The following is a 70,102-nucleotide window of genomic DNA, read 5'->3' on the forward strand; positions in this document are numbered from 1 at the left end:
AAGCAATCTTAAGGACCCAAAAATGTGCTTAAGGGTTTTATGAAATCATATAGGTTTTAACGGATAATGTACGATCATAAGAAGGGTATAGAATTTCTCCGCAGCGTATAGTTCTTATGTTGATGGTACTTACCACTAGTCTACGGCCAGTCGGGAAAATTATGTATCCTTATATACCATTGAGCTACGGCCGGTTAGGTAGTTACCATTGATCAGTTGGGCAGTTGCGATATGCGTTCTACCATTGCGCGATAACCGGATGGGCAGTTATACAGTTACCACCGAGCTATAGCCGATTAGACAGTTACCACTGATCAGTTGGGCAAATAGCACTATGATGATAAACTGGTCAGGGCCACAGTATTGTACATAGATGTAGTTAAGCATACTAGAGAATAGAGAGACATATATGCTAGATTCTCAAGGGTGAGTCAGAAGGGCTAGGTTGATTCTTATCCCTCTTCTCTACAGTATATGTTTATTATTCTATATTTCCTCCTTACATACTGGGTACATTCTTTGTACTGACTGTTTCATGCCACGCAGGTATAGACAGGCGAGACGAGGACCCTCTACAGTAGGCTGCCTCCAGATACCTGTCTTGATTGGTGAGCTCCACTTCTTTCTGAAGCATTGCTGAGTCAGGAATTGTATATGTATTTTATGTTATAGGTATGTCGGGGGCCCTGTTCCGACTTATATACTTTAGTCATGTTCTTAGAGGCTTTGCAGACAGTTTCCTCTATAGAGCTTAGTCATGTCTTGTCAGTTGTTATGTCGTCCTCGTGAGCCCATTGTACCTATATATATGCATATGTTGAGTTGCTGGTTATTGAGACGTAAGTTGGCCCAGACGGTCAGGTGTTTACTTATGCATGATATTATGTTCATAAGTTGGCCTTATTTTGTCTTTCGAGACATAGATGATGCGAGATATGGTTTGGTTTGCTCGGCCCTAGTAAGGTGCCAGATGCCAATCACGCTTCACCTAGGTTGGGGTGTGACAATTAATTACAAATCAGAGCTAGTTCACTATTTTTTCCATTAATTCAACTTCATGTTAAAATATAAAAATTAAATATTTTAGCATGTTTAATTGTCGGTTAGCAATACTTTTAACAATTTAGCAATACTTTTAAATTGTTACAAAAATAACTAAATTTTATTTTTATAGCATATTATTTTTGTATTATTATGTACGTGACTAGTGTATGTATGACTGTATGTATGTACGACGGCTAGTGTATGTATGACAGTATTTATGTAGCTGACAAGTATGACCTCCAACTTTGGGTGTGCACAAGGAGGCACCTCAACTTGCATAAAATTGAACGCGTAAACGTAAATGCTGACGTGACATGTACATGGCATTGACGTGACACGTAAGTTTGGAGGTGGCTAGATGATCACTTTGTAAGTTGAAGTGTTCAAGTGATAAAATGAAGACATTTTGAGGCCAGGTTTGAAGATTTATTTATGTATTATGCCAAAAACTATTGCTATATCTTCATAAGTTGTTAGTAGGGGCATAAATAATATTCCTTACGACAATACCCCTATTTTTAATACTGAATTTTAATGAATTGGTAGTACTATCACTTTAGTGAAAAGTCCACAACAAAATCAATTGGGCCTTGGTTAAAGGCCACGAAGCCAAAAGTCCAGCTGTAAGCCACATCAGGACCATGTGGCCCAAAAGTAGCGTGGGGAACACATGGCCACCTAGTTGCCAAATCACCACTCCCATTTATTTACTCGTAAAGTTCTTAACCATGTGCTCACCTTTTATTCATTCGATGGCGTTACGTGTCAAGCAATAACACTATTTTTCCCAACTTCACTCATGTGAACCGTGAAACATTATTATAGGCTCTAAGCTATGACTCAATCTAAAGCTATGATTACTTCTATTATCAAGCAAATGTATATATGAAAATTTAAAAAGTAAATGTTATAAATTACTACTTCTCTTTAAGATTTTAGGTTTTAATTTTATTTTTTATAAATTTCGTGATCAGTCAATTATGTACGAACATATATTGAAACGGAAAATGTAATTTGAAATGTTTAAAGAATGTTTGACGAAGTTTATAAGCTTGTCAATCTAGCTTAAAAACATATTTTGTTTTATCTACGTGTTTCGATAAAGACTAAGTATGTCTATAAGTCACAATTAGTCATAAGTTAGTCAAAATCAACTTATAATTTTACATTTTATAAACATATTTGGCTTGACAACGGCCTTTATGACTTTAATTAAACCCTTATATCTTTTGTGATTTTCACAATATTCTTCCTAAAATGCACTTTCTAATAAACAAAAAATCTGTTTCAGTCATTCGTCCTTTTTATGTAAAAATAACTTTTAATTTATATAAAGATATTTCGGTCCTTTTAGTTAAATAAAAGTGCTTATAAGCATCTTAACACGTAATTATTTATTTATAAAATCAACTTCGATATCTAAACTTAATTTTCAATATCTAATGTTTAACAACAACTTTTAAATTTTAATACTAATCGAAACAAGCTCTTAAATTAATTCATGTAAGAGTGCTTATTGATGACCTGGCAGGGATTGAGAAGATCGCCTAGTCATCATTCCACGCCTCTGCCACCACCGGATTATACCTACTTCCCTGCTGACCCAATCGTTAGCCTTACGTTACGCTTCCATCAACTACCTGGATTTTATTCTGTTTAAGCAAAATATATACTAAAGTTTTTTTCTTTTGGGACAATGTTTAAGTTAAATGAAACCAAAAAAATATGAAAAATTGTAAAAGCGGAGATAGTGTTTAACGAGGAACTTTATCTGGAAAAATAATTTGTAAAAGCTGAATTATGAATATATGGGAACCAACATTGCACATGGACTATACATTTTAAAAGGTAGTCCACGGACGGTTCTTGAAATTTGTCAGCAAATTTCATTAGACACTCAAATTATTAACTTATTTTGATTGACCACCTAAACACATGATAGAGTATTTGTATTTGAGACATTTGATTCAAATTTTGATTTCTTTTTGCATGTATTCTCAAGCTTCTATTAGGTATGTTATCTCCTTTGATTATACACATCAGCCTCAACTGGAACAAGTCTGAGATTTTACTGCTCACTGAGGCTAATGTATATATATAATAGGAACATTTTTTCATGTATTCATATGTTTAATTAAAACAAGTCGTTGTTCGAGTATCTAAATGAAATTTATTGACGAGTTCAAAACAATATGTATGTATTAAGCCTCTTTAAAACTGATTTACTAATATTTGAATTACTATAATTTTTCAATATAACTACGAATACATAAATGAGTTTAGTGTAATAACGCCGTCGCATTATCTGCTTAGCTGGACGCCAATAGATTTTCCTGAATGAGCCAGCTGGCAAAATGCACTCCAGCACATGGCCAGCTACTTATGTCTAAATTTTGCCAACATGTGTTTACCAGATTACCCCTGTTTGCATATGGATTTCACGTAAATGCCAAGTTTAAAAAGCCTTGTTTTGAGGTGGATATTTCCCCATCACTCTCTCTCTCTCTCTCTCATCGAAGTCTCCATGTGGAAAGTGTTGCCCTTTTTTTGTTTTTTGGTAATAAAATAATTCTCATTTTTTTTATAATTATTTTCTCCGTTTCATTTTAGGAAAGTTACATAATTGGCCGCTCGACCAAGAATATATGTAGCCACTAATTAATATTCATATTACTATAGCTGCTGGCCGGCTGTTTAAGTGGTTGCTTTCAAAGTAAAAAGGTGAAATTACGAAATTTTCAGTATGAATGGGTATAGAATAGCAATTCTTTAAAATAAAATTTGCATATTCAAAAATCGCATAAAATAGCTTAACTCCCAATAACTAAAATTTCAATTATTTAAACAATTTTAGAAAATAAAAACTTGTTTGGCATTCTTATATAGCACTCTCTTCCTCCCATATTAGGTGATTTACTTTGACCGTAATGGAGTTTAAGTAAGAGAGAAAGACTTTAAAAACTTGTGGTTTAAAATAAATCATTAATATATGTGATTGTAAATCATCTCAATAAAGATAAAATGAGAAGCTTAAATTAAATTATTTCTGATTATATAATGTACCATTATTTTGGAATATATTAAAAAAATGTGTCACATAAATTGGTACATATGGAAAAATTAAAGGTGCCATGGAATCAAGGATTATAAAGTTTGAGGCGTATCTGATCGACGGAGTAATGAATTTGATAGAGTAAAATAGAAGGTACCAAATTGGAATGTGAATCAAATAAGTAATATAATGCTAAATTGCAGAATTATTAAACTCTTTCTCCGATCTTAACGGCAAGAATTACTTTGTCTTGAAGCTTTTCTTTTTCTCTTTTTGTTTAAATTTATACAAAAAGGATAATCCATTATTAGTTAAAAATTTCCACTTTAAGGGAATATAAACACATTTAAGGAAAGAATGATCGAGGCCCGAGTATATAAATATATATGTAAAGTAGCAGATAAATTTAGTAAAAGAGATGTCCTCTCTTTCCTTTTCATCTTCTTTCGGTTTTTAAAAATTTCCCCTTTTAGGTTTTCAAATGATGAATTTGTAACGAAAGTTGGTCAAAAGTTGGATATCGAAAGCGAGATGGAAAAGTAATAGGTTCAAAATACAGCAATTTTATTCTTCACAATATTGAAAAGTTTAAATCAAGTTCTAACTTGCACTTGTATGAATATGATATACAAACCTAATGGAATTATTTAAATTTATAAAAGACAAACCTTAATGTATATGATAGCTAGATTCACATAACCACACGCAAACTTTCTTTTTCCTTTTCCACTGGTGTTCGATATTTGTATTGGGCCAGGCTAATTTGAATTCGTGTTGTGTAAGGCTAATTTACTGAGGATCGAAACGCTCTATAACAGAATTTTTTGATACCCTAGCAACCCGAGATCTCTTATTAAGGGTGGAGATCTTACTCACCCCATTACAACCTTTATTGATAACCATACAAACTTAAACTGTAACCATCCTGAAGTGCGTATAATATATCAATATAATCTTAAACATGCCATATCATTCCATAAGTTTATTAGAAAAATATGAAATAATAAAATTAAATAGTATTTAATAAATAATATAAAATATATGTATTTTATAATACATTAAAAAGAAAAATAAGACGAATTGAGTAAAAGGAAAGGGTGTTTCTTATCATTGTATACAATTGGAGGCAACACGTATTTGACCAAACAATGTTGTGAAACGGATGTAGGGTTATTAGAAGCCTAATGAGGATGATGTGGTCTTGTCATGCCACGTGGTAAGCAAAGGATCGGGAGTTTTGTCCAAACATTTTCGTCTATCAAGGGCATTACTGAGGGTTAAATATTTATTTATTTATTATCTGGAGTACAATATGATTTATTTGAGGGGATTAATTCAAATTTGCATAAGAAAATCTCACTATAAGTTTAGAGCGTTTTATATTAAAAGCAACTTCATACACAAAATTTGAATCTGAAATATTTAATTAAGAATGAAAGAATACTTATCACTCATCACAATCTTTGACAAGTTGATGGTAGTGAGTGTTAACAATGAAAACACACGTGAATCAGAGGGCATCTTGGGGAATTGGAATGACCACCCTACCCTTCCATGTGAAAGTGAGAATTTAAAAAAAAATGAATTAAAAAATGTGTACATTTATGTTATATAATGTAAAAAAATTAATGATAAGTATAGCTAGTTTATTTCTTATATTAATATTTTAATTAGTTATTATTTTATTGAGCTAACAATTAATTATTTTCCTTAAATTTTATAAATAGTTATCTTATAAGTAATTCAATTGTATACATATAGTTTATATATCACCAACGTTTGAAGTAATAAAACTTAAATTACAAGAATCAGGAAAGAAATGACAATTAAAGAGGTAAGCTAATTACGGCTAACAAATTACTGCGAAACAAGGTGTATATTTTATGTCGGTCCAAGTCAAAACCAGAGTCTTGGTTAGGTTTCTGTTAACAACAGAAATTAACGGACGCATTGTCTCCATATCACATAGCAAATTCAGTTTTTTTGTTCTTTCTTTTTAATTTTTTTCAAAGATATATGTTTTCTTTTTAAAATATGGACCCTATGATATGATGGACTAGAGATGTTTTATTAAGGCGTAGCTTTAAAACATTAATCACCTATCATGTCATAATAGTGAGGTTAAATGGTTTGTTGGGTGATTTATGTTTTGTTCGTTCAATATGAGAAGTCAAGTAATTAATAGTATCACCCCTTAATTTTTCTGAAAATAAAATGTTGAAACCGAATAGGGTATTAAAAATTTATATATGTACACAAACACAGAAAATCTACCTATATATATAATGTAATTTTTTGTTGAGGGTGTTCACCCTTCACTCCCCCTAAATCAGCCCCTGCGTATAACTTAAAAAAACTCTAGTATATACATATATCATCCATATTCATAGAACTAGTTCTAATCAGTGAAGGTACATCCAGTTCACTTTGTTGAATATGTTATCATTGTGTCTCATACGAGCGCGCGAGAGCATCAACGATGCAATTGCTTTCTTTGAGCTATATATAGATATCTTTATTCACATAGGAGTCCAAGATTCCAAGACAAATCCAATAATAGCTCAATCCTCCACAATGTCTATCTCCAAAAGTGAAAAATTAATGGTTTGGTTTTCTCCACTTGTTTATGTGACGTTATTCTTCAAGCAATGATTCACATACCAAGTTACTTTTACGGTTCAAATTTTGAACATGAAGAATTATTTTTTGTAAGACACGTTTTTTCTTAGATGAGCTTTACGTTGCGCGAATCCTAATTATTTAGTGCTAGTAATAAAAATTTGGTATTGGAAAATTACACAAAGTCACTCTTACCATTGTATTTGTTTGTTGTTTCGTGTACAAAAACTTGTACAGGGAAAGATAATGGAGTGATTGCTTACTACTACTAATATAATTGCAACTATCTCATATTTTATATAATTTTACAAGTAACTATAGTTTTTCCTTTCTCCTATCTCGAGTTTCCACACTCCCAAAATAAATTGGGAGAAATGTGAAGGAAATGATGAGATACATCCATATGGAGTTAAATCGGTAACTAATTTTTCTTCACCCCATGTCCCCACCGATCCCCTCTCTTTTTCTGATATAGTACAAAAATAATGGTTGAGCTCATAATGTGTACAATTGAATTTAAGACATTTGAAGAGTGAAGACCAGGGGAGAGCCGTTTTCTTATAACCTAGATCTTCTATTACTTTGTGTAATGGTGATATTGTTTTCAACGGTTTGTCGTTTCTTAAATGGCTACTTGATCACAATAATCCTTGCCTAGTTGACTATATTTCCTATTGAAAATCTTTCTAATTTTGCAAAAATGGAGGAATGCTTGCTCTATCCACTTTCAGAGAGGGAGAGAGCAACAAAGCTAGAATTTTAAGTTTTGCACTAAGCTTCCGCTATGTTCGGAGTTCGTGAAAGGATGGAACCACAATGGTCAATTTTACGCAGCTTTACCCTATATAGAATTTTAAGTTTACGGTCCTGAAACTACATTATCATTCATAGTGTTGTTGTCTCTAAACAAGGGTGGTGCTACGATTTTGCTTAGTAAGTAGTAGTAAAGCCATAAATTTTATATATGTGTTCAACTGATAACTCCGTGGCCGCCTTTGCCGATTGTAGCTCCGGCCTGCTGTTAGGTTAGAGTGTGTTAAGGATAGAATAGCAAGGTATCATAACATAGATTAATACAGATTAATATACGGAAGTTCATATACTAATGTTAAATATGCATGAAACTTATGTTAAATATAATAGTGTTATAGGTTTAATTTGTGCCCACAGTTGTACGTAGTAAACACAAACTGAGAAAAAAAGTACACGATGTTAAATGGGAGTACATGTTTATGACCACAGTGGTACATAGTTACAGTTGGACTATTGAAAAAAGCCTGTAACATTTCTTATGGGTAAGATTTACTCGTATCGTTATTTATACCAAACTTATATGAGCATATTTATGTGTTTGCCCATATAACATATATTTTCATGAAAGACAGGTGCTGAATTTAAATTTTATGAGTTCTAAATTTTAAGATAGACTTCATGTGATAGTAATTGAGTTCTGAATTTTGATTTTTTTTACATTTTTAGTGTATTTCTTAATGTAAAGTACACATATTAAGTCAAAACTACTGGTTTTGTCGAACTTATATGACCAACCCTATTGTCAGCTCCTGCTTCTCACCTCATTAGATCATTTAATCATGATAAATTGATATGATTTAATTTAAATATCGAATAAGTTTTATCAATTTATTATTCTCAGCTCCACTCTATTTTAATTCAATTACCAAAATCGAGCTATTGTAGTCGTATTCAAGTCTACTTTCCTTCATTGCCCTATGTATGATCTGAAATTATAAGGAAAGGAAGATATTATTAATATGGATAAATGGGATATTTGTATTAAAGATTCACGAGTTACCAACTTACCGTAGAAGAAGAAAGTTACCATATGGAGTAATTGTTTTTTTTTTCTTTGGAATTACTACTTTTTAATAACTATGATTTTGCCCAAAAATTAACGATACAGTAGAATTATGAGTCAACTGATCAATTTTTCGTGCTGATATCAATGAATATAGGGAATACATGAATAATACGCTCCTACTACATGAAAATAGTATAAAAACATTTGAAAAGATTGCAAATAGTTATTTAATTTTTCATAGAAATCATAGTAAGAAAAAAAAATTATTGTCTAAGTAATACTTTCCCTACCTTATTTTATATGATATTATTACTATTTTCACGTCAATTTATTTATTTATTTGAGAAATCAAAAAGTTTGACTACATAGATTAAATAGATTTACCTATAAACATATCATACTTTTGGCCTAGCTTCTAAATTTTGAATTTAAAATTTTCAGAGAGTTAAAAAACTAAGTAGCCGTTTGGACATGCGAAATCAGCGTTTGGACATGCAATTTCATCTCTGATTTCATCTCATGAGATGAAATCTCAAATCATCCAAAAATGCATGATTTGGGATTTGAAATCATGATTTCAAAAAATATAAATGTAAAATTTGACCCATACGTTTATATTTTGTAAAAAAGACCCATAAGTTGGTAGATATATTGTTCGTACCATGTGGGAGGATTATATTAAAGAGTAGTTACATTATTATTCATGTTAAATTTTTCTTTTTTATTGAACTAAAGTTTGATCAATTGATGTTGTATTTTTTAGAAAGGTCTTCTAGTAGCGAATTAATTTTATTATGAACTATGATTTACTCATTTAGTAAGATTGTATAAGAATTGGAATTTTTTTTATGGTTTTCACAACTTGTGGGGTTTTTATGTTTATAAGAAAACTATAACTTAAGAAATCCAAATTGCATGTCCAAACATGATTTCATCTCATGGGATGAAATCATGTCCAAACGGCTCCAAAGTTGGATTTTGGACGAAAACTTTAATACTTATGTTCGGAGTAGTATTATTCTCTTTTTGCACAATACCTTATATATACTATATAAAATAAAAAATTATTAGGATTTATTTGCCCTTAACCATAAGTATTAGATTCGAATCCCAATAATAGAGCACTTTTAAATAGGAAAAACTTTGACTTCTTAACTAACTTACTCAGTATAAACTCGAACTAATCGAATAAGTGTACTTGAACAATAATTTAAGATAAAAGAGGAAAAAGAAGATAAAGAAAAAAAGGAGAAAGGGAGAAGAATGAGTGGAGAAGTTGAGGGGTTAGGAATATAAGGAGACGCATTAATTTTTCTTTTTATTTTTAAAAAAAGAAAAACAAAACAAAACAAAACAAGGAGTAGTAAATTATTGAAGAAAAAGAGGGGTCAAGAACAAGAGTTAATGGGGGAGAGAGAAATGAGAAGATAGAAGAAAATGACGAGGACGTTGTGTAGCGGATGAAACTGCTCTTCTCTTAATCAGAAATAGAGGTAGAGCCAGAATTTCAATTTTATGCGTTCTGAATTTTAGAACAACTATTTCAAGTGATAATAACTAAGTTCTACATTCAATACTTATATATAGTAAATAAATTTCTTAACACATATATACTGTTTGAGCAAAAGCTTCACACTTTTAGCTCCACCCCTGATCAGAGATCTCGGTTCGAGTCTTAAATATGAAATTTTTTAGAAATACACCTTACCAAATATAAATTCGAATATAATCAAATTTTAATACGGATACCATAAGCAACCAAAAAAGAAAAAGAGAAGATAGAAAGAAGTAGAGAGACAAAGCAAGGTTGTCTCGTGAAGGAAGATGAATATATATATATGATAAATGATGTTGATGATGATGATCATGAACCACCAACAAATCCTTCTTGCCTTAATTAATTAATCTCCCCCACCGAAAAAAAAAAAACTTTTCTTTTCTTCTTCTCTCAGTAAATATAAATAAAATAAAAACTCATTTCTCTTTCTTCCTTATACTCAGCATTCATTCTTTACTTCTTCCTTTTTATATCACAAGATCCCCATCTCTTTTCCCTTCTTTCTTTACATGTCTTCTTCATATCCTTTCTTGAGTCTCAGTTCATTATACTGAAACCTTCACATTATATTAAACAAAAAAAAATAATGTCTGATTTTGGAAGACCCATGTTGGAAATAAACGGTTTAACTGATCGTTTACGAAACTCATCATTGACTTGCGTTGAAGATAAAAATGTACTCGAAATTAACAAACCTGATTTTCGAGAGCTCGATCTTGGTTCGCCTGTTTCACCTTTACGAAATGGACCTACTACAAGTAGTAGTTCTAGTTCATCTGGATCGGTTTCGGGTCGGAATAATACTTCTCATTTGGGTCCGAAAAAATCCGATTCAAGTCATTCCGGTGAACTTTCCGGGTCAGTTGAAAGCTCACCTAAAGCGGCGCGTGGGTTTAAGCCAGGCCACGCGCGGTCTTATTCCAGTGGGGGTAGCTCAGTAAACTCACCTCAGTTAAATGCACTGCCCACCGGTAATATCTGCCCGTCGGGAAAGATTTTGAAAACGGGCATGGCTAGTAAGTCGACGAAGACTGATGTTTTGGGTTCGGGTACGGGTTATTACGGGCATGGTAGTATAATGCGGGGCGGGTCGGGTCAGAAACAAGTTGGGTCGGGTGTTGGGGTTGATTTGGGTGGGGCCCACACGGTGAATAATAGTAGTGATCCAGAGGAGTTGAAGAGATTAGGTAATGAGAGTTATAAAAAGGGATGTTTTTTAGAGGCTTTGAATCTATATGATAAAGCTATAGTTATTTGTAAGGGAAATGCTGCTTATCATTGTAACCGGGCAGCGGCGTTGATCGGTTTAAAGAGGTTATCGGAGGCGATGAGGGAATGTCAAGAAGCGATTAGGTTGGATCCGTCGTATGTAAGAGCACATCATCGATTAGGATCTTTGTTACTTAGGTGAGTTTAAGTAATAAAGTCTTGATTTTTAGTATGTTTATGTGTGTTTTTGGTTGTTGATTATCATGAATCTTGGAAATGTGTGAATAATCTTTGTTACTTAGGTAAGTTAAGTAATAAAGTCTTGATTTTTAGAATCTTTGTGTGTGTTTTGGTTATTGTTTATCATGAATCTTGGCAATGTGTGCATAATCTTTGTTACTTAGGTAATTTAAGTATAAAGTCTTGATTTTTAGAATCTTATATGTGTGTTTTTGGTTATTGATTATGGTGAATCTTGGCAATGTGTTCATAATCTTTGTTACTTAGGTAAGTTAAGTATAAAGTCTTGTTTTTTAGAATGTTTATGTGTGTTTTGGTTTTTGATTAGCATGAATCTTGGCAATGTGTGAATAATCTTTGTTACTTTGGTAAGTTAAGTATGAAGTCTCGATTTTTAGAATCTTTATGTGTGTTTTGGTTGTTGATTAGCATGAATCTTGCCAATGTGTGAATAATCTTTGTTACTTTGGTAAGTTAAGTATGAAGTCTCGATTTTTAGAATCTTTATGTGTGTTTTGGTTGTTGATTAGCATGAATCTTGCCAATGTGTGAATAATCTGTGTGAGAATAATCTTTGTTACTGAGGTAAGTTTAGTAATTAAGACTTGATTTTTAGAATGTTTATGTATGTTTTGGTTATTGGTTAACATGAATCTTGGCATTGTGTGAATAATCTGTGTGTGATTTACCATATGAGATGTTGAAAATTCATGAACTTTGATGATTTTGATCTTCATTTGTGCCAAGGGGGAATGCACCTTCATATTTACTAGATCTAGCCTGATTTAGCTGATCTGGATTTGATGGTTTGGCCTCTTTTGGATTGTTCTGGCTATATTACTGTTACTTATGCTCTATGTTTGCCTTTTTTTCTTTTTCACTGTTACTTATTCCCTATGTTTGCCCATTTTTCACAGGACAGCCCATTTCTCATAAGGCTGTCCTTCCGTCTTTTTTCCTGTTATTTTACCTCTCTCAATACTGTTTTTTCCCCATTCTTAGCCGGTCAAAACACCGTGTTGTTCAATTATTATTGCGATTGCTGCAGTCGCTTACGATGTGATTTGTTGATCATCTTTATTAATCATTGGCAGCATCATCCTAGTTCAAGCTTATGTCTTTCCCCTAACAATTCTATCGTTAAACATTAATATTCTTCAAGAATTCCCAGTTACACACTTTCTTTCAGCATCATGCCGTGTCCTTATCTGAATTAGGTTCTTAGAATTCACCTTGCTTATTTTGCATTGTGATGTAAGCAATCTAATTATTGTAAGGCTTGTAGTTTCGGACAGGTTGAGAAAGCCAGAGCTCACATATGTTTCCAAGGGCATCAGCCAGATCAAGTTGAGTTGCATAAGTTGCAAGCAGTGGAAAAACATATTGGCAAGTGCACTGATGCACGTAGAGTCGGTGATTGGACAAGCACGTTAAGAGAAGCCAGTGCAGCCATTGCTTCTGGAGCAGATGCATCTCCTCAGGTAAAGCAATCCTAGTGGTTCCACACATTGTAAAAGAAAGTGCTGCATGAGAGTGTTAAAGGGATAATTACATTCTTGGACCGCTCAAAAAAATAATAGCCAGCAAATATATAGGTTTTGTATATTAAGTATAAATATACAGAATCTGTGTATAGGTTCTGTATATTTTGGCTGGCCCGTTATTAATTCCAGCCGTCGGGCCAAAAATTAAAAAGACCCAAAGTTAAATGCTGATACTGAATTACTGAAATTGAATTTACAGATATTTGCATGTAGAGCAGAAGCTCTTCTGAAGCTACATCAAGTAGAGGATGCAGAATCGTGCCTATCAATTACTCGAAAGCATGAACTATCTACCGGTTCATTCCAGTCAAAAAATTTTGGGATGCTTTCAGAGGCATACGTGTTCTTTGTGCAAGCTCAGATTGACCTGGCTCTAGGAAGGTCAGTTCAGAATGATTTGCTCAGTTTTTAAAAGGCTGTGCGGGAGTATGAGAAATTGGATCTTGAATATTTGCAGGTTTGAAAATGCAGTCAGTGCAGTCGAGAGAGCTGGACAGATTGAGCCTCGAAATATTGAAGTATCAGTTTTTCTCAACAATGTCAGGTTGGTCGGACGGGCTCGTGCTCGCGGCAATGAACTATTTAAATCGGAAAGGTACACTGAAGCATGTGCTGCTTATGGGGAAGGTCTCCGGCGTGATTCTTCAAATTCAGTTCTCTACTGCAATCGAGCAGCTTGCTGGTATAAACTTGGGCAGTGGCAAAGATCCGTGGATGACTGCAATCGAGCTCTCAGTTTCCAGCCAAATTACACTAAAGCCCTTCTTCGAAGGGCTGCCTCAAACACCAAGGTAACATCCCATAGTAAAATCTTTTATTCTAGTATCACTTGCTTGTTCCTGCCGTTGAGTTAAGTTTTTTTTTTAAATTTTTTATTATTATAGCTGGAAAGATGGGCTGAAGCTGTTAGAGATTATGAGGTTTTGAAGAAAGAGCTTCCATATGATAATGAGGTTGCTGAGTCGTTATTCCATGCCCAAGTTGCATTAAAGAAATCACGTGGTGAAGACGTTCACAATATGAAATTTGGTGGAGAGGTGGAATTGGTTTCTGGTCTCGAGCAGTTCCGAGCTGCGATTTCATCACCTTGTATGTTTTCCTGCCTTATAGCTTGACATTCATTAGTCTTTTTCTGCAACTCATAGATTATATTGGAAATTGCAGGTGCATCTGTGGTCCATTTTAAAGCAGCATCTAACCTACAATGCAAGCAGATATCCCCTTTCTTAGACACTTTAAGCACCAAACATCCTTCTATAAATTTTCTCAAGGTAAACAATTTTAGCAATGTTTTGTCGTTTCTTGATGGGGCAATTTCTGATTATCTTATATGCTCAGCATACTTATGAAGAAACCTTATATTCATGGGCTTTTTTCATTTTTGTCCCGTCGGCCGAAATTAATTATGGGTGCTAGCCAAAATAAACAAAACATAGACACTGATTATGTTTATTATGTTTATACAATACAGCATGTACTATTATATGTACTTATACAACACCTATACATTTGCTGGCTATTATTCTTTTGAGCGGTCCAAAAATGTAATTACCCCTAGTATTGATTTCCTCTTTTCTGTTGAAGGTGGATGTGGAAGAGAGCCCAGCAATTGCTAGTGCAGAGAATGTTAGAATTGTACCGACATTTAAGATATACAAAAGGGGAAGCCGCGTGAAGGAGATGATCTGCCCAAGTCAAGAGGTGTTAGAATCGTCGGTGAGGCATTACAGTGTTTAAGTGCATTGATTGCAACGTAATCGTGGTTCTTAGCCTATTGTCCCTGGCCATTCCAGTCACCCGGAATTCAGCGCCATTACCTGTGACAAAATTGAGCTACTACAAATAATCTCATTAAGGAGCCAATTCAGCTAAAAAGCCAGCAGCCTTAGGAGGGATTTAGTTTAGTCTCCTTTTTTCCATTTTAATTTATTCATTCATTCCTCATTGCTGTCTTGGTTCCAACTTCTTCCCATCTCCATTAATCTCTTCCATTTTTTTCCTTTTCAAATCATTTTCTTTTTAAAACATTAGGCTGTTCTTCCCTAGTATAAACTTCTATTGTGAGGAGAAAATAGCGAACATTGTAAAATTGATTTTTATGGCCATTTTAGCTGAACATTTAGAGAGAAAAGAAGTGGCTGGCTGCTGGCATTAGATGAGTATCTTAAACATGTATATATATAATCATATATACAAAACCATTGGAGGCCAAGGAGGGGTGAAATTGGATGTTATGGTGGGTAGTTATGGGGTTAGTGAAAGAGAAGGATGAATATGATGATGTTATTGATACTTATGTTTTTGCTCAACCATTCTATCAATAAAATTTTCATTTTATTTGTTGAGATTGAGGCGCAGTTGTTTATGTCTCCATTTCTTGTTGAATAATCATTTAACCTATGCATTATTTAGATTTGCTTCTCTTTTACATTCCTGTTAAATAATACTAGCTGTGTGGGGCAGTGGGGCTTTACAAGTAGGACAATCTCGGTCACTTTAACATCAAACTGTCAATGATAAGGGATAGTGGTAATATGGTCATTGCATATGAAGATTCTAAATTTCCAGCTTGTAACAAGTACACAAATTTTAATTGATAGTCGGTTCTTATTACGGGGTTGTTGCGGTTGTCCCTTTCTTTGTTTGTCTATTTCCATCCTTTAAAATCCTCTACTGTTTTTAACTTTTTATAACTTTGTCGTTCAAGTTAGTTCAAGTTATATATTCAAGTTATCTTACACGCACCTCGACTATTTTATAAAGTAAAATATTTGTAGTTGTTACTAAAATATTAGATAACTCTGTCCACTAACTAACTTAGATATATAGGATGAAATAATCACTCCAAAGTTTCCTGTGTTTTCACTTATCCATGTTAGGTTATGGTTGGCATGGATAGCATATTCCATGTAAGGCATGCTTGTATATTGTTTCTCACATGATACCTACACTCTTTTTCCTCTAAACCTACTTCATCTTGGTTTTAGATGGGAATGGGTGGAATTAGATTATGGAATGCCCAAATATGGCTTTGTAATCAATGAAGTGGGTGGAGAATTATGAAGTTTCATGTTCAAATTTCAGCGAAAGTAAAAACGTTAGGTGATCTTTTCCCGTTTGTCCAAGTCTTGATGGACAGAGATATCCAACATCTGCGCAGGTGGGAGGTAGTAAATACCTCGATCGAAGTGCGCGCTAGCTCACCCGGACATAACAATTATCCTAAAAAAAAAAGGAATGGATGCCCATGTACTTACAAGTTGATAGGGTTGGATAGACTTATTCCTATTTTAGTTGTCAAGAAGTTGGCCTTTTTTGGGTGTGGGTGTGTAGCTCCCTGTTCTAGAGGGTTACACTTTTAAGAGTTCATCTTTTTTTCATTGTAAAATATCACATGTTAGCATTTAATTTGCCAACTTCCAAACAGTCCCTACTCTCAATAATAATGTCTTTGAATAAAAATTGTGCAATATTTGCGCCGACTTGCTGAACTTTGTTTAACGTTATAGCTGGCTTTGTCGACCTGTCAGTCGAAGGTGATTTTTGTGTACTCTTTTTTGAGCCCATACATTAAACTCTATTTGTGTGACTTGGGAATTTGTTGACTTGGCAATGTGAACAAAAATTTTGAATAGAAGTTGAACGAATATTCGATTTTGAATATTAAAAACAGATATCAATAAACAAAATATCAATTTTAGATAAATTAGAGTTGATTATATGAATTTGGTGAGAAAACTAAGAAGCTAGAACAAATAGTTATGTATTTGTACCACCAAACGTCCTGGTGGGGGTGGTAAGCAGGGGCGGACCCACATGGTCTCAAGTGGATTCATATGAACCCACTTGTCAAAAAATTACAGTGTATATATATGTATATTTATTCAGTTTGTGAAACAATAGAATGATATATTTAATATTTGACTCCACTTCAACCAACTACAGTGCTCAGCGCAGTGGCAAGTGGGTTCAAAAATTTCTGAATGGTCCCGAGTTCGAAACCCAACTACAACAAATCAGAGACCTTTTTTATCTTTTAGTCATTTAAAATTAAAATTCCACCAGTCAAAACCTACTGTGCTAATTTAACCACACAAGTAATAATATTATGTCATCCACTTCAATCGTCCCTTACAGCTTACTCCTTTTCCTTTTATTTTTTTTCAATTTCTAATATAATATAATAGAATTAAAATACAAAAAGGACCCAAATCTCAATCCAAAAGTTCGACTCTTGCATCACACAACACCAAGCATCGATCAAGTTCGCCTCTTTGTCCTTTACTCTGTACTTCCATACAAATCAGAGACCTTTTTTTATCTTTTAGTCATTTAAAATTAAAATTCCACCAGTCAAAACCTACTGTGCTAATTTAACCACACAAGTAATAATATTATGTCATCCACTGAGCACAGCAGCAATCGTCCCTTACAGCTTACTCCTTTTCCTTTTATTTTTTTTCAATTTCTAATATAATATAATAGAATTAAAATACAAAAAGGACCCAAATCTCAATCCAAAAGTTCGACTCTTGCATCAACACAACACCAAGCATCGATCAAGTTCGCCTCTTTGTCCTTTACTCTGTACTTCCATATAAATAAAATTATTGTGGCTGTTTTTGATTTCTTCCCTTGAGAAAAACCCTACCACTTAAAATTGAAGAAAATTGATTTTGTGATTTTGGGATTTTGGATGATAAATATAAGCATGTAATGGAAGGAATAGGTAGAATGAAAACAAGGTTTTCATAATAAAATAGTTCTCAAGCATGATGCCATTTTTTCTACAGTTATAATAAAACTCTATAATAGAATAGAAGAGTTAATGATAATGAACCTTTTTCCTATGTCTTAGCTTTTTGTTGCTGCCTTCTCTATTCTGTTATATTATTGTTCTAACTTCGAATTAGAATTTTAATTTTGTAATCCAGTTTCAAAGTCCAATGAAGAGATATTTCTCTACGGTATCCTCCAAGTTTTCACAACCAAGTTCATCCGCTCAAAATGTTCCTCGTGTGGAAGAAAACTTGAACCAGTTAGAAGAAAATCATCATTCTCCTAAAAAACAAAAGCAAGGAGTAGATTTGGATTCTCTACCAACAGATCCAAATAAAAGAATACCCATTCTGGACTATCATCCAGATGAACGTGATGAGATTAGACGAGCATATATCCAAAGGGGTCCTCATCAACCTCGACTTCCTAGGTTTCCTCAAACAGATTTTTACGGATATAAACGTCGTTTTAATCGTAAATGGTATAAAAAATATCATGATTGGTTGGAGTATAGTGTGGTAGAAGATGCTGCTTATTGTTTGTGTTGTTATTTATTTAAAGATGAAAGCATTCATCAAGGTGGAGGCGAAGCATTTTCAAGTATAGGGTTCAAGAGTTGGCACAAAAAGAAAAGATTAGATACGCACGGTGGTGAGTTGAACAGTGATCACAACCAAGCAAAAAAGAAGTGTGAAGATCTAATGCGACAAGAACAGTCAATTCAAGTTGCGTTTGTAAAGCCGGATAATAAAGCTAAGCTTGAGCACAAAATTCGTTTAAAGGCTTCAATTGAGGTGGTAAGACTCCTCTTGAATCAAGGATTGGCATTTCGTGGACATCGTGAAGATGAATCATCATTAAACAAGGGTAACTTTCTTGAAATTCTTTCATGGTATTCGAAGTGATGTGATAAAATTAGTGATCTTGTGTTGAAGAAGGCTCCAAAAAACAATCAGTTGACTTCTCATAAAATTCAAAAAGATATTATCACCGCATGTAAGTTGGAAACAATTAAAGCTATTATGGAGGATCTAAATGGTGACTATTTCTCATTGCTAGTTGACGAATCTTGTGATGTGTCACGTAAGGAGCAAATGGCAATTGTTTTGCGATATGTTGATAGATGGGGATCTGTGGTAGAACGCTTTATTGGGATTGTTCATGTTCGTAATACTAGTGCTCTATGTTTAAAGGAAGCAATTGTTAACTACCTTGCTCAACATTCTTTGAGTTTATCTAATATACGTGGACAATGCTATGATGGAGCAAGCAATATGCAAGGGCGTCTAAGTGGCCTTAAAATTTTGATTCAACAGGAAAGTAGATCAGCTCATGCGATTCATTGTTTTGCTCATCAACTTCAATTGACTCTTGTCGGGGTATCTAAAAAATGTCTTCCAGTTGGAGAACTTGTATTGTTGGTTTCTAATGTCTTAAATGTAGTAGGAGGTTCTTTTAAACGCATGGATGAACTTCGAGAATCTCAAGCAGAAAAAGTTCAAGAGGCACTAGATATGGGCGAGGTTGAAACTGGTAAGGGCTTGAATCAAGAGCTTGGTCTTGCTAGAGCTGCTGATACTCGTTGGGGTTCACACTACAAATCATTTAAGAACTTCATTAGTATGTTTGGCTCTATTACTGATGTTCTTGATACTATTGTTGTTGATTCCGAATGTGTTGAAGATAGTTGTAAGGCAACAGGATATCTTAGAGTTTGTCAAACATTTGAAATCGCATTCATATTGCACTTAATGAGAGATATTTTGGCGATTACAAATGAGCTTAATGAATCCTTACAAAAGAAAGAACAAGATATTGCAAATGCCATGTTACTTGTTAAAGTAGCAAAGAAACGATTGCAAGATCTGAGAGAGGAAGGATGGGATCCACTTATCGAGAATGTGTCCGCATTTTGTGTCAAGTATGATATCTTGATACCTAATTTTGATGAGTTCTATATTAATTTTGGAAGATCTCGACGTAAAGTTGCGGAGCATACTTTCTCACATCACTATCATGTCGATATATTTTTTAAGATTATTGATTGGCAACTTCAAGAACTCAATGATCGTTTTAATGAGGAGAGAACGGATTTGCTTATTGGAGTTGCTTGCTTGAATCCAGTTGACTCATTTTCTAGTTTTGACATCAATAAAATATTGAGAATGGCTGAATTATATCCTGATGATTTTGGTGAAGATATAATGGTTACTCTTAAAAATCAGCTTGAGACTTATATCGTTGATGTCCGTGATGTTGATGAAAGGTTCTCCAACTTGAAAGGTCTTGGTGATCTTTCTAAAGAGCTAGTTAAGGCAAAGAAACATTTAAATTATCCCTTTGTGTTTCGCCTTGTAAAATTTGCATTGCTCCTACCGGTCGCCACCGCTACAGTTGAAAGAGCTTTTTCGGCGATGAAGTTGATAAAGAGTGAATTGCGAAATCGAATGGATGACGACTTCATGAGCGGTTGTATGGTGCCTTATGTAGAAAAAAATTTATTTAAGACCGTTTCTGATGAAAGTATTATGAATTGGTTTCAAAAAATGAAAACTCGTAGAGTACAATTGTAATAATATATTTTAATTAATCAAACTTTATTTTGGTACTACTATCAATCTTATGGTCAAGAATTTGGAATTCCCCGTAACTTTCTATAGCTATCTGTTTGGAAGTGGAGAGCCTGCTAACAATTCTCAGACTACTTGCAACCAGGAAAAGGCTCCAACTAATGATCGTGCCCCAAAGCCAGCTGGTTCAACTATAATGGAGGCATCCTATTTGATGGACAAACAAGGAAGGAAGAATCTGCTGCTCATAAGCTTTATTAGAATGGTATGTCATTTTTACTTTTTTAGTCCTTGATGGAGTTTGTTACCTGAAAATACAATACAACTTGGTGAACTGCACACATCTTTTTAGATTGCTCTATCATGACTTATTTGCTTCCGTTTTTTATTTTTTGCATTGATTTAAATTGCTTGTCCTTGTGCCGAGGGTCTACCGCAAAATAATATCTCTACCTCCCATTTGAATGTTTTTGTCCACTCTATTTTTTTCATATATTGAACCCGCTTAGTAAAAATCCTGGGTCCGCCACTGGTGGTAAGTACTCCATATTAACCAAACATTTTGGTGGGTGGTATTATTAACTAAACGTTCCAGTTGTTAGTAAGTACTTCATCATTAACTAAACATTCCGGTGGGTGATAAATACTCCATCATTAACCAAACGTTCTGCTGGGTGGTAAGCACTCCATCATTAACCAAACGTTCCCGCTAGGTGGTAAGTGAGATTTCACAGCGCAAACTTGAATTAGTTGTCCCTCAAAATGGGTATGGGACACTGACAAGGAAACCACAAAACAAAAAGTCATGTATCAACATTTATCACTCATTACGGGTAAGTAATATATATTAGTTTAATTCATTGTTAACTTAGTATAAATATGTGGTGCGGATAATTTTTTTCTCATTAGTTGGCTCATGCTTGGTTCAAACTAAACCACTCTAGAGATAACGGTGGTTGAATAATATATTAATGTGAATAAAGAAAACAAATATTTGGGCGGCTGAAAATGACAAATACCTTTCGGCAGGGGAAAATACATGACAAAAAAACCATTGGTCCCAAGTGAACCGTGATTCTTTAAACTTATGAAATCTTATTTTATGTGCTAAGATTTTTGCATAATAATTAAATATCCTCCAAGATTTTTTGTTTTATAATTTTATTTTGCAATAAAGAGAACCGCGTGGGTGCGTCCCTACCACTCTCTTAGTTGGAATCTTCATTCATATTTTTAGTGAGTCTTTGACTATTCAATTCTTTTGGTGATAATATGAAAATTGCTATTTTAAGTTTGACTTCTTGACAATTCATCTGATTCTTAAACGATTGTGGTAGTTTAATAAGGTTAATTTGAGTCATTGGGTTAATAGGACCCATTGGAATAGCCATTGCACTTTGAAAGTATTTTAATGATTATAAAAAGGGAAAATTTCAGAAATATACAAGTTGGTCACTTACATTGCAAAAAAATAGCACAAAATTTACATTACGAAAAACAGCCCAAAATATACAAACATATGCAGATATGTACAAACATATATACAAAGACACAGAGAGAGAGAGAGAAAAAAAAAAAAGTTTGGGTCATTTTTTGTAAGAATTAAAAAAATGGGTCAATTTTGATAGCATTGTTGCCCAATGAATATACAGCGTAATTTTCTCTTATAAAGACGTCAAAATGTTATCTTAGTTACTTAGCCATCTCGTCAAATTGAAAAAGATAGAAATTAACTCCGATTGAAGCGGAAGAATAATAAGAAAAGCATTTAAGTACTATAAAATCCAGTGAATGCAGACCAAATCAGTATATGACTTGTGTATTTAATAAAAGAACACGTTTTTTCGCTTTAATTATCCATTCAATCATAGTATGTTTACATAATTTAGTAGGGAACTAGGGATATAACGGGGCAAGGCATGATAAGCCTTGATCCGCTAAAATTTTATCTCAATTTGTCATTCAACTATAGTAAATATGAAGTAATATAATTGGAGCCATACTAGTAGTCGTAGCGTTATTGTTGTAGTTTTTTATCCTTCGTTTGCCATTATTATCTTTTATTTCTTGTATTTATCATCACTTTTTGCAAATGTTTTGTCATGCCTTCTATTATATTTTACGTTGATTTCTTCACTTCCATTATTCCTCGACCCGGGAGTCTATAAGAAATCATCTCTCTACCTTCAAAGATAAAGGTATGATCTAGTGGGATTTGGATGGACAAGAGTAAAGACAATATAAGCTACAAGACAGCCTAAAACTCCCCCTATTGAGTACTAGCTTGGAAGAAGAGCATGTACGGGGTACGTAAAAGTAGAATTGGACCAAAGATTTTTACCAAAAAAATAAAAAATGGACCAAGGCATTTATCGACACATCAGTGATGAGATCAGAATTCAGATCATGTCCATTATTACCCATCGCAAAAATGTAACCGTTACTCTGATGGATGTGGTCATTTTCTTAATAGATTTTCTGCTTGGATAAAAATTTATTTGCACTCAATATTTATATCTAGGGAAAACGATCAAATTTACCCTTTAAGTATGATTTATAGTTTAAATTTATCCTCCGTCAAAGATTGGGATCAAATTTGCCCTCCAAGTATGGCTTATAGTTTAAATTTGCCCCCCATCAAAGTTTGGGATCAAATTTGCCCTCTCTATCGAAGTTTGGGATTAAATTTGCCCTCCCCGTTAGGATATTTGATAAATCTGCTCTTATATGGATGAAAGTCTGACTTGGACTCCACAACACAAAAAGTTAGCCACGTTGGATCCACATAGGCTCTACGTAGACTCTCAATCCTAATTCTCTTAAACCAATTCTCTTTTGAAAAAAAAAGTGCCCCTGCAACATTTGTTTTGTTATAGTGAAGGTTTCTTCATGAACTCTTCAGAGCATTTCTGAGTAGAGGAAAATATTTTTTCTCAGAATATATTCCTAAACGTATACCGAAAGTAAAATCAGAAAAGTTATGATCCTGCAAAAGTGATAACAAGACAACAAAATAAATTTGTACAGTTCAGCTTTGAAAATTCATTTTCAGTTCTCTTGAATAGTTTTTTAGAGCTTCTGGCAGTGAGGCGACAATAATGAGTTAAGTTAGCTCCATCGAAGTTCACCTAAGATAGATGTCATGTTCAAGAAAGTTTTGCTGGTCAGATAAATTCTATGTTTCTCGAGAGAACAACGAATCCTTAGTTGTATTAAACATTTGTTGTTGCTGCTGGAGAATTTTTCTTACATGCCTCCTATTTTATGCATTACGTGTGTACCTCGATGCGGTTAAAACTCCGGCTTTTCACATTACTACATGTGCCTTAGTGTCAGCAATAGTCTAGACAGGTTAAGAGAATTGAGATTGGGAAACAGGTTTGGGAGTCTACTTGGAGCCTATATGTGGATCCGACGTGGCTAATTTTTTTAAGTTGTGGAGTCCAAGTCAGACTTTCATCCATATAAAGGAAAATTTATCAAGTATCCTAACGGGGAGGGTAAATTTGATCCCAAACTTCGACGAAGATGACAAATTTGATCCCAAACTTTGACGGAGGGCGAATTTAAACTATAAGTCATACTTGGAGGGCAAATTTGATCCCAAATTTTGACGGAGGGCAAATTTAAACTATAAACCATACTTGGAGGGTAAATTTGACCCTTTTCCCTTATATCAAATTATATTGATTTATTGAAATTAAGTAAAAAATTAAAGTAAGACTCCCTCGGTTTCAATTTATAAAAAAAATTCTAATTGGACACTAATTTTAAGAAAAAAGAAAAGACTTTTGAAACTTTGATTTACAATAAGTTATAAAAATTTATGACCGTAAATTATCTCATTAAGGGTAAAATAAAAAGTTAAAAGTTAAAAATTTACTTTTTCAACTTACTAAAAAGAAAAAAGTCTCGCGAAAATTGAAATAGAGAAAGTAATATGCATGATAAATTTTGATATAGTGATACTAGGAGTCAATTACCTAAATGATCACTCATGTTATGGGAATTGACTTCTAACATCACGTTTGTTTTTTATAAGACTATAATATCACTCAAGCATTACTATTTTTCCTCATAATATACTAAATACTTACAAAAGTCTCTTTCTCTCCTAGTTGGCATGCCATATCACATTTTTTTAATACTAAACATTTGTAACTCATTAAACCCATTTAACTAATGAACCCAACTTTGAATCGTAACTTTTTTCCACTCGTTCATATTCCTATTATCTACTAAAAATGATTAAAAAGCAACTGTTAAAACTGCTAATTAGGAGTAACTTTTTTTCGATTAAAAAAGATCCAAACAATTTAATATTCATAAGTTATTTAGAGAATTTAATATTCATTAATTTCATTTGGATCATGCCATAAATCACTTGTTCATCTTGAGAAAAATGTATATTTATATTAAGTTAGAACCTATTAATACTGTGCGCGTCTAGGAGGAATATGAATTAAGATATGTTATTCTAGCAATAAATACAATGATTATTGTAGCAGTACTTCCTTCGCTATTTTTTTTTTTTTTTAAAGTAAATCTAAATGCGCTTTCTTCTGAACATTTTGTGGGTTGCAGATCGAACAAATTCTGGGCGCAGATCTAATCTTCACAAATATTTTTCTGTTTGATCAATGTTATTATTATTATTCGATGATGGTAGGATAATAGCTTAATTGGTTATGGACGACAAAATTTGGACATCCTCACTAGTCTATTTTTTCACAAGTTGAAGTTGGTGTTATGATTTAGTACATTTCAAAGGTATTGTATGATGAGTCATTAACTTGTTTGGATCTTTTTTAATCGGAAAAAAATTACTCCTAATTAGTAGTTTTAACAGTTGCTATTTAATCATTTTTAGTAGACAACGGGAATATGAACGAGCGGAAAAAAGTTACGATTCAAAGTTGGGTTCCTGAGTTAAATGGGTTTAATGAGCTAAAAATGATTAGTATTAAAAGTCAAAGTGTTAATGTGACACGGCATGCCAACTAATAGAGAGGGAAACTTTTGAAGTGTTTCGTATATTCTGAGAAAAAATAATGATAGTTGAGTGATATTATAGTCCTAAAAGAAACAAATGTGATATTAGAAGGCAATTCCCATAACATGAATGACTATTAAGGGAATTAACTCTGATACTAGTTTATAAAGATATGTGTCATATATTCATTGAGAAGATATATACTATATCGGATGACAGTAAAGTTTTACTTACCGGTCCTCCATACTATAGTAACTCTAATGTCATAATCCTTCTCTACTCTTTGCTTGCTTCTGATTTCTATAGTAGGGTATTTAACAGCTGTAATTTCTAAGGTAAGAGAAGCTTCGATCTATATCACTGTACTTTTTTTGACGTGACATTACTTGCACATATTAGTAAAGTTTGACTCTGGGAGTTGAATATTTTGATGGCTCAATTTAAACAAAGAAAAATAACACTGTATGTCTATTTGTGCAAAATTATTACCCGTTTTAGCTCATATTTTATTTATTACCCGAAGAGGCCCATATCTGTGTCATTGTCAACACTTATTTCTCTCTCTCCACCCTTTCCCTCTTTCCCTCTTCCCCTCTCCAATGTCTCATTCTTAACCAGATTCAAACGGCCAGATCTGGCCCAAGTTCATCTTCATACTCAGAATAAGTTAATGTCACATTTTTAACCAGATTTGAACCGCAGATCTGAAAGAAGAGAGACATCGCCGGAGAAACGTTTTCCGGCCAAATCCATCGCTAGCAAATGGAGAAAAGGAGTGACATCATCGGAGAATCTTTTTTTGTCAGATTCATCAATAATTTTCCGATGAACTTTCAGATCTGAGATTTAAATTGGAAACCATTTGTGGATTTCTGATTTCTTCTTCTTCTTCTTCTTGGGTGTGATGAATTTGGTATTGAAATGGAGATTTGATGGTGGATAACAGGTGTTTTTAGCGCAAATGTGAATAATCTATGTTTATACACACATATACAATGTAGATACAGTGATTAAACAAGTAAACATTATATATACAGGTGTATAAATTTTTATAATTATGTATACGTATGTATAATTGTGTATAACTCTGTATAATTGTATATATACACCAGTGTATAAGAATGTATTATACTATATTTAGTGTATAATTGTGTATAGGAATGTATATTAGCTTTTTTAAGTTCGAGATTATTTCTTTCCCTGTTTGGTGAATTTCAGAACAAATAAGCATGAAAAATAAAAATAATGAAACAAAAAATTAGGAATGAAAAAACGAAAATAAGAAAAAAATCATCAAACTACTAATATGATGAGCGTAGGTGAAATGGGAGAGAAGGAAACTTTGGACAGAGATGGTGAAATCTGTAGATTTGCTGAACAAATCTGAATTTTGGGCGTTTGGGCTATATTTTATAAGGCTACAAGATTGTAATTTTTTAATTTGGCTATGTAAATGTAATATACTGTTCTAAGTTGTACTTCTATGAAATTTCCCCTTTAAACAATCTTGTAATCCATCGTTGAGTATGACTGGAAATAAATTTTATCAACGCCAAGATCAAACAAGTCTAATTAGATATTAGTCTATTCCCTCCAAACACAATAAAGCTTCTCCTATCATGTTATACTCCATCTGTTTCATAGTTGATTGATCAAGGAATTCAACAAGTTAATGTAAATGTTTTTGATTTTTTTTTTATCCGACGGACTAAACATAACCTCGAAGTGATGTGGAATGATATTACAACTGATAGTTAATAGTATCAAACAATTTGAAACTCCTAAAAATGAAAGAAATAGTCATATGAACTGCAATAGAGTGTATGCACCCGTTTTCAATTTGTAACATTCAAATCAAGTGAACTTTGGATGTCAATATTTTACTTTTTCACCATGTTGCTACAAGAAGAATTGCAATTTATCATATTTTCTTACATCAGATGATACAAGAACTGTATAAAAAAATTTAACTAATGAACTACATGTGTTCTTGAGAATACGTAGAACCAAAATGGCTGTCCATCAACTTAATAGATTCCCCTATTTGATTTTCGGAGAGAGTCCATGGGTGCACATTTAGTGCTTGATTATCACCGTTTAGTATATCAGATCAGTAATTTTTTGGGGGGTTAACCGTTCCCACTAGATTAGAACGCTAGAACAGAAAAGTCGAGTGAGAAAAAAAAATCTCAAAAGAACAAAAAAAGAAGGCGAACCCGAAGAGAAAAATGTAGACTAGGGTTTAAAACACAGAAAGAAAGAAAAATGGGTCAAACTAAAGACACCCTTAGCACAATCATCATCTTGAAACAAATCTGTGGAGGTTCATAGTTCATAGCAGCTGCTGCAGCATTAGTTTCCAATTCCAACCACAGATCTGAATCATTAATTACTCTTGCAGTGACATAATCCTTTTCTCAAAACCATATCCAGTTTTGTTGTAACAAGTTCATATTCCTGAACATTAGAAAACCAAAGGGTGTCACATTCAATTATACAATTTCAAGGGGGAAGCAATTAAGAGAGGTAATGGGAAGAGTTTCAGCCATTAACAGCCATCCGAAAGTGTCATATTGATAAGCCAGTCTATAGAATACATTCCATGATTTTTGTTATTTTTGAATATTTCACTTGCTGTGTCTTCATGCACCACTAGCATATAGGCGTGTCCACTCCTTAGCTGGATCATTGAAGAAAAAGGAAACTCAAATCAAGGATTGCAGAAAAATGTGTATACAGACTTGCATAACCAGGAGGTGTTAATTTTCTACTTCTGCAGCAATTAATAGAAAGACCAGAACAAAAATTACCCGTTTCAACAGCTTCAGCCTCATTTGACTTCCAGTGCTTTGCAATGTTTTCGGAGAGTGGATCATCTGGATTCGGAGCACTCAAAAGTGCTTGAATGCTGAAACAAGAGTGAAATTTTTTAACTTCTAACACCTTAAAAGCTCAACAGCCGCTCATTTATGCAGTACACATTACATCTTCTGAAGCGTACCCAGAAAAATGAAAAAATAATTTCAGAGCATGATAAAATATTTAATACCTCAAAAGTACAGTACGGATCTGGAGAGCAGGACTCCACTTGTCTTTGAGAATATCAAGACATATTCTTCCAAGCTTCACAACAATGGCACACATAAGTAACGTATTTTGTCACTTATATCCACGTGCAGAAGAGTTGACAAAGACAACAAACCTTATCAATGTTCGGATGGTAGATTTTGGTGAGGAACCGAACCTGTTAGGATGCAAGTTGATCAGACTAAGAGGCACAATACAATAGCAAACTTTACAACATGTTAAATGCATAAAAAGAAAACGTGCACTAGCACATAACATTATCAACTATTAAGAACAAAGGTATACGTCATATTTAAGTCTAAGTCTACAATCATTTGAAAAGTAAGCTTCCACCAAAGACTAAGCAGCATCAGGTACCACCAAAGACTAAGGAACATTATCAGGTAGCAAGGGAAGTGTTGGGGGTCTCGACAGGTAGTCGTGGTCAGCATCGAGGGGACTGATGGTGGAATGGAGAAGTTCAAGGGAAGGTGGAAGCAAAGAAGGTGGCGTATGCGAAGTTGATAGAAAGCAAGGATGAGGTGGAGAAGTGGACGAATAGGGAACTTTATAAGATGGCGAGGAAGGAGGCGAAGTTGGCGGTTTCGACGGCAAAAACGGCAGCTTTTGAACGTCTTTATGCTGAACTAGAAGAGAAAGGAGGGGATCAAAAATTGTTCAGGCTAGCCAAGGCGAGGGAGAGAAAGGCACGTGATGTGGATCGAGTGAAGTGCATCAAGGACGAGCATGGCAAGGTAATGGTAGAGGAGTCTCTCATTAGACGGAGATGGCAGTCATACTTCTACAAACTCTTGAATGAAGAAGGGGGCAGAGACATTGTGTTGGGAGATTTAGAACATACAGGAAGGCGTCACGATTTTGGGTATTGCAGGAGTATTAAGGTTGAGGAGGTTAAGGGTGCTGTTTGTAGGATGCGCAGGGGAAGAGTGACCGGACCTGACGAGATTCTTGGGGAATTTTGGAAGAGCGCGGGCCCTGCAAGTTTGGAGTGGCTGACTAGGTTGTTTAATGTCATCTTTAAGACGGCAATGATGCTCGAAGAATGGAGGTCCAGTGTAACGACCCCTCTATACAAGATCAAGGGAGATATCCAGAGTTGCAACAACTATAGAGGTATCAAGCTGTTAAGCCATACTATGAAAGTGTGGGAAAGGGTGGTGGAGATGAGGGTGAGGAGAGGCGTGTCTACTTCAGAGAACCAGTTCGGATTCATGCCGGGACGCTCAACTACAGAAGCCATCCATCTTGTGAGGAGACTGGTGGAGCAGTATAGGGAGAGGAAGAGGGACTTACACATGGTATTCATCGACCTAAAAAAGGCTTACGACAAAGTTCCAAGAGAGATCCTATGGAGATGCTTGGAGGCTAAAGGTGTATCTGTGGCGTACATTAGAGTGATCAAGGACATGTATAAAGGAGCCAAAACCAGGGTAAGGACAGTAGGAGGGGACTCAGAGCACTTTCCAGTTGTGATGGGGTTGCATCAAGGATCAGCTCTTAGTCCTTTTTTATTTGCCTTGCTGATGGATGGATTGACGCGGCAAATTCAAGGTGAGGTGCCATGGTGTATGCTTTTCGCAAATGACATAGTCCTGATCGACGAGACTCGTAGCGGAGTTAACGCTAAGCTGGAGGGTTGGAGACATACTCTGGAGTCTAAAGGGTTTAAGCTGAGTAGGACCAAGACAGAGTACTTAGAGTGTAAGTTCAGTGAAGCACCTCAGGAGGCTGGCTTGGAAGTGAGACTTGGTACCCAGGCCATCCAGAAGAAAAGTAGTTTCAAGTATCTTGGGTCTATTATGCAAGGCAGCGGGGAGATTGACGATGATGTGACACATCGTATTGGGGCAGGGTGGATGAAATGGAGGCTTGCTTCCGGAGTGCTATGTGACAAAAAGGTGCCACCACAACTTAAGGGCAAGTTCTACAAAGTGGTGGTTAGACCGACTATGTTGTATGGGGCGGAGTGTTGGCCAGTTAAGATCTCTCACGTTCAAAAGATGAAAGTTGCCGAGATGAGAATGTTGAGATGGATGTGTGGCCACACCAGGAGTGACAGGATTAGGAATGAGGATATTCGGGACAAGGTGGGAGTGGCCTCGGTGGAAGACAAGATGCGAGAAGCGAGATTGAGATGGTTTGGGCATGTGAAGAGGAGAGACACAGATGCCCCAGTGCGGAGGTGTGAGAGGTTGGCCATGAATGGTTTCAGACGAGATAGGGGTAGGCCGAAGAAGTATTGGGGAGAGGTAATTAGACACGACATGGCGGAGTTACAGCTTACCGAGGACATGACCTTAGATAGAAGGGTTTGGAGGACCCAGATTAGGGTAGAAGGCTAGTAGATAGTCTCGTTATCCTTTCTTATTAGTAGTCGCATTATCGCAGTATAATTTCTTGTGTTTTGATTTCTGTGCTTTGATTATCCTATGTTATCTGTGTCGCTTGCGTTATTTCATTTCCATATCGCTTTGAATCTCTTAGCCTTATCTGACCTCTTTTTATGCTTTTTATTGGGCCGAGGGTCTTTCGGAAACAGCCGTCCTACCTTGGTAGGAGTAAGGTCTGCGTACACTCTACCCTCCCCAGACCCCACGTTGTGGGATTTCACTGGGTTGTTGTTGTTGTTGTAGTCTTCCCCAGACCCCACTTGTGGGATAACACTGGGTATGTTGTTGTTGTTGTTGTCGTCTTCCCAGATTTAGTATCTTTATGCACTACAGATAAAAGTATTGCCTTTTAACTCCAAGCATTAGCAGAAGTAGGGAATCTTCGTTTTAAGGCCTGAGTAACCGTGTCCTGGCCAGAACTAAGGTCATGCGATCCTTTATCTTCAATTATCCAACGGACAGTAAGTCCAGATACCAACTAAGCAAATAAAACCAAGAAACCCTCACACAACAACATGCCCGTATGAATCACTGTCCCAAGTCAACTCATATTTATTCAAATATCTAAAATAACCAAGATAAACTTACATCAGCATATCCAAACTTAACACACAGTTCTTTTAAAACTCGGTTTTCTTGAAAAAGTCTACTCCCAAATGATAGATCTCATTACAATTCTATATAATGACTGAAGCAAAGCTACACTGTTAATACAACCGAGTTCCCAAGAGAAGTAACTGAGGAGATGCCAATAAGGAAACCAAATAAATAGTGTTTGCAAAGTTCATAGAAAACATGTCTCTTTATAAGTTCAAATAAAACCACAGGTACAAACTGTGGCCAAAAGCAGTCTGACTAAACCTTAATCATGAAAGTGATATTTAACTTTGAGATCAGACTAGGCAGAGAATTAAAAGATGTCAATCACAAAAGGCAGTACAGCAACAAAAAGAATAGTTTCACGGAACACAAGCTACAACTTTCCTAGTCGCTGTACTAACAAGCTAATTTCCTTGAACAGCTGATATCCTGATCAATGACGGACAATCAAATCATTACATTAGAAACACAGTAAAACAACTACGTAAACCTTTGTTGATCTAGGTCACTTTTGACTAACATGCCAAGCAGGTTGACCGAAGGGGCACACCGTTCTACTCCTCCACCGAAGAACCGCTCTCACACGAGGGTGGGAGGTTAGAGAGAACAAATAGAAGTCCCGTCTCAGTCATATTTTTAAGCTTAATCTTTTACAAACAGAGAGGGAAGTTTCGCAATGGTAGCACATTGTCACTACCACATAGAAACATACTTTAAACATCACAAAAATATGGTCAATAGTACTTTACTTGTTCCAGCACTAATATGTATCTTATGCTCATCGTTCCAGTAAGACCAATATCTGGGTAGTAGCCTAAGTGTACTATTTTCACAACCCCACAGTGCATATAAATGGAACCTAACAAGTATTCCTAGAAAGCAACCTCAACATGTATAAAGCTGTGAATCATGGTCCTGGATCAGTGAGACCACGTCTCTTAATTTTTCAACTGTCATGCGCTTTTTTTGTCTATGCATCTCACGTCAAATTTGAGCATCTATTAACAAATATCATGATCAAAGTACAAGGTACATACTGCAATTTTTTTTAACCATCTTTTCCTTTTACAAACTGCACAAACACTACTTCAACTAACACGTTCACTCAGGCAGCAGTAAATAACAGCTATTAACATGGTAAAAGAAAGCAGCAAAGCTTAATAGCTGAGAAGTTTCAAATCCAGGATGATACATCAGGAAGTTAAAATGTTGCAATATATTGCCAGACATAAAGACAGCAGACTATAACTTCCAGTGGAAGGCATATTCAAATTGAGATATAACCTCCACCGGGACAGAGAATGGCAACATTAACAAAGAACAGAAATCGATGCACTGTTAACAACTGACTCAGCATGCTTAAGGTGGCAGTCAATATTTCAGAAAAGTCAGTCAAAAACAAATATGTCTTTATCCATTCCAAAGCTTCAAGATACCATATCGAGACCAAAAAATGCAGAACATCAACTGGATATGGTCAAAACATCCATTGCTGGAGAAATTGTCAAGCCTTAATGTGTTCAAATACCTTCGGAGCAGCCATTGGATACTCTTCAGGCAAGAAGAGTTCGAGCTTGAAGACACCTCCTACACAAAAAAGGCAAGCAGATTAGGTAAAAGGAGAAACCAAAGAAAAACAATTGCGATTCAGAATATATATAATTCAAAATACAACTATGGCGACATCATAATTATTACTATCCAACAAAACACTAAAGGATAATTAGAAGAGCAAAAAGAGAAGAATATTGCATGCATGCATATCACGGAAAACAATAGAAGACGGTGATGGGTGTCTTGCAGCTGAATGCTATCCATTAGCAACAGTTTCTACTAGATGCTAATATTCAACATTTTAAACTAAGAGCAGCTAGCTGTCTGTTAAGCTCTTGAGTAACTCATGATCCAAACAACATTAAGGGATTCAGAACAAACATGCCAAGAGTGATACTCATATTACTGAAAGTTACAAATGTTAGTCTATGTAACTACTTCAAATTTTCCAAATGCAGCTCAGATCTCACTGTCAGTAGTGCCAGCTATCTACTAGCATGTTAACTTTATACTCTGCAGGATTAACTACTCCATTAGCCAGCTTTCAAGGTTGATCCATATAATACACAGCTACCAATAAGGTAGCTAAATGCCCAAGAATAGAGTATGAGGATAGAACAAATTAGAGGGAAAAGGGGACCAGTTTGGGCCAATTAACACACAAGTAGAATTCTGGAGGAAAAAAAAAAAAAAAACTAGCAACAAAGAAAAACTTTAGCACATAGAATACACCAAAGAAGTGGGCAAGACAGCATAAAGGGGTTGATTTACACAATACAATACGGCGATCAACATAAACAAGCAAAAAGCTGTAGGCATATTTACCGGGTTACTAAAATCTTATAATTGGATTCATTACCTTCATAAGGAGACTGTGTTGGGCCAAGAATCATGACATTAAAGTATCGCATATTTTCTTCTGACGGCGACGCACTTATCCCAGGCGCTGCAGTCAAAGTTAATCAGGAGTCCATGAGTAGTCCATTACTCAGAAAGTCACTCAACTATCCAAAATTATCTAGTAAAGTCATGTTTCTTTTATTTGTAACACAAAAGTAAATTAACTATGCCTACATCACTCATAAGGTCACTCAACCCGCAAAATACCTAGTTTACCCTCTCTATTATCAACCTTTATTTTTCCCCCCTTTTTAATCTATAGTATGGACTTACCTATAGAACAAACAAATCTTATTTATAAAGTAAAAAAGTAATTTAACATATATATATATAATGTTGGAATAATAAAATTACAGAGCATAATAAAAACATTAGAATTATGTTTCAACACACAAACTTACTGGAAACATCAATAAACAAAAACGCATACATACTCAAAATCAACAACTCAAATCATATCACAGTATATTCCAAACTTAGAAATGAAGCTCAAAATCCCACAAAACTAACGAAAACAAAAACAAAAACAATTCAGAACAAAAAAAGCTACCAGGTTCGCTGAGAAGCCGTTGTGTTTCCTATAAAAAAGAAGATGAAAAATTATTATCAACTAAATCGAAGTTAGAACAAGTAAAAACAATTATCAAATAAAAACTGATCAAAGCTATAAATCGAAGTTTATCTATGAAATAGATATGGATCAAGAACTTTACCTTGATAATTCTTCGAGGTAAATTACTGTTAGCCATTGAATTGAAAGTTTTGGGGTTGTTCGGTTTGCAGAGTTTACGCTAAGGGTTCTTTTTTTCTTTCTAGAGAGAGAAAGGGTTAATGGAGAATAGTTTTGAGAAATTAAGTCTCTCTCTCTCTCTCTCTCTCACTGAAATATATAATGGGGTGAAAAGGACTCGGTTGAGAATCTTAGAGGGCTAGTTTATAGTTTCTATGTAATAATGGGGTAGTGGTGCCAATATGAAAAGGAAAACTATGCGTTTTATTTTAGGGAAAAGGGTCAAAAATGCCCCCATTTACTTTGAGAAAAGGGTTAAAAATATCCTCCGAATTAATTTTGGATCAAAAATACCTCTCCCGTTATTAAAGTTGTCATATATACCCCTGTCTTAACGGAAATACGCAACATAATTCGATTTCATTTTTAAACCCGCTCCATTTAAAACCGACTCAACGAAATAAAAAACGCATATGGGTTGCCCGCTCCTGCGCCTAGTGGCTCCAGATGTAGAGCTCGGGAACAAGTTGGTCGCATATGAATTTTTTATGTAGTTGGTTCAGTTATAAATTGAGCGGGTTTAAAAATGAAATCGGGTTATGTTGCGGATTTCCGTTAAGACAAGGGGTATATTTGAGCCAAAATTAGTTCGGAGGATATTTTTAGCCTTTTTTTCAAATTAAAGGGGCATTTTTTACCCTTTTACCTTTATTTTATTGGCATAATAGATAAACAAGCCTCAAAATTGGTCTCAGCTAGCAAGTATGCGTACCAACTTTGGGTGTGTACAAGTAAGCAACTCAACTTGTATTAAGTTGAACACGTATACACAAATGCTGATGTGATTTTAACGTGACACATAAATTTTGAAGGTGTCTAAATGATCATTTTGTAAGTTAGTGTGTTCAACTGATAAAGTGGAGACTAGTTGAGATGACTAGTTATGCACCTCCAAAATTGAAGGATATACTTGCCGAGACCACATTTAGGGGTGTGTTTATGTATTATGACTATTTTAGTATTTTATTTGGTAAGACTCTTATATCCAAACCCCATTACCCCTTTTTGGTGTCCTTGACTAATCCAAACAACCTAAAAAAAATAAAAATAAAATAAAAAATCATGTCAATGCTTACAAAAATGTCAAATCATCCACGGAAAAAGGAGGACGCAAACCCTCGGAATTAACATTTTTCCTTGAAGCATAAGTTTAAAAGATTTTGAAAATGCTTACGTGAAAGAATAAGAATGCTAATGATTTGAGCTATAACGTTGTCGCTTTCATGGGAAACTTCAAATATAACAACGAATTCTCAGTAGTGAAGTGTTTGATAAGTTATTTTGTAAATACAGTTTACCTCCTATACGCTTCTAATGTTTTGGTTTGAGTTTCTGGTTTTATAAATTTGCAAGTTTTTGTCTTCCTGTTTTGCTTCGTCAACTTGTTTATTTGGAGGGAATCAACATATGAGGGTAAAACCATTTTTTCATTAAAAATTAAGTTATATATATTGTGAATATTAAAAAAAAAAAAAAATGTACAATCAATTCCTTCCAGTTTTATTACGGAAATATATTGCATTTCCTTCATTCAAATTTTAGCCTAGGAATTCGGAAATCGTTGTTCTAAAAACTGTTTCGAAATGTTATTAGCAAAACAAATTTATCTGTATATTACGCATTCCCTACAAACAAGCATGCATATAAATATCATCTATAATTATCACCTTTTTTTGCACGTTGGTATACTGCAGAAAAAACAAATTTATTTACCTTTATTTTTTCATGAAAGTTGGATCTAGAATTTTGTTCCCCCACTCAGGTGTATGTGTCTTACATTTTTTAGCCTCATTTATTAAAAATTTTGTGGAGCAAAGAGTCGAATCCTATTAATAATCGACTAAACCACTATGCTAAAGCTCCTTCTGATATCTTGAAATGAATGAAAAGACTTATTTAAAAGTATATCTAATGAAACTATCATTATATTAGTACAATTTTTAGAAATGAAAACTTCTCGAAAAGACATATAGTAATTTATTTAAATTGTGTTATAGTACCAATATAGTTTAGACTGTGCCTTTTTAATTATATCATTATGTATGTGTGTATACATCATAAATAGCTCTCGGTCGAAACCTTGATTCTAAATCATAGGTGTAATTATTAGTCCAGAACTAAATATCTATCTGTTTCTCAATACATAATTCTTTAATTTGTATGAACAACTTCAATGAATGAGAAAATTTGTTGACATGATATGGTAAGTATAGCCAACAGAAAAAAAAAATTATGATCAACGTAACTCCAAATACAGCACCAAATGGAAAACAAAACTTTCTAAGAAGCTATCAATGATCTTCTCATAGGATATTCATGGATTTTTTTTTTTCCAAGGGAGTAACACATTCAAGAGAAATCACTACACTTTATTCTTTCTTCTTTTTTTTTTCGTTCTTATTGTGAAACGAGGGGCAAAAGCTATATATTCTCTTAATTTTTTTCCTTTTCATTTTCAAGAATTGAGAGTTCAACAAGCTCCATCTGGTCAACAAGTTCTCTGCATCCCTGGATAGGTTTGTCTTTTTGGAAAAAGAGTGGGTTAACAAAACGAACAGCATTGTGCATTCCAACATTTTTACTGCATACAATTCTGTTGTTAATCAATTCTGGAACAATTTGCTTGCAATCTTCTTTTGGGCTATTTACCAATTTGACCTCACAAATGTCATTCTCATGATCACCTTCAACTGTTAATGTGTATTTGCCAATGTAGTCGGTTTTACCTTCGGTTGTGAAGGTTACGTTGTTGGTCTCAATGTCTCTGCATGTCAAGCTCACCGTGGCACCTATACATACCAAAATATTAAAGTTGTCCGTAACTTTCAATTAATTAAAATGTAAATAAATACCTTGTTTAATTTCCGATTTGATAAGTTAGATAATTAGTATTATCACTCGAGGGTAAAATATTTTTTTCTAAAATAGTTTAAATATAACAAATTTCCTACATAAAGGGATCGAAAATATGACTTATAATATAAATTTGTTTAGTCATGTTTCATGAGGACCAAAATTAGAAGCTATCAATAGCTAAAGGACCAGAAGTGTTATTATTTGATTGAATGGGGGAGACGACAATTGAAATTCGAAAAAGTGGCAGTTCAATGCACTAAGCTCCTGTTATGCTTAGAGTTCAGAAAAGGTCGGCCGACCATTTTAGGTCTATCAAACGCCACCTTTTTTGGTATTCCTACATTAATTATGTTTCACGGCTTGAACATGTGATCTCCTAATTATCCAACAACAAACCAGGTGTAATCCTGCATGTGGATTCTGAGGAGGGTAGACTGCATGTAGAACCTACCCTACCTTCTGAAAGTAGGAAGATTGTTCCCGATAGACCCTCGTATCAAGAGGAGATGAAAAAGAAGCATAACAACAACAAGATAGTAAGATAAACGAAGTGAGAGAAACAATCAAATAGTACTATAGATATAAGAAAGCCTCGCGAAAGATCTCCTAATTATCCGACGATGACAATTTTTATTGTTACTCCAAGACTCTCCTTTTCTTTAAAAAGAATATAAGGAGATAAAATGATAGAAGTATTATTAAGGTATATACCTTCAATGGTATCACTAAGGGAGGTGACGAAACCAAGACGGCAAGTGTCACAAAAGACTTTGCCTTCGACATCAAATATTTCAAAGTCGGCGACGGCGAAATTGGCAATTGCCAAAAGGCAAAGGGCAGAGAGGAGAACAATAGCTTTTGCCATTTTTTTTCTTTTCTTTTTGTGTTTTGTGTGTCTTTTGTTTCTTTATTTGTTCTCCTTCTCTGATGTGTGACTTGCAATTTGAATACAATGAAACACCCTATTTATAACAAAATAATTTGTGGGAATATATGGTTGAGCGCTGTTTTTGGTTTTCTTATTGGTATATATTGGATGATCCTATTTCTTCTGTGAGCTTGGGAAGCTAATGACCCGTTCTTAATTCGGTTCACACTTTTTATTATGTAGTGGCCGAGAAAAATAGTGTAGTCGCCAAATTGGAACTAAATGTGGAGTTTGCATTTGAAGGGCAACCATAAATACTTATTTGGTGGGTCATTAACTTATTTATTTGGTGGTTATTAGCTTATGTTTAATAACACAATTTTTAATCAAACAAATTTATCTTATTTTTAAAATTATAAATTTCAAACAATTTTATCTTATTTTTAAAATTAAAAATTTCAAAAAATTTCATTTCTTTCTTCAACTTTTCGACATAAATTTAAAGGAAGGGGAGTAAAAAACAAGAGCGGCACATAATTATGAACGAAGACACACCATTCAAGATAGTGATAGAACTAAGATTTATCTAATGGAAATCATGATATAGAGAAGTTATAAGCACACGAAGAAATCAAAAGACTCATCATATAATATACTAGGGGCATTCATGAACCAAATAGGATAGGTGTATTTTTAACCCTCTTCCATTATATAGATATTTCTTTTTAGAGACATACATCGTCTCACTATTATGAATTTTGTTTAATGAATAAAATCTAAATGGTAAAATCTATACTCTTGTTTCAACATTTTCTATTTTATAACTTAAAATTTTATAAATATGTAACATTTTATAGTAATGACAGAGGACTAACATCACACACGTTCTCGGAGACTAGTACTGCTCTAAATGGCGCAAATCTTTACCCACCTAATGCAAATTCCTTTGTGTTTTGAATTTTATTTTCTCTCATTTTTAGATCCTTACACCTGTGTGCTAACATAGGAAGTTATAAACAAACAAAATTCCAGGCAGCATATAGATCAAGACTATGCAGACCCAATTTCATGTTACAAATTTTTTAAAGGAAAGTTAATACACACAGACACATTCATTCAAACAATAAACAAACATACACTTAAGATAAAATGGTTTTGAGAATATAAACAAACAAAAATCTCAGGCAGCATATATATCTTAACATATTTCGATATAATTCATCATCTTCTCATCGTGGGTTAGACACCAAAGGGAAATCAAATTGGAGGGCGCTGTGAAGGTCCAGTTATCATCCAGTAGAAGCGGGTGGCAGAGCCTGCTGCTAGACAACACAAGGATAAGAATAAAGAAAGGGTAAGAGCCATGTTGTGAAGAGTTGTAAGAATGAGTAGAGTGTTAAGTGCAAGAAACATTTTTAGAAGTATAAAATAAGTGAGTTTAAATTAAAAGGACAAACAATTACCTGCCATTCGTGTTTCGACTAAACCATTATATCTATATCGTAATTTCGAAATCATATGAAGTCATCAAGTTTCGACATGGTATGAGGGAATTATGATCATTTTACTAAGAATTGAGTTGTTAGATTTTTCAGATTAATTAAGAAATTGCCATTGAATTCTTATTTAAAAATCTGCATTCTTCCAAATATTGAAACCACCATATCTCATTCATTATAAGGTCAAATGGAGTGATTCAAAAACCTAACTTGAGTGAAATTTCACAAGGAATCCATTTGAGGCATCAAAAGTGAATTTTGGGATTGTTTGGCACCGCGATTGAGGGAGGTTTTTTTCTCAGCCAGCCGCATTGGTCTGAATTAGACCAGCTGGTAACTCAACTCAAACCATACTGCCTTGTGGTCTGAAATTGAGGCCGGCAGAAACTCTGCCTTGTCATAGTTAGTCCAAAATTTCGGGAGTTTTCATATATTAGTGATGATTGTCTAACTTTATATAGTCTATATATATAGGCTAATTTGTGGGTCTTCATAAACGTCATAAAATGGAAATTGATATTTTTACTTTTTACTAGATACAATTTTACCTTTATATATATATTATTTAATTTCGAGAAGCTATAAGAACTCAGAAGACTCATATTTTCCCATCTAATATAATGATACTCCCATTCAATATCTTGAATATTTTCTGGACACATGTACTATTGCCAATTGAACCTATTACCAATCTGTATTGCAAAATTACTTTGAAACAGTAACGTAGAAAAATTTCTGAAACAGAAAACAGGAAAAACAAAACAGAAACTCGTGACGTAGAAAAATTACTTCAGATTGATGATTTGTGGTATTATGTAACAACGAGAAAAGATACAATTTATCCAAGCATCGTATTCATCAATACAATAACGACATGTAAAATTAAGCTATTGGAGAGAACACAATTGTAGTTATATAATCATACTGTATCTCTACAGTAGGAAGGTCCAACTAGGGACTGAGATTGGAACTCGTGACACTATAATCTGAAACTGAACTATCCCCCTTGAGGACTGTTGAATTTCTATATGAGGAGTTTTCGTTTACCCTTTTAAACATGGTATTATGTGTAATTCTTCCAATTTGATTGACCAATACTGATAACATGTGAGTCTCTTGAAAATAAGTAATGACTAACTTCTGAGTCTATGTAGAGATGGAAAAGTGCAAGCACATGTATCAAATGGTAAAGGTTTGACTGGTGCAAGCTTCCGACTTGACTACCCCAGTGTAGGAGCTACAGAAACTCTTATGATGGCGGCGTGTATGGCTGAGGGAAAGACTGTGATCTCAAATGCAGCTCAAGTATGTAAGTTTATTGTCTTTTCAACTTCTATGATAGTTACTTGAAGTGTCTATCTAATAAATCTATGATTTTTGCAATTAACACCTAATAGTATGTACTTTGATATGTACAATATAGGAACCAGAGATCATTGACCTTGCTGGATTCCTAACAAATTGTGGGGCAATTGTGGAAGGAGCAGGAACAGACACACTTTATATTAATGGAAAGAGAAGGTTGTATGGTTCTGAGTATAGCATAATGTATGACAGGATTGAAGCTGGCACCTATATGTTGGCTGCTGCAATAACTCAATCGTGTATCTCAATGTCACCTGTGTCCCCCAGCAATTTAACTTGTTTGGTAGACAAGCTTTCAGGTGCTGGTTGCAAAATATTACAGCTCAGTGATGGCACTCTGGAGGTATACTACATGTGATAAATCTCTTGCTTTTCTTCTGTCTTGTGCAATGAGTTCTTATGATTATTTTGGTTCATGCGACTAGCTTTCAGCAGTACCTTGAACAATTGGTGATGATTTGCAGGGGTTCAGTATCAAAACGAATCCATTTCCTGGATTTCCGACAGATCTCCAGCCTCTGACAATGGCATTGCTATCAACATGCAAGAGTGTAAGCATCATTGAGGAATCTGTCTTTGAAAATCGTATGAGCCATGGTATGTGATAATCATGACAAAGAACTGTTTTCTGTCTTTTCCACTTATAAGTGTATTTGATTTTTCTTTCAAGGGTTTCATGATCTTCTTTTGTGCAGTAACAGAGCTGCAGAAATTTGGAGCTAAAATTCAGCGCTGTGGGAGCACAGCAATGGTTTATGTGAAGGGAAATGCAAGGTAATTTTCTAGTTCTTGCTTGATTTCCTGAATGATCTATTCAAAGGAGATTGTGTATTGATATTATTATGGACCTTTTGCTAGTCCATTCCGTGGCTCTCAAGTTATTGCAGCTGATTTGCGTGGGGGGATGTCATTGGTTTTGGCGGGTCTGGCTGCTGAAGGAATTACTGAAATCAGTGGAATATCCCATGTCGATAGGGGTTATGAAAGTTTAGAGATGAAACTTCAGGGTCTAGGCGCCAACGTCATAAGAATGACTTCCTGATAACCTCCGGTTTAGCTCATGTGTTAAGGACGATTTACAAGTCAGCATCAAGTCATGGGAATGCTTCAAAATATCAAAGAACAAGCTCGAAGAATAGCTAGGGATGTTGAAATTGGACCTCTATAGAGACGACCGCGATTGCGAATGGGGGCCAACAGGAAGACTATCCCGAACGCAAAGGTCACTATTGTGGACGAGTGCCTAGAGGCTATGAATCGCGAATGCGACATGGCCAACCGCTATTGCGGAGCACTGTCAAACCTGAGGTGCCACAATTACAAGATTATTCACCGCAATAGCGAGGTACTGCAACAATGGCCAAGTTTTGCTGCTTTAAACAAAGTCCATTTGGCCATTTGTGTATTTAGCTTAATTGCTACTATAAATAGTAACTCTTACGGTCAATTAGTTTAGTTTTTGATGACTGATGAAACTGTTGTGAGCCTTACGATTATCTAGTTAGGATTTAGCGTTTAACTTAGTTCTCTTTAGAAACCTCTTAATTACACGATAGTTAGGTAGTTCTTGTGTGAGTTCTCTATCTATCTTTGGATTGTTCCATTAATGGAATGTTAATCTAATTAGTGTCAAGTTTTTCTTTGAATGTTCTTGATGTCAATTAATTGCATTCTAATTATTTGAATTATCCCTTATTTGTAGCTATACTTGATTAATGATTATTGTTGAATTATTAAGTGTCCAACTAGTTCATAGTTGTGTGCTTGCTAACTCCTTACCCTAATCCCAAATCCACCTATCCTTTTACTTGCTTTCCATACCAATCTTCAAAGTGTTCTTGGGGTTGATTAATTCATAATCCGTCCCTTGAATCTTCCCGGGTCAATTTGTCATCACTTCCACTTTCGGTTCTTGCCAGAATTTTATATCAGCTTCGCAAGCCGGAAGTCTACCTTTGATTGATTACAAGCTTCATTTGACAAGTTGTTCACTGACCTACTAATTGTACTGTTTGTTTTGGTGAGGAACAGTCTCTCAGAGCTAGTGCAAATTAATTTTCTGGTTCTTGGTTGAGCTCCTAAAACATGTTGCTCAATTGAATAGAAATCAATAATTTGTTACTAAACCCCCAAACCTTTTGTCTCTCCTTTGTTTGCTTAGTTCTTGGTTTAATTTTAATTTTCTAGTTCTTTGTTGAGTTCCTACTACTTGTGTGTTAGTTGATCCTGAACATAGTGCTGTTATTATTCTTCCTTTTGTTCGTGAGAAAGACTTCAACTATCTTCAAGAAATGTCTTTACGTGCCTCTAAGCCAAGCAAGTTTTTTACTTTGATTTTCTAATATTATTATTACTCGAGATTTTATCATCTTTGTCCCAACACTCTGCTCCTCTAGGAGCCTTCCAGTCTTATCAAGAAATTGACAGTGTCATCCTGTCCACATGGTGGAAGAATGATACAGCGTTGGATTAACACAAATGACAATCAATGTATAGCACTCAGAGAGTATGAATGATACAGTACATCATCAAGAATCACTTAAAAGATTAAAATTACAAAAGAAAAAGCCAAAAGAAAAAAAAAGCAGTAGAGTGGTAGGGTAAGATAGGTAACAATCATGCGGTTGGAAGCCCGCAAGATTAGTTGGATGGAGGTGGTGAAAGGGTAGGAATGGTTGGAATTGTGGGAATGTTTGGAAGTGATGGCATGTTGGGCAGAGGAATATTGGCTGGCATTGGAGGCAGAGTCATTTTCGGGAAGACAGAGGGCAATGTAGGCAGAGAAGGCAATGGTGAATTAGTTGTTGGAAGTGTTGGCAAAGACGCAGCACTTGGCAATGGTGGTAATGTGGCTGCTGCTGGCAAGTTGGGAATAGCGGGCAATTGTGGCACCGTTGGTTGAGGCAATGACGGGATTGTAGGCAAGTTGGGAAGTTGCAGTAAGCTGCGAGCAACATGACTTGTGGTGATGCTTGAAAAGGACAATAATGCTGTGATCAACAAGAGAATTGAGCAACTGTTAGAAGCAGCCATTGTGTCAATTTGCTCTAGATTGCTCTGTTTTTACAGGGAAAGTTGTGTTTTGAATTGAGTACAGATAGATCATTGCTAAAGGGCGTACGTATAGGCAAAGTTCTTGAATTAATTTGTTGGTAGTTAACCTTCCCTAATGGTTGCTTTGAGGAACAATATGCACGGACTTTGAAATCAAGAAGTTCTCTGAAAGTAGTATATAGATGAAGTTTAGAACCATAATTGGTGAACAATATAACAACACTAATACTTGATTGAAATCATTTTTTATACTCTAAAATTGACTTTCCTACACATGTTAATCCTAAGAAGAATGGCTTATCACCTACATGTCTCATGGAATATCAATTTCTAACTGCCTAGGAAGAATGGGTTATCAGTTATCACAGCACGTGTGAATCAGGGGCAGAGTTGTTCTAATTAAAATTTTATTATTTTCTTTGTCTTTATTTTTCCCCATAAAAACAAATATCGAGACGTACTTTTACTACTTAGGGGTCGTTTGGTTGGAAACAAGTTATCCCAAAATAACTTATCCTGCGATTAGTTATTTCAGGATTAGTTATTCCACCCTCCCACAGGGATAAAATAACACTACAATCCCGGGATAATAATCCCAGGTAATTGTACCACCATTTTATTCCAATCAAATATGGGATAAATTCATCTTAAATATAATTCCAGGATTATTTATCCTTATCTCTTGTTCCAAATGAGCCCTTATAGTCTAAATTAAACATCTATCGTTTTATTTACAGAAAAACTTACTATTTACAAGTACTCCTCGTTAATTTAGGTAAAAAGAATATTTTGTATTTAACTTTCGCAGTGGAATCAGGTTGAGAAGGTGAGCTAACTGCTAATAACAGAAATATATACTCTAAAATAGCGCTAACGCGAGATACTTCATGCACTGAACTGCCCTAGTGCTCCAAAATTGCAGAACTGGTATTGATGAAATTAAACGGGTCAGATGTAAACTGCACTTTGACAACAAAATTGATCAAATCAATGGGACAATCGTAGAAGTGGTATTGATGAAATTAAACGGGTCAGATGTAAACTGCCCTTTGACAACAAAATTTATTAGATCAACTGACGCAGTTCCAAACTATTTATCTTGTGTTTTTTGTAGTGAGTGTCCACCCTCTACAATTTCATTTTCAACATACCAGTAAAAGATGAAGATATAACACTACAGTGTACCTTCGAATTTTCAACTTTACCAATGCAACAGGCGACAAAAAATGATAGGTGCTCGAATCAACCAAAATTTTGCCAACAAGAGAATTCGATTTTTTGCTTCCGAATTAAAATTTAAACATCAATCTGCGTAATCTACACTGACAAAAAAAATAAAGTGCAAAATCTGACTTCCAAGTTAATGGAAGATTAGATCCAATAACTAAAATCAACTGACTACACTCACGTGTAGCGAGTATCAGACTACAAAAAGTTAAATAGTCAACATTAGCGTACTTCTATACTCGGGCACTGTCAAAAGTTGCTCAACAGAAAATTCAGCGTGTACATCCGCAATCACTTCTGTATTCTCCTAAGTAATCTGTACTGGCCAAAGACATTCTTCTGCTGCCATTGATATGGAATAAAGAATGATCGATACATTGGAGGAGACAGTTCCCTATCTAGATACGGAAGTGCTGCAACTATCTGTAGGCAAAACTCTCACAAGTCAATAATATGCAGCACGCTGAGAGAGAGAGAGAGAGAGAGAGAGAGAAATGAGCTTAAGAGGATGAGCCAGTACCTCCCATTTAGACAAGTCACTTCCTCGCGTAGGATAAGGGCGTTGAAGTTGCAGCTCTATCAGGAAAGTGCATTGCTCAGGATCTCTAAGCTGTAACATTATTACGAAACCAAGCAGTTTCATCCTACCGTTGAATATATTGCACACCAAAAATAAATGGGCACTCTTTCTGGTTAAACATAATAGGAGAGTCTGCTTACATATTGCCCCTCTGACGCCTTGTTCTTATTATTGAAGTAAGATGGTGCTGCTGAGGTCCCACCCAAGCTAGAATTGAATGGAATAGGAAGAAGGCCTGTGAATCCATCATCCAACCATCGAACTTGGCCCACATAATCAGGAATGAAGAACGAAGAAGGGAATCGGTGCCACTCACTTCCAACACAAAGGACAGAACCTGAACCACATGGGGAAGTTTAACATATACACGGAGAAACAGATACTGCATGTGAGACTTTCAGAACATGAAAAGATGGTGCATGCATCTAGCCTCATATGCTAAACAAAGCACCAGAAATGGACTGCATCTAGCAACAACAAAGTAAATGGAGAAACAAGAACATAGCTGTAGCTGTAAAATGGAAAAAGAAATCACGTATAGATGTCCTGAGGTAACTTTTTGCTCACATTTGACAAATGCTCATAATATAGGGCGTTAATCTAAAGACCAGATAAATGGAGAACCACATGATCACAGCAAATCAACCTCTCATATCTTGACCTGAACACCTTTTTGTTCCTTCAACAAGTCCATCTAGGTTCAAATAATTAAATCAGGTGGTATTCACTTTCAACCCTATGCCTGAAAGGCACATCTTTGGCTCCAAAAGATCAGAAGAATCGTTTCACCTGCAGCTCATTTATCCAGCATTTGCTAACGTTACTGGACAAAATACTCTCAACAACAACAAGTTCCAAGAAACAATTATATGGTCATTTTAATCCGACAAGTATCTTAATGTTGAGATCACAGAATACATGTCATCCTCTGGTAAAGATTAACTCATGCATCAACATTTATACAACAATCATCAGAGTCTTAAAAGTTTTGAAGATGAAAGCAGCTATTCAACTCTTCATTAAATAGGCTAATCCTCACCTGTTCCAGCGTCATCATGGTAGTCCAAATGCTTGTAAATCTCAATAGGAGCTGAATAGCCATTAATAAGTGAAAATGTCCGAGCGTGGGAGGCACAAAGAATCAAACCCAGAACTAGAGGTCTGAGAAATTTTGCTATCTGCATAAGCAAAGCAAGTGAAAACTATAGGCACTGTTATTGAAGCTTTGCCAATTTCTCTTTGGACATAGGAAATTACCATAACTAGAGTGGATGGACCATTGGGATTATACTTGTCCTTGAACAAATCAGGAAAGCTCTCAATCACAGCAGCAGCAGCAACACAGATAAGTGGATATATTGGGTACAGAAATCTGCAAAGGCAGTAAATAATGAGTTGCTACATCAGATTCTATTTGCTTAAGTCCCATTCTTTTTCCTCTTTCTAAAGACCATAGTTCAGTTTTAAAGCCCTTTCAGGCAGTATGAATATGAATAGTCAGGAGTTACAGAGCATCAGCCGGTATAAATATCAGGATAAAGTAGTCAAGTCATACAGGTCCCCCGCTTGGTTCAATAGGGATTAGAACTTGATATTTAGGATTATGACATGTTACAACTTTCAATCTCAGATGCAGTAATAGATAGCTTTATGTTTCTTGGCTACAGAAATGATTAAAAACGAGGAGACTTGAAAGATAGCTTCATGTTTCTTGGCTACAGAAATGGTTAAAAACGGGGTCCAATCTGTTTTAGCAATGACACTAGTATCTTCAGGCAATTAGCATTTAGTGTCAAAAAAAGCTAACGCATCAGATATCAAGAACAGACATACATATCCCTGATGGGGTGGAATTTGGTATAGCACTGCAAAAAATATATCTGAAGAAGGCAAATATAGCTTCACTTGTACTAAAAAAGGATTTTGGTAGAGCATGTCGACCAAAAATATCTTCCCAGCTAGAACACTTGTCCTAGACAAGCCACTCCCGTGTGTTATATCTTCAGCGGTATATAAAGCTCTTCAAGTAGACATGTAATATATGATATCTATATATTGTCGTCACAAGAAGAAAAATTCAAGAGGACTAACCTTTCTTCTTTGTGTGGCTGTAAGGACATAAAGGCAATCCAGAGATAGACAGGTGAAACAACAACGAACAACTCAGGAGCATACTTCTTCTTAGCAATGGGTAGTATTGCTAAGAACAGTAGAGCAAGCACAAAACAAAAGTTGAAATTGTTAAAGCCATTCCTCAAATAGAAAGATGCCCCTTCAGTACCATAGAGATGACTTTCACCACCCCCTAAAACATTGTACACCAGCAAGTTCATAACAGAGGATGTCCACCTCTTATAGTAGTCGTAGTCAACAAGAACTGAGAGTACCTAGAACAATTTGTACAAGAAGTCGAGTCATCACACAGCATGAATTGGTATTCCAGGGATGGAAAAAAGCATGGCAGCAGCACTACAACGGGTAAAAACCTAATAGTGGAATTTTGAAATTTCAATTTAGGAAGACGGAATTGTAAATTAAATTTTAGCAACATGAACATTTGGTAGATGATTTTCGTGCATTATGGTAAGTATGAATAACTCCATATATTCGAAATTTAATAGTTTTGATTCCCTTTAAAGGAAACTTCTGAAATTTTAAGCTTGAAACACGAAAACTAAACATTGCAGGAGACTTAATATGATCAAACTTACCATAAGGACGATAGAAGTGACCACACCTGTAAAAAACACAGATTTGAAGCTCTTAACCAGTGAGTAAATTGTCAGTGGAAGAAAAGCTAGGATCGAAAACGGCCAGCCCAGAATCACTCCAGTGGCAGCAACAGAAACTGCCATGCCAGGCTTATTAAAGAGAAATAGTGCTGAAGAAAGAGACATGGCATACATTGAGAATGAACTTGGAAGGAAACCTGTGTAAAAGATAAGTAATAGGCATCAGTAGTATGAGAAAGCGGACACAACATACATGTAGTTGCAAGTTGTGAACAAGACCAAGGTGTGTTGGCAGCCAACATTGTCACCAGCACATATCTGGATCACATAATATGAATGCACAAAGAAAAACAGCTGATTTTTTGTTTTGACAAGGTAATATAAAAAGAAACAGCTGAAATTTAATAATCATTAATTGTTTATCACCAGTACATAAAAACCTCAAATATAATGTACTGAAATTAACATACTCGTGCTTCAGTGTTTACCACTAAAAAGGAAAAACCTCAAATATAGTTTAGTGAGAAAACATACTCGTGCTAGCAAAGAAACAACCACTTGCTAAGCATAGCATTGCGAGTGTATATGATGCAAGACGCTTTCCATACTTCCGGGAAAGGGCTACAACTAGAGCAGCATCACTGATGACAGACAGCACCGCAAGAACAATTCTCACAGCATAAAAGACTCTCACCTGATATATTGAGAAGTGGAGAAATTAGAGAAATGAATAAATGAAATGAGTAATGATGAGCAATATTGTTTTTATTTGTGAGTAATGACAAGAAATATCCGTGGGAATAAAAACAATATCACCTTTTCCTCCCCAAACCACCAAGAAGCAGGCCAACCCACTAGTTTGTGAAGCAGGATATACAGATACGACCGCAAGGCAAACTGCGAACTGCAAAAGACAAGTAATCCAACTCTGTAAAGTACTACCATAACAAACTCAACTTAGTTACTAAAGAGAATCATACTAATATCATCAATCAGTCAATTGCGCTTCCATCCCAAACAAAGTAGGGGTCGACTATAAGATTCCTTTGTAACCATTCCTAGTGGCAGAGCCATGATTTTCACTAAGGGAGGGTCAAAATATAAAGAAGCAAATGCATGAAGAAGCCAAGCGGATTCAACATACAATATACATACATAATTTTATTTTACCTATCTACACAGAGAGAAGTGATGTCAATTTACACCCCTTCAACAAGGCTGGCTCCCCCACTAAGCATTCCTCTCTATTTGCCCCTAAATTATTCCAATCCCAGTTTGCTTATAAATAATTTATCTAATAAGGTAAATAATGGGCTCTCAAAATCACACACTTACTCACACATTTGCACACGAGTCTCTAACAAAATTAAAGGACTCTCATTAAACACAGACTTAATGTTCATGAAACAACAATGACTAAACCTTAATCTCAACTAGTTGGAATCCTCTATATGAATCGTTTGCTGCCAACCTCAAAATATATGTCCAGGCATATGTACCGAAGAATGATACTGAAAGTAAACTACAGGATACTTGCATATTTAGATATCACAAGGAAGTAGTACTCCCTCCGTTTCAAATTATGTGAACCCGTTTGACTGGGCACGACATTTAAGAAAGAGTGAAGACTTTTGAAACTTGCGGTTCAAAATAAGTTTTAAATATTTGTGTGGCTGTAAGTCATTTCATAAAGTGAATTTGTTTTCAAATTAGGAAAGATGTCATTCATTTTGGTACTGACTAAAAAGAAAATAGGTTCATATAAATTGAAATAGAGGGAGTATTAGTTTAACCAGGCAATAAAGATTTTTACTCTCTCCGTCCCAATTTAAGTCTCTTAGTTTGGCTAGTTGTGGTCTTAAAGTAAAGATGTGTATAGTCCTTTAAATCTTATTACCTTAAACTTGCCAGGTAGAATGTTGGAATTGGAAAACTTACTAAATATAGAAAGAAGATTGTTTTTTTGGGGACAGACCAAAACGGAAAGTAAGACACTTAAATTGGGACGGAGGGAGTATCATTTAATACTGCATCAACTTTGAGCCTGTTTGGATGGGCTTATGCCTATAAGCTGCTAAAGAAAATAAGTTGGGTAGTCTAACTTATTTTTTTTGGCTTATAAGCTGCTTTAGATAAGCTAAGTCAAATGAGCCCAATTATTTTTTTGAGCTTATTTTAAGCACAAAATGACTTTAAGCTGGCCACTCAAAAAAGCTGAAAACAACTTATAAGCAACTTATAAGTCAATCCAAACGGGCTCTTTGTTTAATGGAGCCAAAAAATGATCATTTAAGAGACATTGAACCAAAAAAATGCTAAGCAATCAGCTAAAATTATACTCCCTATGTTTGGATTTGTTTGTCTTGCTTTCCCTCTTAGTCCGTTTTAAAAAAATATCTCTTTCCTTTTCAGACAACTCTTTAATTCCTGTTTAAGATCACAAGATTAAAGGGCATTTTTGGTACATCCTAAGTATCTTTTTAACTTAAAATCCATAAGATTCAAAAGTGTTTTTCTCTACTTTCCTAAACTATGTGTCAAGTCATTTTAGAGACACATTGAAACAAATGCTACACATGAGCTAACAAAAAGTATTCCATAACAACATTTAGTATAGTAATAACATTGAAGATGACGAACCTGTACTCCCAAGTTTGGAAACCAGACTTATAAAGCAAGTAATGAAGAGGCTCCCAATAATTAAAAACCTCATCACAATCGTGAATAATATTAGACGTAGCGCTCATGTGTCTCAACATCCCTAAGCAAATCAACGGTAAAAGCCAACCTAGACCTTTATCAACTTCCTCATTTTCACCGTACGATCTATCAGGTTTATCCACCTTTGTATACGCCGTTGATGGCGTTGATGATGAAGGATCCGACGGTAAAGGTCGTCTCTGCCTCGTCGCCATAGCTGCTTAGCTTCTCTCTTTTTGAGTTTTCTAGAAATATTTAGAGTCGTTTTGAACCGTTTAGAGTCGTCCGGTTTAAAGAGATTCTTTGCTTCTTCCTAAAGTTAATTAATCTCGTGTTTGAGCCAAAAGTTGGAGAAAATAACAAAAAATGGTCCCCTAATGTTTAGGAGAAGGTTCAAAATTATACTTACAAAAATAGTGAGTATATGCTATACAAATTAGAATTTGGGAAGAAATCTAGCTAAAACTATACTAAGAACCCGTTTGGCCATGAGAATTTTTCACTTCTTTTTGGAAAATGATTTCAGTTTATTTGAATATACAAACTAGAATTTGAGAAGAAATCTAGCTAAAACTATACTAAGAACCCGTTTGGCCATGAGAATTTTTCACTTCTTTTTGGAAAATGATTTCAGTTTATTTGAATATACAAACTAGAATTTGGGAAGAAATCTAGCTAAAACTATACTAAGAACCCGTTTGGCCATGAGAATTTTTCACTTCTTTTTGGAAAATGATTTCAGTTTATTTGAATATACAAACTAGAATTTGAGAAGAAATCTAGCTAAAACTATACTAAGAACCCGTTTGGCCATGAGAATTTTTCACTTCTTTTTGGAAAATGATTTCAGTTTATTTGAATATACAAACTAGAATTTGAGAAGAAATCTAGCTAAAACTATACTAAGAACCCGTTTGGCCATGAGAATTTTTCACTTCTTTTTGGAAAATGATTTCAGTTTATTTGAATATACAAATTAGAATTTGGGAAGAAATCTAGCTAAAACTATACTAAGAACCCGTTTGGCCATGAGAATTTTTCACTTCTTTTTGGAAAATGATTTCAGTTTATTTGAATATACAAATTAGAATTTGGGAAGAAATCTAGCTAAAACTATACTAAGAACCTGTTTGGCCATGAGAATTTTTCACTTTTTTTTGGAAAATGATTTCAGTTTATTTGGAAATTAACGTTTGGCCATCAATTATACAACTTGATGTTGTATTTGAAATTTGAAAAACACATCAAATCTTATTTTTCACTTTCAATACATTCAAACAACCAAATATTTTTTGCAAAAATTATAACCAAACACAATTTCATCTTCAACTCCAAATTCAAAATTTCAAATAAAGTGAAAAATATTTGAATTTCATGGTCAAACGCCTACTAAGAGAGCTAAAAAAAAACGAATTTTCACTGATAGTCTTTGAAAATGGCAATTCGTTACATATATGGATAGCAAGACCTAGGGACTAAAGTCTAACAAAGAAACTTAGGAATAATAAAGTAGCTAGCTTATTGAACTTAAGTGTAAAAAGTAAGATTTAATAACTATTTCTAACTACTGCAGCTTCTTTCCTCTCAAGTACTACTCTCTCAGCCTTCTGTACAACTCCACGAGCTTCTTCTAATTGTAGCTCAATTTAAATCGTATCAATATACTTTTGGATAGTTTCGGTTCTTTAAATTTGTTTAAAATGAGTATTTTTGTCTCTGTCATTGTGACATTGTGAAAAAAAAAAAAGTTTTTTCTTAAAGAAAATAGCTAGTGTGATTTCTTTTTGGTAAAGAATAGCTAGTGTGATTTCTTAATGGCATTTCATTGCTTAGCCTCTCTTTTTTTTCCTAGAAATTTCTGTATTTTCTTCTTCTTTTGTTCAATTTTTTTATTTCTTCTATTAGGCGTATGTAGCCTGTAAGGTTGGGGTTCAACTGAACCCCAAACTTTGGACGCGGAGCCTAAATTTATGTGTAAAAAATTATTAAAATTGCAATAAATAGTAGATATGAACTCCTAACTTTAAAAATATAATGGGTTAAATGCTAAAAATTTATAGATTGAACCCATAAAATTTAAATCCTAGATCCGCCTCTGGACTATACATTTGGTGGAGCGATTTTTTTGCAGTTGAAATGACTTTTTCCGGTTGGTTTGAACCGTTTGGGGCGTCTGGTTCATAGAGATCCTTTACTTCTTCTTAAAGTTTACTCATGTTTGAGCAAAAGAGAAACGGAAAAGGGCCAAATATACCCCTGTACTATCGAAAAAAGGCTTAATATATCCCTCATTCTAATTTGGATTCAAATAAATAAATATACCCCTCCACCATTAAAGTTAATCAAGGTGGAGCACAACTCACATGACATTAATATTTTAATAAAGTACATGTGTCATGCTACCTCAATAACCAAATCCAATTTTACCCCTCCCATCCCTATCTTCTTCCACTGCACCGTTACTTACAAGTAGGGGTGGCAAATGGGCCGTTTGAGCTATAGTTGGGCAGGTCAAGATGGGTTGAACCTATAGATGGGCCAAAGCCCAACCCTGTCCAAAGCTTGTTTGGGCTAAGATGGGCTGGGTCAAAATAGGTTAAATGAAGGGTCATAACCCAATCCGCCCAACTTAACCCACCTTTTCAACATTTTGAGAAACTAAAAATATCAATATTCTTTTATTGCAATTATTCTCTCGCTCATGCTTTTCTAAATAAACGGTGTTTTGAAAAAATCAACTTTAAATACTTTTAGGATATAACAAAAAAAAATTCAAACGTATGCTTTTACTCAAAATTATAAAGATATTCACTGTAAATATTTCCTCACAAGTAGGGGTGGGCGTTCGGTATTCGGTTCGGTGTTTTTAAAATTCGGGTTCGGTAATTGGTAATTGAAAGTAGATACCAAATACTGAATCGAAAAAGTTCGATTCGATTCCGTAAATCAAACTTCGATTTGGTAAATTTCGGTACGGTAGCAACTATTAATAATAAAGCATCATTTACTTCAGGAGACATGACTGCAAACTCAAGACAATTAATTAGTACTACAATACTAGTTTAGTTACTGTGTGAAGAGAATAAGTATTTGTTGCTACTATTGTAATTTTAAATTTGATCAGACACAAACAAAATGATAGTTCCAAACTAGCTTAATAAACATAAGTTAGAGCTACAGTGATGAACATTTCTTCATACGTATCGCAGTAATGAAATTAAATAGGTATTGTATGCTATCTAGTCTTGTAAGACCAACACCATAGATGAGGGGAACCTAAAATATTGTCTTGCCTGGGCAGAGTGTGGAGTGAAGTTCATAATTTCACACGGTATAGAAAAGGCTTGTCATTCAATAATTCTTAGAGGTCAGTCTCGAAGTGCTTACGATCCAACACTAATTCACAAGGAGCATGTCACGACCCGACTAGGGGGCCATGACGGGTACCCGGAGGTGACTACCGAGCACCACTCATTATGCTAATCATTATAATCATCTCGGACACATATAAACTCGAAGGCAACACATGCGCGCGCGCGCACGCGCACACACACACACACACATATATATAAGCCCTCATGGCTGCAAAAATGATATACAAAAATACAATGTAGTCATCATGGGACATCTACTACCCACACATACGTATGTACGAGTCTCTATTAGAGCACTAAGACATAAGGACGGGACAAGACCCCGTCATACCCAAAATATATATATACAAAATACTATGACCATAAGTAGCACCTCCGAAGTAGTGGAGTGCTCCTGTGAATTCGCTGATAAGATAAGCTCCTACTGGTCTGCATCGTCTCCCTGTAGGCATGAATACAGCGTCCAAAAAGAAAAGGACGTCAGTACGAAAAATGCACTGAGTATGTAAGGCATGAACAATACTAGCATAATAAAGAAATAATGAAACATAAGGTGAAGATATAACCTGCTTAAGTTTTTAAAGGAAAACACATATTATGCATATCAAATATACCATCATCGTTAACCCGCGTCCGGGTAACTGTCACACGCCGCCCACTAGTGGTGTCTCAAAATTTGATACGCTCAAATTACACCTATTAATGGTATAACGCGGACGTTATCAAATATAGTAACCCAACAATTTTGGGGTCGAATCCCACAGAGAACAATATGTAGACAATTTAAGCATATTAGGAATTATCACTAACAATAGCTAGACCGAACACATCAATGGTGATTTTTGATAAGGTTTTGATAAAATACGGAAATATAAATTCTAATCTAGAAAGCAAGTAAATTGATCAATGGCCACAAGAATGGAATAAAGGAAACTACTTCTCAAGTAACGATCCAATATATTTCACGAATTATAAATAATAGCAAGTTTATTTTATTTAGCCTCGGATAATGACTCTAAATTAACTTCTCCCGAAGATTAACTAGACTACCCAATTGAAGATCCCTCAAGCAATTGGGAGCATTAAGAACACCCGAATATGGCTACAAGTGGTATCGCCTATTCCTAGGTCAATTTCCATTAGATGAGGGTTAACGCCCCAAATTGGTGTTAATTATTCTATCCCAACCCCGTTCTTCCTCTTCCGAGTTTCAAACAAAGTAAATGGGCAAGTCCTAGGGTTAGCTACTCCCTTGAGAAACGTTGAAGAACAAGAATAATTAAAATAACAATAACTTACTTGATTAAAAATAATGTCGATCAATAAATAAGCACAACAAGAGTTTCAATCTCAATTGTCACCAAGAAATTCCCATAAACAAGGTTTGAATAAAAGAAAGAAAATATACGTAGGAACCCTAGCCTCCAAACTTGTGTTTTATGCCAAAGATAATTTTACAATGCTCCCAGTTGGCTTTTTAAATGAACTGTGATAGAAAAATTCGTCAAAATCCAAGTTCTGCTCGGACTGGGCCGGAAAACCTTTAGCGCGAACGCTCCACGTGGCAGCGCGAACGAGTGGATGACGTCAGTAGCAATTCTCTTCTTCAGCGCGAACGCGTGATACAATGGCGCGAACGCGTAGAGTCAATTACGCGCGTGGGCGCGAACGCATGACTTCCCTGCGTGTAATTTTCCACCAAAATTTTCGGAATCTCCAGTTGTTTCCAGTGATCAACTTTTTTCCTCTTTTTCGCTTGTTTTCCACACTTAGGCTCTAGGGACCTCGTATTACCTGAAACATAATAAAAACCACGTAAAATCACATAGACTTGCTTAAAAACAAGTAAAACTTATAGCCGAAAAACATCGATTGTGGCGTAAAATCACGCCACATCAGTGTCATGTCCGGCCATCTAGGCACGGTGTTATCTCAAGCCGTCCGCCTTAGCGGTGTCATGCCCGCCCATCTAGGCACGGTGTAATAATAAGCCGCTCGCCTTCACGGTGTCATGCCCGACTATCTAGGCACGGTGTAATCTGATCGTCATGTACTTATCATAAAGCATGCATTAGAAATCAATTAAAGCTACAACTCTATCGGGGTGACGCAAGGTCGAGAACCCTCGATTCCATTATGGAGTAGTCATGATCATCATGCCTTACCTTGAAGGAACTAGCATTTTAAGGTGAGTCTAACAACAATGAATAGCATCAAGGAATCATGTCAAGATCATTAGCATCATAATGGCATCATATCATTATCATGGAACATACCTCATCTCTGTCTCGTGGGAAACTATTAATACTCTTTAGCTTTCATCTTTTGGAATGTAAGAAGGTCATGGGAATTACCGGAAAGAAATTACCACATATATATAAGACTCATGCCTTTGAAAAAGAAGGGACTAGCCTCACATACCTTTGTATCTCTTCAACTCTATCGTCTAATTGCGTGCCTCTCAAGCTTGCGACTCTACCTTCAAGGGAATTCGTACTAAGATTAGATAATTGAAGACATACTTAAGCTTAAGTTAAAACGACTAGGGGCTAACGAAAATTAGGCAATATCCCCATTGTTTCAACCACTTTCTCCCACTGTAATAATTCCTAACCATCAACAACAACATCCACAATATCCTAATCAATAACCTCTTTAAGCTAAGCGTTATCCAATTCTCACAATTCCCCTTCAAGGGTATCCACAACCATACTTATAATACAACATCATATTTATTCCTCACATAACATTTCCTCAATGTCATTAGCATCATCTATAACGAGATTATATTCATCTTATACTAAGAATCATAATTCACATTAGCTTACTACCCAACATACCATTATTTTCATATTTAAGCTCATATTCCACTTTCTTCCATAATCCAAGTCTTTCAACCCCTCAACATTCTTAGTAACATGAAATAAACATAAAACTCACCTTAATCACTTAGGAACAAGCCTTGAGCCAATCTACTCCCTTAGAACAGAATCCCCCACTTGAATGCCAAAGAAATTCTTACTTTTCACAAACCCTAGTAGGCTTCCTAGCACATGAATCTCTTAATCTTTATTTTGATCTTGGTTTTTGGTATAGATTTATTGTAGAAATAGAGGGAGGGTTTTGGAGAGTTCTAGAGAGATGTAGGACCTGTTTTTGGGAGAATTATGAAATAAAAACGTGGGATCTTATATTTATAATCAAGGCTGGAAACTTCCAGATCCGCGGGTCGACGGTCGTCGACGATCCGTCGACATGCCCGGTCGAACCGCCGCCTGAGATGCCTGATTGCAGAACCCCATCGATGGTGCCAGACGATGGCTCGTCGACGGTCGTCCTTTGGGTCGTCGACGCTAAATGGTTTCAGCAGTTTTTCTGAACTGCTCCGGTTTGCTCCGATTCGATTTGTTTCACTTCTAATTCCCTCGTAATGTCAAGAATGCATACTTATACTCCAGTACATATACAAGGTAAAATATCTCATATCCAAAACTCTGGTACGGATTACCGAACCGAGAGTACACACCGCCAACAAGCCAAAATCTCCTTGCAACAAAACGGAAGGTGTAACAGAGCAGATCCAAAAATATTTTTTTTTCTAAAAAATTAAAAACAAACATTTTTAAAAATAAATTTAAAACAGAAGTTAATCATGTTTTGTAGCTTTTATATATATGCATGGTGGACAATTGATGGGTCAGTTTGGGCTCAGGATTTGTGATGGGCCAACTTGGGCTAGCCCAAATCAGCCCATCTTCAAAATCACTCTAGCCCAAATCCATTAAAGCTTGGATGGATTGGGCGGGTCAAATGAGTTTGGGCTAGTTTTGCCACCTCTACTTACAAGTTAGGACCTTTGAGGATTCATTGTGTTTCATTCTCTGCCGTTGATGTTGTTCTCCTCCACCACATCGACGGCGGAAACGAGAAAAGGCTCATGCTGTGACAACACTCCCAACTCCACACTGAAAATTCTTTGCACTCACTGCTACAAGGCTCTTGTTAATGATGGGCCACGTCTCTTCATTTTTCTTGCACCACTATTACCCTCAGAATCTATATATCTATATAAAGCAAGGACTTAGGCCCGGTGACGTGACATTTTCTATAATCAATATTCATATTTATCTATTTTCTCCTTTATTTACAAATTTCCCTTAAAAAAACCATTCGGTGCTCTACCTGGACTCCAACAGCCACTTCTTAATAACCCCGTTAACTGCCGCCCTTCCGTTACCTGCCTTTTTAGTAATTTTGGTGAAACACTTCAATTATTCGCATTGAATAATTCGCTATTCCCTCTTGTGTACTAATTATTTGCAGTACAGTTTGAGTCACTCTTGAAACTTGTATTGGTTCATTTACACTTGAGGTACTAAATTCTTCTATATTTTTTTTTTAATTGTGCATTCAGGTTTTTGGGTACTAAGGGAAAAATTGGCATTCTTTTTTTTTAAAGTACATGTATTATAAGCATGTGCGAAGAACATGCTATGATTTCATAAATCTTGCTTGGGAGGGCCTACGAACTGCATTGGCTCATTTACATTTGAGAGGTATTTATTCTTCTGTTTTAGTTATTTTTCAGTTTGGTTTTTAGGGTAGGAGGGAAAAAATGAAATTCAAATTTTTAGAGTAGATGTATCACAAGTATGTACCAACAACTTGCCATGATTTCATAGAGCTTGCTTCAATAGGGTATCATGATAATGTCAAATTCCACATAGCCATCAAGGTTTCGTCCAGTTTAGAATATCGCTGAAAGTTGATGCCCCTGGTACTAAGTTTCATAGCAATTCATGGTACTAACTAAAGGAATAGATGTTCCTGCTATTGAGGCAAATATTGCACAGTGCCAGAGAGAAAATGCAGAACAAATCATGATTGCTCAAGCACATAAGGTTCGTCCTTAAGGTGCTCTGATTACAATACTTACTTTCTAATGGAAATGAGTTTGTAATAACTGCTGCATGCAAAGCATTAGTATTTTTTAAACTGCTCTTTTAACATTGCTATGTGGTGAACGAGGCTGAAGAATATGCGCCAGCCTTGGCAGCCAGAAAGCGACAACCTACACAGTAAGATGGGGATGTCAGTCGACTTATGATTCACACTCTTAAGACTTATGTTTATTTAGTAATTCTGGTATGGCCTGATCAAATATCTAAGAAACTTTTCACTGTAATCAGTAGCAGCATAAGTGTGTCTTGAGCTTTTGCATTTTTCATTATTTCATGTTGACGATAAGCTTTAAGGATCATTTCCACGGGGAGTTAGTTATATTTTAGAACAGCTCTCACTAACTGTTCTTCCAATTCAGTAGTAATAGATAATTATGGTATGCTTATTTTCGTGCAAATTTAAGCAACAAAATGAGTGACAAATGCCCGGAAGCTCTACCTTTCTGCCATCACAACCGACGGTTGGTTCTTTTCCTCCAGGCATCCTACTTGCTTCTGCTTTTCAATGTTTGAATTTTCAGGGTTAAAGCTTGATTTTACATGTGTGGTCCCTTGATACCTATGCTTTGTTATTTTGCATAATTATGAGATAAAGGTGATTCACTTTTTTGATCTGTCAAAATCGAAATAAATTTGTCTAAGTGTAGGTTTATCTAAGCTTAGTCCATGCTCTGAAAATGTGGAAAGTTTTCTTTAACAGTGTCATACTATGCTTTATTTCTTACAATGGTGATGGCTACTCTTTCTTGCAACCATGCTACATTGTTTTAGTCAAATGCTTTATTTAATCCCCCATCCCCCTGTCAGAATTTCTCTCTTTAAGGTAGAAAGTAAGGAAATTATATTTGGGTTGGGTTGGGTTGGGAGAAAGACTCTTCTCTAATACACTGTGTGCGAAATTAGAAAAAGAGGGAAGATGCTGGAAAAGAAATTTCTTCCACCTTTTCTTCTTTGATAGATCAAATAATCTATTAATTAAAATGTGCCAAGATGGTGCCAAAAAGATTACACACAGCTATGTAACTTTTTGATAATTTAAATAATTATCATTTAGTCAGTACCTAAGTGTGGAAAAAATTATATACAAGTGAATGAGTGGCTTAATCACGATTATCAAATAAGCAATCCGAAGTATATGAATCTTTGTCTTCCATCCAGCCTTATCTTAAGATAAGTCTGCACTGATTCCAAGAAAGCGACAGAGTATGAGACCAAGCATGGGGATCCGGTGAAACTCTTTTTTTTAAAAAAAAAAAAAAAAATCATTTTCCTTTCTCAGTGTTTGTTTTGAAAGTGGGTGATTTGTGTTCAGAGAAAGAGTGGAAAAAAAAAAAAGAAAAACTGAGAAAATCACAGTAACCTACAAAAGCAAAAGCAAATAGGACGTTGGATCAAACTTATATTGAAACACAATTTTTGGTGTTGTCTTCCTGATAATAAAATATGAGATGCAGTTAGAGTTTTGAGTCGTTTTATTTGTTTGGGTTTGGGAAGCTAACGGAGTTGCTGGAACTACTAAGAAGCCATTTGACCAGGCGGAGATCAACTAGGAGAAGTAAGCTTTGTTAATTACTTTCATTTCTTTTCCATGATGTATTAATTTATTTATACTATTCTGCATGAGTTTGTGTTGTGTCATTTAATTCTTAATTTGTTTGTTTCATCGAATGTTTTTGTGTTTAATTATGAAATATGATAACGAGCTTGCATTGCAGTTAATATCGTGGTTCACTGTGGAAATACGAGAGGATGTTGACGGTGGAGAAAAACATGGTTAAGTGTGAGGCCTAAAGTTGGTGGGACGTTTTCTCAAGGACGAAGTTTAGTGGAAGATATAGAGAAACAGATCGTTAGTTTTGTTGGACTTGAAGATGAATCTAATGAGAGAAGTGATAAAAAGAAGCTTCCATGTCCTTTGTAATATGTTAAAAGTTCATATTGTTTCATTATCGATTGTTAATATACCAATTATTTCAACAAATGTTCGTGTACCCACACTTATACATATCAAACTACATGTTTGTAAATAGATATTTGACTAAGATGATAATGTTATTAGTATCCCTCTATCAAAATCCACGAGTTGGTGGACAAATTTGCAAGCTTTTATTTAATCAAGTTGATCCAGTATTGTTTTTGTAGTTTGCATATAACTTCCATTTTCGATATTGCTTTGGATTTCCTTTTGTTTGTGAATTTTTTTTCTCAATTATATTGGTTGGATGATGAGAATATTGAGATATTAAATTGTGATTTGTACGCATGAAGAGGAGAATAGAGTTCTTGATTTTTTTGGAGTAACACTACCGGCGGAAAAGAGTATCAAAAGGGGTATTTTAGGACTGAATATTTTATCAAGGTCACTTTTTTAATGAGCATTTTTTAATTTTGGTCAGTAGTGGGGTTGAATATGTCGTATAACAGTAAGTTTAGTGTAACTGCAAGTGGCAAAGGTTAAACATATTCTTCAAAAGAGAGAAAAATATTAGCATCTAGCACAAATGTTGAGACTTCTGATAGTTAAAGGTTGATCCCCATAATTCTGAAAGGTCATTGTTGATTTGCTGCCGGAGGTTTAGAAGGTCTCATACCTATATGTAAACAAATGTTTCTCCCTAATACATAAATATTGACAACATGATCCGTATTTATTTTATTGTTGATTTGCATCTCTGGTGCTTTGGATTTCCGATCGTTTGTTTGTGAAACTTTTTTCTCAATTATATAGGTTGGATGATGTGAATATTTATTTAACATAATGTGATTGTGCGCATGAAGAGGATAATAGAGTTCCATATTTTTGGGCGAAACAAACGGAAAGGAAATAAAAAGAACAGATGAAGTAATGGAGGAAAAGAGTATCTGAAAGGGAAGCAGAAAACAATAAGTCAATAATAGGACATAGAAGGAAAATAAGACTCACTCGACAAATTGCATTGTCATTTATTTATTTTTTCTGTTTCATTTTTTCTTATTTTGGTTTCTTTACACCTTATCAAGTTTTCTTTTATTTGTATGGAAGCAAATTTTCGAAAAATAAAAGTTTTACCATCTCAGGAAAGACAGAAAATAAACTCTCATTCTAATTAAAATACTAATATGTGCTATTTCTCAACCAATAAATTAATTTTTGTAAGCATATAAGAGACATATTTATATTTTCTACAACAAAAATATACTCGGCGTAATCCCATAGTATAAAAAAAATATTAGTACTGTTTACTATGATCGCGCGAAGCGCGAGTAAGTTCTCTAGTTTCTCAATATTTACAGCAAACTCAGCATCACAAAACCACTAATGAAATGCCTTTTTGGCGATTCACCTCTGACATATGCTAAAATATCTACTCTCCAAAGCTTCCCCAGTTTGAAAATTCCAACTCCATTTTTCCTCCTCACTCATTTGAACAATCATTAGACGCTGCAGTACTACCGCCTTTAATTTTGAGTTTGTAAAAATGGTTGTGGCATAAGGACGGTAGTAGTTGTGTGTGTGGGGGCCGGGGGTGTTTAAAAATTGGGTTTGATTAGTGAGTTGCCATGCCACATGCTATATACTTCATTAAAATATAATGGCATGTGGGTTGGGGGCTCCATCTTGGTTAATTTTGACGGTGGAGGGATATATTTATGTCCAAAATATAACGGTAGGGATATATTTGAACCTAAAGTATAATGAGAGTATATTTGGCTCTTGTCCAATAGGACAGGCCATATTTTGCCCTTTTCCGAATGAGAAATGATAAAAAAAGGTCCCTTATGTTTAGAGTAGGTTCAAAATAACAATTAAATATATTTCAAGGCTTTTAATCCTTTATGTTTGCTAATAATGAGTGTTTTTGTGAATGTCAAATATCAACAAACTCTAATTGTTAAATTTATTAGAACTGTGACAAAAAGTTTTTCCTTAAAAAAATACGGGAGAAATTGTTTTTAGCTTTTTATAATTTTTTTAATAATTTTATAACCATTTTTACAAGAGATCTTTATTTTTTACACATAAGATATCTGGAAAAAAAAATACATAAGAGTTCTGAAACGTCCTTTTCGTCTAGTCAAATTGTAAAACGGCAAGGATCTCATTTCCTAGAATATACTAGTGTGATTTAAAATATAACTACACAGATAATACCGTAAGGGTCGTTTGGTTTGAATTCTAGAAAGAGTTAATACTCATATAAAAATCAACATAAGCTTATACGCTATTTAATTGAAATTTTTAGGAGATCTAGTCTCCGCATAAAAGATTTAATATAACGTTTTTTTGCATCCTTTTGTTTTTCTTATAAACAATAAAATATCTGCATAAATTATGCAGGAATCGGTACATTATTTTAGGCAGGATATTGAAATAAATCCAAGTATATTGGAAAATATATTGATTAGATATGCTAAAATGAAAAGAAAATTTAATTTTGTTAAAAAATAAATAATGACATGAAATGAAATGAGTTCATATGGAGAAACATGATATTTGCCTGTGAGGATACATATACCGGCTCGTAACTTGTTTAGGATAGAGGCATAGTTTTTGTTAAAATTCAAGTAACCAAGAACCATTTAACTAAAATTACGAACTATAAAAGACAAGTGGAAAGATCTTGAAAACTCGAAGCATAAAAAATAAGAGAATCAAAACGAGAAAAGCTAACATAAGGTGCTAAACTGAAAGGCTGGAACTGAGACTAATTATTCACAGGTAAAGCATTTGGTAAAACAAGAAAAGTACTCTTCTTGCAGCATAGTTTTATTCAAGAAGCTAGTAAACAAGAGGGCAATAATTATTCAGCCATTAGATGGGATTACTAAACTAGAAGTTGGAAACAAAATGAACATGAGCATACAATATTCTTACTGTATACTTTAGGATGGGCAAATACAATTACCACCTCAAAACAAAAGAGCATCAATGCTCTTCAAGTACCACCATCAAAACAGAATAAATTTAACCAGTATTCTGCATTCCAGCAGCAATACCCTTCATGGTCAAGATGAGCGTGTCTTCCAAACCGGGGGCATAATCACTTCTCGGGTTCAGTTTCACAAGTTCAGCAGCAGGCTTCGATTCCATGTATTCCTTGGTAATGTGGGGCCTCAGAGTAACGTGGTAGTTTGGATCACGAATTCGCTTTAGTGTGTAAGCTTGGCACACATTTAAGGTAGTGATATAGGAATCACGCAACCTGAGTCGTTGTTTTAAGTAGGGGTCTCCCTCCAGAAGATCCTTGTGCCCAGCAATCTATACAAAAGCAACATAGAGAAAACAGTTGTCATGCGATCAAACATGATGAATAACGTCGGGTGCCAAATGCAAGAACATGGGTGTGTATTTTCCTGGAAAGTATTTTTTAAGGAAAATAAGTGATTTTCTTACTTATTTTCTGGTATTTGGTAAGTAAGCAAATAAATATTGTCCCAAGAGCATTTACCTGTAATCTAGGAAAACATTATGGGGTGCGGTGGGGTGGGGTTAGGGTAGGGAGAGGGGCTAGGGGTTAGGGCGTTGGGGGGTGGGGAGGAGACAATGAACTTGGAATGCCACTTATGGAACTTGTTATCCCTACTCCCATTAGAAAAGTCATTTTTCTTATTTTTAAGGAACTTGTTTTCCTAGAGAAAATATTTTCCAAAATATTCTGATCAACAAAACATGAGAAATTTTGAGAAAATGTTTTCCTCTGTATCAAATACATAGTCATAAATTTTTTACAATGCATGTGAAAATTGGAGAAAATGTTTTCCTCCATAACAAATACACCCTTAGTCAATTTTTTTTTACCTGAAGCAGGAGGCTCTTTGTCTCCTCATAATTGGACCTCAAAAGCTCACCGAAGGACCACAAATCTTCAGAAACCAGAAGCTTGTCGTACAAAGCAGCAATGCCGGGGTCTCCCTTGGCAAACACCATCTCAACCAAATCAGCAGTGACTCTAAAAAATGGCCATTTGTTGTACATATCCTGCAGCATATGGAGGCTTTTTATATCCTTGTTAAGTGCATACTTAAATGCTGCCCCAAAGCCAAGCCAGACTGGTAGATGAAACCTAGTCTGGGTCCATGCAAAGATCCATGGAATAGCTCTAAGTGATTCTATGCCTCCACTTGGTTTACGCTTTGATGGACGGCTGCCAATGTTCATTCGACCATACTCCAGCTCAGGCGTTGCCTGCAATTGTGATCCAAAAGAAAAGCCAAGATTAACTAACTGAAGTAAAAAAAAAAAAAAACCTATTTTTGGGAACGAATATAATGCATTTTCCTAGCACACTGACCAGGCGGAAGTACTCGACGAATCGGGGTTCCTTGAATACTATTGACCTATACTTCTCTGTAGCAACAACAGCAATTTCATCCAGAAGTGCACGCCATTCTGGTTTTGGAGAGAGAGGTGGATTCATCCCGTGTTCTAGGGTGGCGGAAGTGAAACGTTGGAGTGTCCTAAAACACAAGTGTTCCTCCCCAAACGATTGCTCAATAACCTCACCTTGAACTGTTACACGGAGAGATCCTTGAATTGTATCAGGTGGTTGAGATAATATAGCAAGATGGCAGGGCCCACCCCCTCTTCCAACTGTACCACCTCTACCATGGAACATAGTTAGCTTCACGCCGTATTGTTTAGCAACTTTTATAAGCTCCTCTTGAGCCTTATACAGCTGCCATGCTGCCGACAACCGACCAGCATCCTTGCCAGAGTCTGAGTAGCCAATCATGACCTCTTGCTTCCCATTAATACGGTTTTTGTACCACTCAATAGAAAAGAGACGTGCAACAGCAGCAGGAGCAGCCTCCAGATCATCCAATTTCTCAAAAAGTGGAACTACTCGTAAAGGTTGCTTCACGTGGCATTCACGCTGTAGAAGCTCAACAGCAAGCACATCAGACGGTGCAGTGGCCATTGAGATAATGTATGCACCGAAGCAGTCTGATGGAAGTTCTGATATGACATGGAATGTGTCCAAAACATCAGCAATTTCTTCAGTTTTAGGAAGATCGGGTCCAAATAGAGGTCGCTTGCCACTGAGTTCAGACAGAAGCCACTCCTGTCTACGTTCCTCAGACCACTTTCGATATGACCCGATTTCCAAGTGCTGGGTGATGGCATCAAGGACATCAGTGTGGCGATCCGACTCTTGTCTTATGTCAAGTCTTATAAGTGAGAGTCCAAAGGTGGAAACTTGTCTTAGAAAATCCAGAAGGCTTCCATCAGCAATTGGGCGGTCCCCGCAAGCACAAAGAGATCTGTAGCAGAGCTCAAGAGGTTCCAAGAACTACACAAAAGAAGAAGAAAGATAACAAAATAATAAAGTGGTGCACGCATGGGTAGAGGGTTGGGTCCATTATCCACAGAAAACTGTGAGCCACTGGCCCTTGGGGATTTCTCGGTTATCAAAAACAATATTACGTAATAATAATGAAGTGTTGCGCACCTGCTCAATATTAGTATATGATGCCTCCTCAGGAATATCAGAGAACCCATTGGATAACAGTTGGCGAGTACGCTCACGTGTATGATAAAGCTTATCTCTCACATCACCAATAATTACACGATACGGTTCACTTGGTGGTACTTGTTTCCAGAATTCTACGTCAAAAGTAAATTTTTTGAAGGTCAAAAGTTATGCAATTGCTTTGTTCAAGAGAGATAGAGAGAAAGTTTCATGCAGCTTCTGAAGACTGACTAAAGCACGAGATGCTGAAATAACTTCTTTTCTTTTTGACAAGGAAAATAACTTCTTCTTTTCTATTTAAAATCATAGACAACAACACCTTTTTCTCACTTGAGATGGAGAACATGCAAAAGGGTTACCTCAAATCAGTACTCCGAGCAGTGCTATCAAATTTATATGGAACTAGCAAGTTATTTTAATTAGCATTGATGCTAGTTACTTACCTATGTAGTGTTTTTCGTCTCTCTTTAATGAACTGCGGAGTTCATCTGCTCGAACGCGAAGTTCTTCATTGCAACGCCACATAGATAACTGAAACAACATTCTAGTTAGAATCATCTACAGGATGTGAAAAATGATGGCAACTTTTCAAAATAGACAACCAAGAGGCAGAGGCGGATTTAAAGGTAGGCCAGGGTGTTCACCCGAACACCCTCAGCAAAAAATTCCACTATATATATAAGGTAAATCTTCCGAGTTTATGTAGATATATTTGTTTTGAACACCCTCAACAACATGGAAAAGTCTAGCTCAGCGGTTTTCGAACACCTTGGATGAAATCCTGGATCCGCCACTGCCAAGAGGAGAAGTCAGAAAATTATGTAAGTGTTGTTAATTACCTCAAACATTAGATCATCTATCTGAGAATAGTACAAATTAGCTGCCATCATTCGGGCCAGTAAGCAAACATCTCTAGTGACTTCAGGAGTCACTCTTGGATTACCTGCATTTATTGGCAGACGTATCCTGACTGACTAATGAAAGAAGTATTTACATGATCTTCTATCAAAGAAATCTATGAAGGAATATCAAAGGTTTCTATTTTCTACTGCCAACTAAGGTAACTGAAAACAACATTGTTAGAAGGAGAGGAAATGTACCATCACGGTCGCCACCCATCCAAGACGAGAACTGAATAAGAGGAGCATTATAAGGAACGCGTTCATTAATCCCAATGTTTTTAAGAGCTGTGTCTACACGGCGCAGAAACTTAGGAACACCATTCCAAATTGTTTCATGGAAGTAGCTCATTCCAGCTCTCATTTCATCTTGTGGTGTTGGAGGAGTCCTCCTGATTTCATCCGTGCGGAAAGCAGCTTGAATCTGCAGAGGCGGTAAGCAGGATGCACAGTGAGAAGAGAACATATATATATCCGTCTTATAGAAATATTATAATTCACAGAATGTTCAAGTTCAATGCTTTATCCCGTATAATTTTCTTCTCGAGTATCACTTGTAAAATGTGAGAACGAAAAAAGAATTCAGCAGTGCATCAATTTCCGACTTTATTGGATTCATGTAACATAGTATGCCAAGAATTACTCAATGTTTCCAGAGTAAAATTCAGTCATCCGTCACATATTACACAAGTATCATGAAAAATGGCAGAAGTGAAAGACAAATGGTGCACTGTTGGAGTAGAATATAGGAAGAGTATGACTATATGTATATATACCAAATAAGAGACTGAAAGCAGTTACCGCCCTATATAGATACATAGATATAATCCATATTCTGGAGAAAGAACAACTTCATCTTCATCGAATTTGAGTGAAAAAGAACAATGTCATATAAACTTCTCAAACTTAAAAGTTCTATAAAATTATTTTGTTTGGAGATGAAATTTGACTTCCTAACACCTGAAACGACAGATTGGTTGCTATGTTTTTAGCTGAAGTGACTTCTATCTGTTAGGAATAGGCGAAATAAGTAGGGAGAGATAACTTGATAAGACATAGAAGTACCCATGTATTTGTTATAAGAGCTGGAACATCTACAAAAAAGAATAAAAAATTGAAAATGCAAAATGATATAATTCAGTCAAGGCATATCACATGCAGCCAGTAAGTGCACATTGATATTACCTCCCTTTGTAAAGCTTCATCAAGCTCCTCTTTGTCATCAGGTGTAATGTCTTTAGCATACAACTGCGCCAAGCAATTCCGGATCCTAAACAAGTAAAAGAGTCAGAACAAAAATCAAACTTGTAAAAAAGGTGTAAAACTAAGAGTCCTCGGGTATTAGTAACTCGAGACCAGACCTAGCATGCTTCTGAAGCAAAGATCTCCGTATAGATTGAGTCGGATGAGCAGTAAAGACCAAATCCACTGTCTGATTCTTCAGGGCATCAAAAACTTCTTGAGGAGACTTTTTCAAGTCCACTACAAGTCTCTTGAGAGTTTCTTCAATGTCCGATTCAGTCATCGCGTTGTTCTCATCTAAAAAGTCGCCCTTTTTCGACTTTTGCCTCCGACGATAGGCAATCTGAACCTCCTCAGCCAAGTTGGCTAAGTTAAGCATGTGAGAGATAGATTTAGCAACAACAATTGAATCCCCTGGATCCAAACTTGTCAAAACACTGCCAAGCTCCTCCAGCTTCTTCTTATTACGCGTGTTTTCGTACTCAGCAGAAAGCTCATAACACTCTTGGACCTAAAATCACATCCAGAAAATCCAGTGTTATCAAA

General features: G+C 35.3%; 9 protein-coding genes across 10 annotated transcripts in view; 4 read left to right on the plus strand and 5 right to left on the minus strand.

Moving 5' to 3' along the window:
* Positions 1 to 10,327: 10,327 nt before the first annotated feature.
* LOC132616963 (TPR repeat-containing thioredoxin TTL1-like) lies at positions 10,328 to 15,430 on the plus strand. The gene is made up of 7 exons (XM_060331769.1): positions 10,328 to 11,499; positions 12,827 to 13,022; positions 13,285 to 13,466; positions 13,543 to 13,876; positions 13,970 to 14,174; positions 14,250 to 14,356; positions 14,670 to 15,430. The coding sequence occupies exons 1-7, from the start codon at positions 10,679 to 10,681 to the stop codon at positions 14,820 to 14,822; spliced, it is 1,998 nt and encodes a 665-aa protein (XP_060187752.1). The 5' UTR covers positions 10,328 to 10,678; the 3' UTR covers positions 14,823 to 15,430.
* A 2,601-nt stretch (positions 15,431 to 18,031) lies between these two features.
* LOC132619378 (uncharacterized) lies at positions 18,032 to 18,769 on the plus strand. Its single transcript, XM_060334304.1, has one exon. The coding sequence runs from the start codon at positions 18,032 to 18,034 to the stop codon at positions 18,767 to 18,769; it is 738 nt and encodes a 245-aa protein (XP_060190287.1).
* Positions 18,770 to 18,886: 117 nt separating this feature from the next.
* On the plus strand, positions 18,887 to 20,801 carry LOC132619379 (uncharacterized). Its single transcript, XM_060334305.1, has 3 exons — positions 18,887 to 20,433; positions 20,525 to 20,699; positions 20,787 to 20,801. Exons 1-3 carry the CDS (start codon positions 18,887 to 18,889, stop codon positions 20,799 to 20,801), a joined length of 1,737 nt encoding a protein of 578 aa, XP_060190288.1.
* Positions 20,802 to 27,683: 6,882 nt separating this feature from the next.
* Positions 27,684 to 34,829, minus strand: LOC132616731 (ubiquitin-conjugating enzyme E2 36). Its single transcript, XM_060331338.1, has 8 exons — positions 34,672 to 34,829; positions 34,509 to 34,536; positions 33,918 to 34,004; positions 33,033 to 33,091; positions 28,630 to 28,671; positions 28,477 to 28,550; positions 28,238 to 28,335; positions 27,684 to 28,107 (listed from the first exon to the last, which is right to left on the minus strand). Exons 1-8 carry the CDS (start codon positions 34,705 to 34,707, stop codon positions 28,070 to 28,072), a joined length of 462 nt encoding a protein of 153 aa, XP_060187321.1. The 5' UTR covers positions 34,708 to 34,829; the 3' UTR covers positions 27,684 to 28,069.
* A 2,185-nt stretch (positions 34,830 to 37,014) lies between these two features.
* LOC132617800 (anther-specific protein LAT52-like) lies at positions 37,015 to 38,550 on the minus strand. Its single transcript, XM_060332877.1, has 2 exons — positions 38,316 to 38,550; positions 37,015 to 37,537 (listed from the first exon to the last, which is right to left on the minus strand). Exons 1-2 carry the CDS (start codon positions 38,467 to 38,469, stop codon positions 37,182 to 37,184), a joined length of 510 nt encoding a protein of 169 aa, XP_060188860.1. The 5' UTR covers positions 38,470 to 38,550; the 3' UTR covers positions 37,015 to 37,181.
* A 1,142-nt stretch (positions 38,551 to 39,692) lies between these two features.
* On the plus strand, positions 39,693 to 42,954 carry LOC132619381 (uncharacterized; the record flags this gene model as incomplete). The annotated part of the gene is made up of 6 exons (XM_060334306.1): positions 39,693 to 39,826; positions 41,126 to 41,276; positions 41,395 to 41,679; positions 41,801 to 41,933; positions 42,032 to 42,110; positions 42,195 to 42,954. Coding segments are annotated over 6 exons (966 nt in total), but the record flags the coding sequence as incomplete, so codon positions are not given.
* Positions 42,955 to 43,855: 901 nt separating this feature from the next.
* LOC132620405 (protein PELPK1-like) lies at positions 43,856 to 44,513 on the minus strand. Its single transcript, XM_060335067.1, has one exon. It carries the CDS (start codon positions 44,367 to 44,369, stop codon positions 43,977 to 43,979), a length of 393 nt encoding a protein of 130 aa, XP_060191050.1. The 5' UTR covers positions 44,370 to 44,513; the 3' UTR covers positions 43,856 to 43,976.
* Positions 44,514 to 45,622: 1,109 nt separating this feature from the next.
* On the minus strand, positions 45,623 to 51,960 carry LOC132617241 (dol-P-Man:Man(6)GlcNAc(2)-PP-Dol alpha-1,2-mannosyltransferase). The gene is made up of 10 exons (XM_060332212.1): positions 51,570 to 51,960; positions 49,746 to 49,833; positions 49,464 to 49,623; positions 48,909 to 49,126; positions 48,289 to 48,584; positions 47,455 to 47,569; positions 47,237 to 47,375; positions 46,338 to 46,534; positions 46,138 to 46,227; positions 45,623 to 46,040 (listed from the first exon to the last, which is right to left on the minus strand). The coding sequence occupies exons 1-10, from the start codon at positions 51,842 to 51,844 to the stop codon at positions 45,909 to 45,911; spliced, it is 1,710 nt and encodes a 569-aa protein (XP_060188195.1). The 5' UTR covers positions 51,845 to 51,960; the 3' UTR covers positions 45,623 to 45,908.
* A 12,711-nt stretch (positions 51,961 to 64,671) lies between these two features.
* The window catches only part of LOC132616931 (phosphoenolpyruvate carboxylase-like), a 6,949-nt gene continuing 1,518 nt past the window's right edge, over positions 64,672 to 70,102 (minus strand). For both annotated transcript variants that reach the window (XM_060331708.1, XM_060331709.1), the window contains 9 exons: positions 69,676 to 70,067; positions 69,500 to 69,584; positions 68,516 to 68,738; positions 68,255 to 68,358; positions 67,859 to 67,946; positions 67,395 to 67,549; positions 66,237 to 67,235; positions 65,744 to 66,130; positions 64,672 to 65,203 (listed from right to left, as the gene is read on the minus strand). In XM_060331708.1, coding sequence (XP_060187691.1) covers positions 64,910 to 65,203; positions 65,744 to 66,130; positions 66,237 to 67,235; positions 67,395 to 67,549; positions 67,859 to 67,946; positions 68,255 to 68,358; positions 68,516 to 68,738; positions 69,500 to 69,584; positions 69,676 to 70,067 — 2,727 coding nt within the window. In that variant the 3' untranslated portion in view covers positions 64,672 to 64,909. The remainder of the gene's footprint in view (positions 65,204 to 65,743; positions 66,131 to 66,236; positions 67,236 to 67,394; positions 67,550 to 67,858; positions 67,947 to 68,254; positions 68,359 to 68,515; positions 68,739 to 69,499; positions 69,585 to 69,675; positions 70,068 to 70,102) is intronic.

This window comes from Lycium barbarum, chromosome 11, assembly GCF_019175385.1.
Source record: "Lycium barbarum isolate Lr01 chromosome 11, ASM1917538v2, whole genome shotgun sequence".
NCBI lineage: Eukaryota > Viridiplantae > Streptophyta > Magnoliopsida > Solanales > Solanaceae > Lycium > Lycium barbarum.

What these genes read in the sequence shown, in the direction of transcription:
- LOC132616963 (XM_060331769.1), top strand. Translation starts at nt 10,679, where the DNA reads ATGTCTGATTTTGGAAGACCCATGTTGGAAATAAACGGTTTAACTGAT. An exon ending in GAGCAGATGCATCTCCTCAG is followed by an intron (nt 13,023 to 13,284) that starts GTAAAGCAATCC and finishes TTGAATTTACAG; the next exon opens with ATATTTGCATGTAGAGCAGA. An exon ending in AGCTGCGATTTCATCACCTT is followed by an intron (nt 14,175 to 14,249) that starts GTATGTTTTCCT and finishes TGGAAATTGCAG; the next exon opens with GTGCATCTGTGGTCCATTTT.
- LOC132616731 (XM_060331338.1), bottom strand. Translation starts at nt 34,707, where the DNA reads ATGGCTAACAGTAATTTACCTCGAAGAATTATCAAG. An exon ending in TACCTCGAAGAATTATCAAG is followed by an intron (nt 34,537 to 34,671) that starts GTAAAGTTCTTG and finishes TCTTTTTTATAG; the next exon opens with GAAACACAACGGCTTCTCAG. An exon ending in ATCCAATGGCTGCTCCGAAG is followed by an intron (nt 28,672 to 33,032) that starts GTATTTGAACAC and finishes GCATCCTAACAG; the next exon opens with GTTCGGTTCCTCACCAAAAT.
- LOC132619379 (XM_060334305.1), top strand. Translation starts at nt 18,887, where the DNA reads ATGGAGGATCTAAATGGTGACTATTTCTCATTGCTAGTTGACGAATCT. An exon ending in AAAACTCGTAGAGTACAATT is followed by an intron (nt 20,434 to 20,524) that starts GTAATAATATAT and finishes AACTTTCTATAG; the next exon opens with CTATCTGTTTGGAAGTGGAG.
- LOC132617800 (XM_060332877.1), bottom strand. Translation starts at nt 38,469, where the DNA reads ATGGCAAAAGCTATTGTTCTCCTCTCTGCCCTTTGCCTTTTGGCAATT. An exon ending in CCTTAGTGATACCATTGAAG is followed by an intron (nt 37,538 to 38,315) that starts GTATATACCTTA and finishes TGGTATGTATAG; the next exon opens with GTGCCACGGTGAGCTTGACA.
- LOC132619378 (XM_060334304.1), top strand. Translation starts at nt 18,032, where the DNA reads ATGAAGAGATATTTCTCTACGGTATCCTCCAAGTTTTCACAACCAAGT.
- LOC132620405 (XM_060335067.1), bottom strand. Translation starts at nt 44,369, where the DNA reads ATGGCTGCTTCTAACAGTTGCTCAATTCTCTTGTTGATCACAGCATTA.
- LOC132617241 (XM_060332212.1), bottom strand. Translation starts at nt 51,844, where the DNA reads ATGGCGACGAGGCAGAGACGACCTTTACCGTCGGATCCTTCATCATCA. An exon ending in TTCCAAACTTGGGAGTACAG is followed by an intron (nt 49,834 to 51,569) that starts GTTCGTCATCTT and finishes TGTCTTTTGCAG; the next exon opens with TTCGCAGTTTGCCTTGCGGT. An exon ending in CCATGATGACGCTGGAACAG is followed by an intron (nt 46,535 to 47,236) that starts GTGAGGATTAGC and finishes CATGTGGTTCAG; the next exon opens with GTTCTGTCCTTTGTGTTGGA.